Below are 72,089 nucleotides of genomic sequence, written 5' to 3' on the forward strand. Positions count from 1 at the left end.
CCTTGTGACGAATTACCTAACGGCAGAGAGCTAGATAAGTTGATTACTCTTGTTGATAAGTCTGTAATAATTATATATATATATATATATATATATATATATATATATATATATATATATATATATATATATATATATATATATATATATATATATATATATATATATATATACATATACATATATATATATATACTCCTAGACCTACTTTACGGTGACATGCGCGAAAATTCAACCATAAGGTGACAACGTAGTTTTTACCACAAAACAAATTTTTTTTCGCACTATAACGACTTCACTCATCTTATAATTACCCCTTTGAGCGTATTCTATTGAAATTAAAATAAACGCACTTCCCTACAGTGATATACAAAAAAAGTGTTAAAAAAGTAAAAAAAAGTGATATACAAAAAAAGTGTTAAAAAAGTAAAAAAAGTGATATACAAAAAAAGTGTTACCTATTAAAAATTTTACCTTGAAGTTTTTTAAGAAAAAAAAAGGAGTTTTGGTGAAAGAAAAAAAAAAATTTTTTAGTCACGCATTTTATTCACTGCGTGCTAAAAGTTTGGTAAATACTTAAATATAGTCGACTTACTTCTAAATTACTGTTTTTAATCATAAAAATAACAATATATATATATAAACACTTAATAACAATCAAATGTACAAACTGTCACCATATGGCATTTGTATGCAAGTTTGCCGTTTTATACAATAAACACTCACAAAACTGGCTCCAAAAAATTTTTTGATTTGATGCAAAATTTATTTTTTATATTATTTAAATTTATTCATACTTTTTACATGTGGTTTTATGCTGATAAAAGGTGAGCAATTATACGTGATGTCTAGTCAATAACGTCAGGTTTTAGAATTCTGGTTGAGCAAATTAGACGACAACCAAAAAACTTGTTTATGCGCAAACTAATTAGGCGTGGATAAATTGAGTTATATAAACGGTACAAAAGTGCTGAAAAAGTTCTAAAGCTGTAAAGCAAAAGAAATTTGTGTTAAAAGATGAATATTTTAATTTCAAACCTTTTTTTTTTAATTCTTGCAACAACCGTTATTTGCAGAAAAAATGTCAATGATAAAACTTATCAAAAGATAGCCGAAGTTATTAGACTGTCAAATAAACCCTTTTTAAAAGACATCAGCGAGAAAAAAGATCTTGTTAATTGGTTTTCGAGTGAATCCTCATCAATTTGGAAGCAAGTTAAAAGATTAACTGATGAATTCATTCTTCCCTTAAATTTTACTTCTACTTTAATCAGGTTGGTCACTATTTTTATAAAGTAAGCGATACTTATGATATTTTATAAATATATATGAAATATATATATATATATATATATATATATATATATATATATATATATATATATATATATATATATATATATATATATATATATATATATATATATATATATATATATATATATATATGTATGTATATATATATATATAATTAGTAAAAAACACTTATCTAACTTTTATCTTCGACTTGAAGTTTCACCATTGCTGGATCATCAGGAAGAGTTACTAAATCTTAATGTAGTTTTAAAGAGAACGCTAATAAACCAGACCTCAAAACGTTTAAAAACTTGAAAAAGTTTTTTTTTTTAATGATAGATAGCTTGTCTAAAACAAACCCTTAGTCGATGTAGCGACACTTCCTTGTAGCAGCACTCCCTTAAAATATATACCGTAGATTTTTCTAATACTGAACAGTCCCTAATTCCGAACAGCTTTAGTTCTCTTATTATTACCTCTTTTATTTTTGTAGGATTTTGAAATACAAAACTGAATAATAAATAGAAAGACAAGGTTAATAAGAATATGAAAAATTATTTCAAAAATATACAGTTATACTATGAAATTTTTTAATTGCAAGTAAAACATTTTTTAAAACTCAGAAAACCATCATTTCAAAACCGACTTTAAAAAAACAAAAATAAATTAAATTGCATACTGTTTGATGCAGAATTCAACGGTGATTACTTATCTGTAAAAAAAATAAAAAATAAAAAATCAGCAATACTTTATGAGATATTTAATAAAAATCTTTACTTTTTCTGACTAATTTAAACGTTTCCAAATTCAGAATTGATTTTGAAATGTTTTGAATTTTTTATGCGTGTGTATGCAAAGGTTGGCGTTTTACATGCAGGTGGGGCTGCTTGTTCGAACATGTTCAAGTTCGAACGTTCGAACTTGACTCAAAAATTTCAATGTTCTGGTTCAAACTATTTTCTCCCAATAGTACGAACTTATGAATTTTAAAAACTGATATGTCTTTTCATTAATTTTTGTAAAACAAGCTGAAATGTATGTAAAATTTTATAAATTTGAATATTTTTTGTTTTTTTTGTTTTGTGTTTGTATAATCAAAGTAACATCACCTGTAGCGCCATCGCATTTAAGGTAGGATCGGTTTTTTCCTATTAAAAAGTAGTTAAACAGTGGCTGGTACTTTTTCACCATTTGACCACTGTTTATTTACGTTTGAAATTAAAATTATAAAAAATTGTTAGTTCAAACAAAAATGGCTACTCAGCGCAAGCACATCAAGAACATCTGAAGTTTAGAAGTATTTTCATTTTTTGACAAAAACTGCAACGAGCAAAATGTGCCTCAACACCTAACACATTTTAAATAAATAAAAACTATAAAAAAAGTTGGAAAAAAGTTCGAACTTTTTTCCTAAATAGTTCGAAAATGTTCGAGTTCGAACTTTTTTAAAAAAAGTTCAAATTAACAGCCCTACATGCAAGTAATTAAAAATAATTTTTAAATATAATATATATATATATATATATATATATATATATATATATATATATATATATAAATATATATATATATATATATATATATATATATATATATATATATATATATATATATATATATATTCGCCATCAGAAGGTTCTGATGGCGAAACACAGTGTTGAAGTAATCAAAAATTAGATAAGTGTTTTAACTAATTTATATATATATATATATATATATATATATATATATATATATATGTATATATATATATATATATATATATATATATATATATATATATATATATATATATATATATATATATATATGTAAATTATGTTAGTGTATTTTACAAATAGAGCGCTCAATATTCTTAAAGAACAGAGCAATAATAAATTAGTAAAAAACACTTATCTAACTTTTATCTTCCATTACAATATTTTTAAGTAAAGAAATGACGAAAATTTATATAAAACGTTTATGTTTTATATAATGTAACTATATAATATATAATATAACGTCATTAAACAATAAAATATTTATGTTTAAAAAATTATAATTTTAAATAAATTTTTTATTAATGTAATTTAAAAGAAATTTTTGACTAACGCTTCGTTAAACTTAACGGAGAAATGGGAATACGGCTCATGTACAGTAGTATATATATAATTTTCAGTTTATTTTAGCTACTTCATTATTTCTATAGGACGGTAAAATGAATGAAAAAGCTTTTGCTTTTTTCACGTAGCTATGTGACGTAACTGTCTCTCGCTTACTAACTGAATGTTTAAAAAAAAAAGAATTACGAAACTCAATTTTAAAAACTTGTTACGAAAATGGCAATTAAAAGTGACTGCTTTTGATAATAAATGAACTTAGTAAAGGATTTCAGTCTAATCACGCAAATTTAATTTTTGAATAAATGAACTTTTGATCTTTATCTTTTTCTTTAAGTTTACATGAGGAAAACGAAAAAACGAAACTTAACCTTTTTCAAAATGTTTTGTTCTTTTTGACTAATAATAAAAATAACGGTTGACTTAATAAAAGTTTTATTAAGATCAAGTTATTTCTAAACATCAATGTTTTTAATGTTTAAAAATCCATAGTAAATGTAACTTATTTATCAAACTTAATTTTTTTAAATTATATTTAATAAATAAAAAAATAAAAAATATTTTTTAAAACATAGTATGCTTTAAAGTCAAAAATCTATATCATTTTAATAAATTACGTCTATCGTATTTATATCTTATCATCTTTAATTATAATCTTTAAGTTAAAAGGCGCCTTAAAATCACTTTAAAATTTATTAACCTTTCGTAAAAGTTAAATGAACAGATTTGCAAACATTTAAATCAAAATTTTAAAATTAAAATAATAGTAGGGGAGAGTGGGGAGAAGTGGGACGCGTGAGAAGTGGGACAGCCTGAAGTTTCTAATTAGGAGTGGTGCCTAAATACTGCTATTTAATGTATACAATTAAGTTTCTTCCCCTCTATTTAGCAGAAATTGCTTTGTTTCCCTGCGTGCACTAGAAGCCCTAATTTTGAAATGTACTTTACCTCACTCCAATGTAAACACTAAAAAGTGTTTACTTTGGGGTGAAGTGGGACAAAAAAAAAGAAATGTTTATGCCCGGATTTTCTTGTCGCCATTTGATTATTTCGATTGGTGAAAGCTCTAGAACATTTTAACGTCGATTAGGTGATTTGATCAGTTTCTATTTAACGATTTGTGTTAAAATGTTGTTTTAAATTTATTTGTCCCACTTCTACTCACTCTTGTCCCACTTTACCCCAACGACACAGTCTCTAAAAGCAAAACTTATATACTTAGTTATAATTGGCTGGAAACCTAAGGGGATTGAATCGATGCTTAAAAAGAAGGTTTATTCGTAAAAACTTGTTTGGTTCAGTTTATACATCAAATAAAAAAGATATTGCAATTACCCTAAAAAAAATTTACGTGTCCCACTTCTCCTTACTCTCCCCTAAATACGTTTATTAATTGTTTATGTTTTTATTCGAACAGTTATTTAAATTCAAGACGTAAAACCACAGACGTAAAACCACCATTGTTGATTTTGCAAATATTACGGGATTTGATATATGTAAAATGTATTGTAAATGTCGAATATAAATAATATGTAAAATATTGTAAAATGTAATGAAAATATTGAATAAAAATTGTTTAAAGTATTTAAACATTTAATTACTAATCACGTAAAACATTATTAACCACTAATATTAAATTTACTAAAATATAGTTAATAAATGTTAAAATACTTTAAACTATTTCAATAATTATTTACAAATAGCGTGGTTAAATTCTTAAACCCTCCTTTTTTAACATTACTATTAGGTAATATTTAATATAAATATTTATTAATGTGACCATTTTTTTAATTTACAATTTCTTACAAGTATTAGTCTTAAAATGTATTACATCTGTTAATAACTCTTGGAATTAATTTGAAGAACAATCAACTATTGTAAAAAATGCAAGAATTACTCTTTAATTTTTTACAATAGTTGATTGTTTTAAACAGTTACTTGTTATCTATTGACAATTTTTTTTTAGTTTTGAGGTACAGTTACTTTGGTATCTTAATAAGCTTAGGGCAGGTAGAACAATTTTCCAAAAAATAATAAACAAATAAATAAATAATAGATTAGTAACTGATCTTAACATACTTGTAAAATTTGTATTTATTTTTTATATGGTACAAAATAATTTTATGTTTACATTTTAATGATTGTACACGCTTGCTGATGAAATCACGTCGGGGCGTAGTGATAAGGCAAATATTGTCTTCTTTTAGCCCCGGTCATGTAAATTTTATTTATATAAAATGGCATTGTATTCTTTTTTTAATTGACGAAATAAAATAAAATAAATAAATAATAAACATCCCGTCACATGAATTTAACACTTAAGAGTATCTGCACTTTAAAATATACTGTGTTTTATTTTAGCAAAAAACAAGATGAGGTGGATGCAGTTTCAGGATTTTTAGAAAAAGGAAATAGCTTAGATATTAAAAATGATTTTTCAAATTTTCTTTCAAAAAAGGTTATTAGATTTTATATAATAAAATACAGCAAAAATATTGGTTCATAAAATAAATTATGTTATATTTAGCTAAATCAATTTTATGCCTTTAAAATCTGTTTTAAAAGAAAACATAAAACAGTGCTTTATAACTTTTACTTTTTTCTAATCATAGGACAAGTTCTTTCCACAAGCTATTTCAAGCAGTAATATGTTATTTGATCCAAACTGGATTGCCTTAGTTATCTATTACATGAGAGCTTCTTCATTAATCCACTTGGCATTAATAGATCCAAGTCGTTCTAAAACAAAGGTATTTATATAGTTTAGTAAAGATTAGTTAAAACTACTCACTTAGCAAATAAGCTTTTTTGTTATAAACAATTTTGTAAAAAATACTTGTGAATACTTCAAATAGGGTATGGGAATTTTCAAAAGCTAAAGTTTTAAATTAAGTTACTATTACTAATTAAAACCAATAACTAAGTTGTATATTACTTAGTTCTTATAAAATATTTTGTGTATTGAAGTATAAAACTTAAATTTATCTAAGAATATTGTTTACTGTTAAAAAAAAGTCTATTTTTTAACCATGTAAAACTACTTTTAATATCAGTCAAGGGCTATTCTAGGAGAAAAATTTAGGCGGCGGTACTCCCCCGTCCCGGACAAATTTAGCAGAAATATTATCGAAAATCGGCGTTTTTCTCGAATATTTGCCATAAAAAAAGTCCTCAAATTTTGATTTGGGTGGCGCCCAAATTAGCGCCCAAATACGGTCGACGCTGTCAAAAATGGTCTAGAATAGCCCCTGTCAGTATGCAGTATGTTTAAGATTGTTTAACCTGAGCAAGTCTAAATTAAATGTATGTTCTACCTATTTGTCAGTCGATGTAGCAGCACTCTTTTGATGTCTATTAAGTTTTATTTTTGTGGTTTTAAAAAAAATAATAATCAAGATTTTTTCTTTTCCAAATTGAACGGCCATTCTAGTCCTGTTATAAGCAAATTCTAGTAACTTTTCTTTAAGATCATGTGGCATTTAAATTTCCACCCATTTCAGTTTTTCTAGTTATTCTGCTGTGCAAATTGTCTCTGGGTACTTAAAAAGGTTTAACAGCTCTAGCAGACATTTTAACCGAATTGTTAACACTGTTTATTGTCTCAAGTAACACTTGAAGAAGAACTTTATTCTTCATACAATAATATGTAAACTAAAATATACAAACAGGTTAGTTTTAGTATACACTCAACAAGGATAAAAAAACTCAACAAGGATAAAAAAAATTATAAGAATCAGCAGAGTTGACATTGTTTCTTGTTGCATATTTGTGCTGGTTCCAAATCTTTTTGAATTTTCTGAAATTCTGGGATGACTGGTGTTTGCATGTGCGAATCTTTAAATAACTTTTAAAATTTTTATTTCGAGATTGATTTCTGACATTATTTTATTTGCAAGGCATAATCAGAGACGTATTTACGGACGGGAGGGAGGAGGGGTTGTGGGTAGAGGGGGCTTTGACCCCAGTACCAAGTTTTGATAGGGCGCCATCTATCAGAACGGTAGTATCTTAGAAAGTTGTTAAATAGTAATTTATATTATTTTCTCAAAATTGTTTATATTATTATCATGTCTAAATCATAGATCGACTGATAGACCTACCATATATAAGTTTTTTGCGGCAAAATTTAGAATTGTTTGCTTTTTTACCTACAAGTATACGTGGACATATTTTTTTAACCGAAAATATTACCACTGAAAATTCATCCTAATAAAAATTATAAATGCGTTTGGTTGGCAGAAGAAAGTATCATTCAAAAGACAATCAAAGTCCACTTGGGAAATATACATAACTATGCGCGAATTATTCGCGCGAAAACGTTGATTTGGTAAAAAAAGTCACTCTGCTCAGTTTGACCCTTTTTTAGAGAATCGAACCTATCTTTTAATATATATGAGCAGTTCATAGATATAATGCCAGATAGTTTTATACAACAAATGGTGAAAGAAATGAAGAAAGCTAAATATTTTTCCCTCAGTATTGATTCTACTTCTTATATTAGCTGTGTAGATTAACTGTGTTCATTTTTTGGTATGTTCAAAAGAATGGCTGTCCGGTAGAAAGATTTATAGGGTTTTTACCCAATTGAGGTCATAAATCTGAATAATTATGATGCTATATTTTTATTTTCAGAATTGCATGGATTCGATATAAACAATAGTCGTGGTTACAATTACAATGTGTCTAACATGTCTGGTAGACATACAGGACTTTAAGCTCGCATTAAAGAAGTCAATCCTTTTGCAACATTTGTACCATGCTTGGTACAAATGTTGCAAAAGGATTGACTGTTGTTGAAATGTACTCTTTCAATCTTGATGGTGGATGCGCTGTGGACTGTTGTAGGAATGCTTCGGAATTTTTTATTTTGCTTCAAAGTATCTATATTTTTTTCAGTGCTTTATATATAGATGAGAAAACTTCAATTTAATTTAACAGAAAATATATCACTTAGAAATATAAGATACCAGTTGGTCAGCCAGATCTAATGCAAAAATTAGTTTAAACAAAAATTGAAATAACTTTTTTGATTTATCAAAGATATTAAATCACAAAAGTCAATCACAAATCCAGAAGCTAATGGACTATCTTGAAACGATTTTAATGGCCACATTGAGAGGTGATATACTAGATAGGTTAAACAAAAATAGGAAACAATTACAGTCAGTTAAGATTGATTTAGAATCATATAAAAAGGTGTTAGTATGTTTGATATTTATGAAAAGAGAGAGAGAGAGAGAGAGAGAGAGAGAGAGAGAGAGAGAGAGAGAGAGAGAGAGAGAGAGAGAGAGAGAGAGAGAGAGCAATTAACAAATAGGGACACAAAACATATCAGAAAATACGCATAAGAACAAGAAAATTAACTGTAGATGAAAAAAAAAGAGAAATAAATTTTGAAATTCAAGACTCTAGGGGTTAACAGATATTATTTATAAACTACATTCTGAACTAGAAAGAAAAAATTGTGCTATGATGAAGCCAATAAAAAATTTAAACTATTGTTTCAAATAATAAAAAAGTCACCATCAGAAGTTTACAAAAAAGTTGAAATACTTCAAAAAATATTAAAAAAATAATCTTTCGACTTCATTTGCTAACGAGTGTATACAATTCAGAAGTTATTTAATGAATTTAACTGAAAATATAAGACCTAAAACTATAATAGATATTTGTAAAATGATCGGAACTGATAAACTTCAAGAACTATATAACTATACTTAATGCTATATCTATTATAAGTAGATATATTTTAAAGAATATATATATTCTGCCCTACGTCCAATTGTTCAGCCGAGAGAACATTTTTAGCATTAAAGAGGGTTAAGTCTTATTTGAGGTTGGGAATGACTGGTGTGAATATCTTATTAAGTTAGCAATTCTATCTACTGAATCTGCACTTACCATAGATATAAACTATAATGACATTATAAATACATTTGCAAAACAAAACTCACGCAGAAAATTATATATATATTTTTAATCTTACAAGAGCAAATTGATTGCGAATTGAAAATTCCGTAAAAGTTATTGGTCTTCAAGTTTTATTTTTCTTGAAAACCATTAATACACCTATTTTTTCGGACCATTCATAAAAGTTTTTTAAATTTAAAGACTAGAATTTTTTTACGGAATTTTCAATTCGCGATCCCTTTATTTGTCTCTTGTGTTAAGTGGTTTAATTATATATTTGTATTTGTATTAAAAATGTTATTGTTTTTTTAATAATCACCCCATATCAAAGTATTCAGTTATTTGTGAAGAGGGCGCTTAAAATATAAGTGCCCCAAGGCGCCAAAAATAGAAATACGTCTCTGGCCATGATCATACATAAATAACTTACTTTAACCACTGATTAATCTAATTTTAACTTTTTTCTTGAATAAGCTTGGACATTGCCGGATTTTGGTTTTTCCTTCAGTTGCGGTTATGTTGGAAATACAATCTATAAAAATGGCACAGAAACCCTAAATAACCTTAATTGATCTTTTTAATAAAGTATATTAATAACATTAAAATAAAATAAATAAAATTATCCATTATTTATTAGCATTATAATTAATAGTAAATTATATTATGTATATATTTAAATATATACATCCAATTTGAAGGTATAAATTATAATAATTATCAATTAGGATAAATATTTTTCCTAATTGATAATTGTTTCATAATTTATACCTTCAAATTGGATGTTTACACGATATTTTAAATTTAAAGTAGTACTTTATAAGATAAACATTTATTATGTTATAGCTTTTATTGTAAACACTTGCTAACTAAATTAATGTTTTTTCTATATTGTCTGTGTTCATACTTGTCTCAATATATATGGCTTATTAGTTAACTCAAATCATTTAAACAGAAATGATAGTATGGTTTTAACTTCTGCTAATACAATTTTAGAAAATAAAAGTCATTTTTTAAATCTTCAATATTTTCATTTTTAGAAAATGAAAACCTTGGAAATGTTCTTGTAACACTTTTTTTAAATTTAATTACTTAATCAAAATTTTAATTATAATGTCTAGTAATCGTGATTGTAATTATAATGTGAAGCAAAAGGTAAGCCTTGTCTCTTACAAAATTCAAGTATAAATCCTGATGTCTATTCAATATTGTCTTAATTTAAAAAATACATCACATGGCTCTAAGATCAACATTACGATACATATCACAGATGAAGCAGGTATGCTTCCAAAGGCATCTACATCTCAATTCAAGATAAACCTGGAAGATTCAAATTCAAGAAAAATATTTTGCTTCTTTTCCTTTTACACAGATCGTAGATTCAAATTACTTCCAAACTGCAAAGCAGGTGGTTCATTAAAATGCTAAGACAATGATTTTATTCTTCTAGCAAACCAGTGCTATTTTTTAGCAATGCTGCATATATTTTATTTGCCCTCCTCTGCATGCCTTACAAAGCAATTAGACTGGAATTAGTCTCTACCACATTTTAACTAAAGTCGAGCCATTTATAATTAGATGGTTTAATTTTGGGTAACAAATTGTCAATTTTTGACACAAGTATCAGTAGTCATTAGTTTTAGTGTTTAGTTGCTAATGAAAAGAGTCAACTATGACCTATATAGGTTTGAGTTGAATGTTTTGTTTCTGTTGAAAGTTTGAAAAATTAAAAAAATGCTTTCTTAAAAATAGAATTTTGCCAATCACTTTCAAATTTTGACCTGAGACAAATTTTGAAACATAAACTTAATAAAGATGTAGCATTTTTGCAACAGATTTAAAGCTTTAAAATTTGTGTAACAGCAATAGCAAAGAAAATCCAGTCTTTAAATCTATTTGAGAGTATAATGGGAGGAAAGAAAATAAGATTGATGAGGATGGAAAATAGTAGTATCAATTTTCGAAGCTAACACCCAAATATAATTCATTGATTTAAGCATAAAATTTGGCAGGCAATCAATGCTGTTAAGACAATTAATTGTTTTTTTCGACAAAAGCTGTACTTATTCCGAGTTGATATTTGGTTTGAAAGAGAAACCAAATGCACCATACTTGATATCATTGGAAAGATTGTATTTTCCTTTTTAAATCCAACTAAATATAAATTGTATAAACAACCTATAAACAGGAATTGACACTATAATGTAGGGGTGCCCCGGATAGTATTTTTCAAATATTTGGTTGTATACCAAATAACCAGGTAATCGAAAATTATTCAGATGGATATTTTCTTAGATATTTGTATCTACAAACAGATGTTTTCATTACAAATCCTTCAATGTGTGCTTTAATGTCAACTATTTTAAAGTAAACAGTTTAAAATAAAAAGTTTTGTTTGGAAACTTTTTATAATAAATGATTCCTCAGAAACGACAACAGCAATCCCTCTAAATTGACAACCTATAAACAACTGACACAATAATGTATCAAAGATTTACTACAAAACTTGCCCTTTAATCACTGAGAGTAAAGCTTGTTTTCTGTTAAGTTTTGCATCAGAAAATTTTGCAAGAAAATCTTCAAAGTGTACTTAAAAAAAAACACTTTTGCCCCTTTACACTCCATAAAAAAACATTGCTTTTTTAGTACAAAAACAAAAGTGTTGAGGCTTGTCAAGTATTTTATTGTCAAGGTTTGCAGTGTGCTCATGATAAAGTGATTTATTTCTATAATTACTTAATTATGATTTGGCTGCCCCAACAAAAAATGTTCAAAGAAAAAACATACCAAATTGTATTGTGATTGTAGCAAAATGTAAGATTTCAAACTTTTTGACTGAAAGTTTTACAAATCGCTTTGGGTTGATTAATGGAGTCTTGCACTACTTCAAACACTATTTCAAGACTCCATTAATCAACTCAGAGTGATTTGTAGAATTTTCAGACAAAACGCTAGAAATCACATATTTAAATTGTAACATTTTGCTACTAAATCGCTTTGAGTTGATTAATAGAGTCTTGAAGCAGTGCTTTAGAGAGGGATGGATAGAACTCGTTAATGTCAAACTGAATGAAAATGCAGTTTTATTTGTTTTGGATATTGCAGAAGCATTTTATCACCTCATCCATATTATGCCATTTGTTTACAAAAAGGACTTCAATTTACTTCTTGTGCTGTTTTTTTAAGATCATGTTGTTTATGAATCAATGAAGAATGAACCAATCAAAAGACAAAATCTAAAATCTGATCTAAGCATTAATCTTGACTAATAAGTCAGTTTGTTTTTTTTAAAATTATTATTATGAAAACTTTTTTTTTTAGAGATTAAATAAATGTGCGCTTCATCATGAATTAGAACTACTGAGAGAAGATGTTATTGGAGCAGCTAAACATTTGTATAAGTTAAGATATCAACACACCATAAAAGGTGAGCAATATAATTATTAGTGATGTACCAATATCATTAATGAGTTTGATGATGATAAAAATAGACAAAAAGTAAAAAAGTAAAATTAAAAAAAACAACTAAATATTCAAAAGCATATTAGTATGCACGTTGTATGCCAATATGTTTTTTAATAAAGGCTGATCAGATTTTTTCCCGCAAAGAGAGTCAAATTTTACATAAATTTATTTTTTAGAGGGGGCCCAATCAATGAATAATAAAAGTTAACTATTTATTTAAAAATAGCCTGCTGCTATTTTTAAATAAATTTAATGTTGTGTTCAAAATTTAATTGTTAGAATAAAATTTTGTTTCGTTTACTTTCACTTCTAAATTTATAATCATATAAACGAAACGCATATTACTGATTTTGAATAAAAACTTTAAAAATGTCCTTTGAGATTACCATTGAATAAAAAAATAAATTTAAAAAAAAGGTTAAAATTTTATTTTTCTGTTTATTTACCTTCCAAAGGCTATGAAGGCCTCTACAGTTGAGGCTACTTTAATTGTGGTTACAACCCTCTTCCAAATCTTTAACTCCAAAACACAAACCTTGGCAAACAAGGTCTCAAGTTGAGCCCGGTACTACCAGGAATGTAGTTAGGATTAAACTTGAAACTTCTTGCTCACGAAGGAAGCGCTCTACCACTACACCACTACTGCATTATTGAACAATTGACCAGTCAAGTATAGAGCTGTACTTTTTAATTTCTGTAAAAGTATTAGTAAAAAATAATTGTATTTGAATTATGTTAATTTATTATTTTTGTTTATTTTAATCAATAATATGAATACTTTATAAAATTATTGTTAATATATATATAATAACAATAATTTTATAAAGTATTCATATTTCAAAGTATATAACTAAATAATCTTAACAAAAACAAAAAAAGAGACAGCTGCTTATAATTTAAAAAAAATCATTGCATGCCTTAATATTGAAAAAATTTGAATCAACAATCATTAAAACAATTCAAAAGTTCAATATCTGGATTTTTTCAAGCAGAAAAAATTTAAAAATTGAAACCTTTTTCAAAAGACCCAAAAATAAATAGAACTGATATAAAAGCAGGATATCCACACAACATGAAGGGCTAATAAGCTTAAATCTGAAAAACAAAAGTTTGAATCCAACTTAGATTAGCATTTGCATTAATTAATATTTCCACATCTACCACACAGCGATATTAGACTTTGACTAAAACAGGCACCTGCAGTTTGTTGCAAAAATTAATTGCACTTTAAAAATTAGTTTGACAATTGACTGTAATAAAAGTATGAAATAGCAAGTTTGAGTTTAAGGTATAGGGTAAAGGTTTTTACACATAATAGAGAAAGTTTACAGCTTTTTTGTATACTTGATAAACTTGTAATCTTATCCAAGAATACAAGTTTATTGTTTAAGAACAAATAGTATTAGTTTTGTTATGTTACTTATTGAGGCAGGCAAGGCACAGGTGAGTTGGTTTAAATTTGAAACAGAGATTCAATTGCAGTTTATAATAAAAAAAATGCATTTTTGTTTTAACAAAATGTTTATTAAAAAAGTATATTCCTTGGTTCATTATACTAAACTGATCTTATATCGAGTGTCATGCTTTAACACAGAAATATAGAAATATAAAATGTGCTTTTTCATTTGCAACTTAATTAGAGGAGATAAACTTTGATATTTGTTTGTGAATATAGGTATTAGAAGCTTGTAACCATGGTAACCATACATAACCTTACATAAGTATATGTAATATATTTATGAAAACAATTATTTTTAATATTTCTATTTTGACATTATTAAGGCTTAAAATTGCTGTTAGTTGTTGTCATATTGTTTACTTTTTATCTTATTTTTTTAATTGTGTTAAATATATAAGTTTTATATTTGTGTATTTTTTTATATAACATTTTAACATGTGATCAACACACAAAATTATTTATAAAAAATATTTTACTTAATACAGAAATGTTTATATATATTCAATAGATTATTATATAATAGAATAATAGATCATTAAGTAGTCTTACTATAACTCAATTAAATTGTTTATAGGTTGTTTAGAAGTGTTGTTTTAATATAATTTTTTATTCTTGTGGTAATATGGTTTCAGAATTTATTATCTTGTACTAAAAAAGCAAATGTTTACATTTTCATATATCTGTATCTAAGCATGTTGTTAAGTTTCGACATCTAAGCATAAGCCTTTCTTTACAATGTAAACAACTTGTGTTGTATGTTCTGTAAGACCCATCATTTTAAAGTTGTATATGCAATAGTCAAATGTTGCTTCATTAACTATAAGTATTGAATACTGCATACCCAGTATGTAGATATTCAAAATGATTTTATGCTAAATTGTACAACATTACCATTTCATAATTGTTCTCAAAACAGTTACAACAAATAATTAATCTTTTATATGATTTTTTAATTTAAATATATTATAAAAAGTTATTATTCTAAACGTACGAAAATCTTAAGACCTACAGGTCTTAAATTTTTGCCAATTTGTGAACTCTGGCTAAAAAATGAGCCTTTTTTTTAGCCACACCTCAGAACGATATCAGATGTTTTGTTACTTTTTCTTTCTAGAAACTTTGTATTTTTGTTTACAAACTGATTCATTAAAAACTATTTTATTTTTCAAAAAATCATGCAGCTAATCTTTTTGGTTGCACTAAGTGCAAGCAACCATTTAAGGCAACTAAAAAATAATACAGCTGATCTTTTTGTTTGCACTAACTGCAACAAACACAAAGATCATTTTACACATTTATGTCATTATTTTAATTTTAATTATAATCTGCAAAATGTTTATTAAATTGTATATTATATCCAAATAAATCTTTTTTTAGGTGCAGGTATTGGAAACTTGAAAGATGTCCCTGAAGGCGTATTACTTGATAATTTTATGATTCCTAAATATAAAAAAAAAAGTGACACACATGGATATTTATCGTAAGTATTAGTTTTTATTAATTTTTATTTATAATTAATTTCATCTGTGATTTTAAATGAAGCTAGAGTGCTGGAACACTTACAGCTAAAACACTTGAGTTTAATAAAAGTAGTTTTTGTGTAAAAAAAACTTTTTAGTTTATTAAATCCAAGTTGAAATTAGATTCTGAAGATTTCATATCCATATCCATTTATTTTTGACACTTTATTCTTTTTTGTCTTTTAAAATATTTAACAGGAAAAGAAAGTAACTAAATTATTTTTTTCTTTTTGTTTTCTTCAACTGTTTTGTTCAACAATTGTTTTATCAAAAAACATTTTTTGAAAAAGATTTTTTTAAATTTTTTATTTCAATTATTAAGTTTAACTATTTATTAAGTAAAATAGCAAATAAAATTCAAACAAACAGTTAATAAAAATAATAACAGGGTCAAATCATTATATTTCAACCAATTTCAAGAAAACTTTGTGGGGTACCATCTCTGATTTTCCTGATTTTTACATATCATTATCTAAATAATGTAAATAGGTTAAATGTGCAATTTCAGAGTTCCAAGTGCAACGGTTTAGAAATAATGGCCTTACAAACACTCTCAGTTAGCCCCCCTCGGTTCCTCGAATGGTAAAAATAGACAACTTTAAGGCCTTATAACTTTTTTCTAACTTTCAGCAAGTGGCTCATTTTTTCTAGAACTATTTTCTAGATATTTCTGTCTTAAAATTTGTGATTTTCATTAGCTTGTATCATGTTAGAAAAAAACTACAGCCTCCTAAACTTTGGAAAAATTCTGAAAAATGTTAAATAAAGGCAAAATGAAGTTAACTGTAGTATTTTTCTATTCATCAACAAGTCCTTACATGTTAGTTTTCTAATTAGCTACAATGGTCTACAACAAATTGGCAAAATATAAGCAGCTTGTTACATTTTAGAAATCAGTTTATCTAAAAATATATAGTCCACTTTACTAAAAAGTCCCATTTTCAGCCATTTGGGGATGGCTCGTAAATTTTTCTAACACTTTGTATTGATCTGATATTAACAGCAAATAAGGCCATTAGATCTAACTATATAAAAATGTAAACATCACAAACTTGTCATGTTCACAACAAAAATGGCAGCATTTTTTATTAACCCTATTTTTCAATTATCAGGGCTGAATAGTGTTATTGGAAACCAGTGCCCCTCCAACCTGCTTTCTGGCCCATGTGAGGGATGTAACCCACTATCTGTAATTTGTTTTACAAAATTTTATATAATTGCTATAAAAACCATTTCTAGCCCAGCATTGTTGTTTATGTAAAAAGCATAGTTATCTTTTTTACAAAATTCTTGTATTCTTCCTTAATAATGGCAATACATAATAATGTAGTTGAAAACAATTATATATGATAATTCATTTCATCCTTTTTTTAATAAGATAAGAGTAAAATCCTCTAGTGTTTTTGAGCTCAGGGTCATGTAACGTGGCAATAATGTCACTAACTGGATACCAATGGATATCTGTGGTTGTTGGATACTTGAAATAATTGCCTGCTTTTTGTAAACAGCTAATACAAACTGTGTCACCTTTAAGATCAGTTATCTTTCCAGGAAAGAGTTCACCAAAATAATTCACTAATACCCAATCATTAATATTGATATCAGTATTCATCGATTTTTGTGTATTAATGCAAGTATCTTCCAGCATGTGAAAAGAGTCAAATGTACTGCTCATTGATGTTACATAAGCTTTTAAACAGCATGATTGAGGTGAGAAATAATGGTATGAGCGAGTACCTTTGATGGCAGGAACATTCTCAAATCGTTTAGCAAGCACTTCATGTGTAATAGCAGCTGTTTCGGTTTCAGAAATGTAGATAAATCTGAAAAAGAGTTAACATAAATCATAATTCTATTTCCAAATATGTATTTAGTAAGGTCTTGTTTTAAGGAATCCTTTTCTATACTATTTGATTTTTTATAACTAAACATTCATACGTTATTTTTATTATTTTTGTTTAAATGCCTATTATGATATAGGATACTAGACATCAATTATTTGAAAAAATATCATAACCTAAATGTACATACACTTTGACAATAGCATGATATATACCTGATGTTTTTAATTTTTTCTTTAGCAACTAATAACATGTCCCTCGGTGTCAAAATTTGATTGCCAATTGGCCTTTGAAGGGATAGGTTATGAATAACTCTTTTCACTGTACCACCTATTCCATCACATGCACTTTTTCCATGTGCAGTCCCAAAAAAATGCCAGTCTGCTTTTAGTCCATAGTCTTTTTCATGAAAACACAGGTTTTTCAAATTAAACCTAAAATACAATAAGAAAAAAACCTATTCAGTTAAAGATTATCAATTTTGTATCCAATTTTAAAAACATCATTTCAAGGGCTGAAAATAGTTTGTCAAGAATAGGTAATTGTTATCAAAATTTTTTAAAAATATTGTGATATGAAAATTTAACCTATTTTTATACTGGCTGCTTGCACCATCAGTGAAATAATTGATCTTTTGAACTTGTGGATATTCCTCTTTCAGAATTGGTATGATTTTGGAAACATAACTGAACACTGCCTCAGTATTGTGAATTAGATTGTCAGATATAACACAATAACATTTGCTTTCTGGTGATTGGTTTCCATTTAAAGATTGCACATATATGACAAATGGATGGAGAGTTGCTTGATTTTTGGAAAAATAGGATGACTGAACTTCATCTTGTATAATAAATGAAAAATTTTCAGCAAAATCCATTTGCATAATACATTCATTTGGCTTCATGTTTTCTTTGAGCTGGTTTAAAAAGAATGTCTGTGATTTGCTGACATAATGATGTTTTGTGAGGTTATATAACTTGTCTGTTAACTCTTCTAGAAACTCATCAGGACTTTTAACTATGGTTTCCAAGGAGCATCTATCAGTCTTCAACCATTGCTTATAAGTTATTTCATTTGCTGAATCCCCTAACAGTTCATTTAACTTTTTTTCAATTCTCTTTTTTCCAGGACACTTCTCACACTCATGAAACATATATGGTTTATTTTCTATTGAACATACAGCTAAGGCCATCAGATCTTTTGACTTTATTTCATTTTTTAATGATTTAACCATAAGATTTGGATTTTGATGGTCAATACAAACACAGACTGTGTGCGTGCCAGATTTTCCTGCAACAATACAATGCTGTGGCCTTAAAAGAGCAAATGATGTCAGTCCCACCTTTACTACACCATTAGATTTTGATTCTTCTAATCATTTCTGGTAAAGTTCTGAAAGATTGCATAGTATGAGTCGTTTCTGAATGTGCTGTCTACCATCAACTGTCTTTATGCTAATGTAATCCTTTGCTCGTGGCAATAACCTGCTGTTACTATCATCCTCATAAAAGTTGACAATTTGATTTACAACTTCAGTAGTCAATTTTTTAGGATTTCTTATGTCTGTTGATCTCTCACCAAGGATTCCTTTAACATCCCGCAAAGCTCTAGCTTGCTTCACCATATATTGTGTTGTTTTAAATTTATTGTTTCATTTATTGTTTCCTGAATAGTCCAATGGACTGGAGGTAAAGTAAGCAATTTTATTTTTTGTGAAATATTGATCTCATTACGAAACTTTTGTTTAAGCTGTTCTACAATAAAATCTAAAGAGGAACTTTTGAGCATACTAATTTGAAGCTCATCTCGTTCAGATGCATTCAATGATTCATTTAGCAACTTAACTTTCTTTTTTATTTTATTGTCTATTTGTAGCATACTCATGCTGGATGATCTTTTAATAGGAGACACACCAAATTTAACAAGACAAGGATTTATAGTATCAATTTGTGTGACAGAGTTATCAGGTGATATGTAATCTGGATCATGTCTCTTGTCAACTTCTTCAACATTCTTGATTTTTCTTACACAACCAAAACATATTTTTTTCCCAGGAATTAAATTAGAGTCCAGTTGATTATGCTCCAGAGTGACAGTTGTCAGGTTTCCTTTAACAATCTTTGAATGAATTGAGAACGGGTCACAACATGATTTATGGTATGTTGAATAGTAATTAATAAATTGTAACCTATGGTGAGTGCAAATTGTATGCAAATGAATATTTCTTATTCCAGTTCTTAAGGTCAGCAGGTATTTATCTTCATTTACTATTTCTGAAATTTCAGACTGACTGCAGTATGTATTTTTATGACAATCTAACTTTAGTTCAATACCAATAGAACAAGTATTCATGTTTATCTAATAAATTTAATTAAGATGAAATATTATTGAACCTTCTTATGTATAATTTTCTATGAAGTTATATAGGAGAAGTAAGTTCAATAATGATTTGATTACATATATATATATATATATATATATATATATATATATATATATATATATATATATATATATATATATATATATATATATATATATATATATATATATATATATATATATATATATATATATATATATATATATATATATACACATATATATATATATCTACGTATGTATGTATGTATGTATGTATGTATGTATGTATGTATGTATGTATGTATGTATGTATGTATGTATGTATGTATGTATGTATAAATGTATATATGTATACATACATACATACATACATACATACATACATACATACATACATACATACATACATACATACATACATACATACATACATACATACATACATACATACAAACATACATACATACATACATAAGATCCAACAATTAAAAACACATACAAATAATGTAATGAAAAAAATGGAAACAAACTGCAATAGCAAAGTTTATTGAACAGAAAAATATCAAGGTAAGTTATTTTGAGTTATAAATGCTTATATATTTACATTTGCAAAAGGGTATATTATATAGAATCATTGCATTTTTAGATAAATAGTTAAAATTAACTAATAAAATTGAAACTCATACTTTGTTAAAAACTTATTTAAACAAAACATTAAATCAATATTGTAATGGCTTGATTAGTCTTGTTATACTTCATATTGCCAGTAATGTATGAACCCACTGTCCTACTATTGCCTTGAATTATTAGCAATTCAATCAACTATAAAAAAATCATCATAATAAAGATTAAATCGCAATTTTATGATTAACTAAATTTTTTTTTGAGTGTCACCTTTTAAAAATAATGCAGGCTCTATATAGTTATTACCCCTTTAGTTGTGCTCCTATCCGGTATAAAGTCCAGATCAGGGAGAAAGTAACCAACCATATCTCTTTTTTTTTAAGAAATGACTTATGATAGGCTACATCCCTCACATGGGCCAGAAAGCAGGTTGGAGGGGCACTGGTATCAATAACACTATTCAGCCCTGATAATTGAAAAATAGGGTTAATAAAAAATGCTGCCATTTTTGTTGTGAACATGACAAGTTTGTGATGTTTACATTTTTATATAGTTAGATCTAATGGCCTTATTTGCTGTTAATATCAGATCAATACAAAGTGTTAGAAAAATTTACGAGCCATCCCCAAATGGCTGAAAATGGGACTTTTTAGTAAAGTGGACTATATATTTTTAGATAAACTGATTTCTAAAATGTAACAAGCTGCTTATATTTTGCCAATTTGTTGTAGACCATTGTAGCTAATTAGAAAACTAACATGTAAGGACTTGTTGATGAATAGAAAAATACTACGGTTAACTTCATTTTGCCTTTATTTAACATTTTTCAGAATTTTTCCAAAGTTTAGGAGGCTGTAGTTTTTTTCTAACATGATACAAGCTAATGAAAATCACAAATTTTAAGACAGAAATATCTAGAAAATAGTTCTAGAAAAAATGAGCCACTTGCTGAAAGTTAGAAAAAAGTTATAAGGCCTTAAAGTTGTCTATTTTTACCATTCGAGGAACCGAGGGGGGCTACCTGAGAGTGTTTGTAAGGCTATAATTTCTAAACCGTTGCACTTGGAACTCTGAAATTGCACATTTAACCTATTTACATCATTTAGATAATGATATGTAAAAATCAGGAAAATCAGAGATGGTACCCCACAAAGTTTTCTTGAAATTGGTTGAAATATAATGATCTGACCCAACAACAATATTTTTCAACTAATATAATCATGCTGGAAACCTCTAAGAAAAATGCCAAATAAGTGTTTCATGTTATTTTGTAGGTAAGTTACCTGATGGTGTTTGTATTGTTTTGTATTGTACATATCGTATTGTACGTATTCTATTGTACTCTGCGTATTTCATTGCACTGTAGGTGTTTCTTTGTATTTTGTGTTTTTTTAACTTAGTAATTAGTAGTATAATGTAAATAATTAGATAGTGATAACAATTATTAGGAAATTTGCATTTTTTAAATTTCAATGCAGATTCCAGAAGCAATTGGACACTCGTGAAAAGATTTGTCCATTTGACCAATGAACGTTTTCTTATAGTTTACGAGGTGTTTCTCAGATTACTATATGGAAAAAAGTGCAGAGTAAAAAAAAACGCTGCTAAATTTTTTTGTTGAGCACCAACAAGAATATTATGACTCAAAGAGTTAAGCTTGATGTACCTTGATTCAGAAAGCAGATTGTTTTATTTTTGTTTCCCTTATTAGATAAATTTTTTTTTTGCCAGCATGAATAATTACTATTGCTGTGCAACAGCTAAAGCAGATAAGTTTCATCAATTTTGTGTTTCTGATGTACAATGGCTGGCAGACAACTTGTGAGTCAGCAGTTGGTGCTCTATGGCAAGATCTCAGTTTTTATCTGTTCTGCAATTTATCAGAGTGGTCTAAAAACGCTGAAAGGTGGTACTTACGTTCTGAAATGGTTCCCATTATTCAGTCACATTCCTTTTAAACCTTAATTGCAGCACTTCTGATAATGATGGAATTGCTCTTCCACACAATCTACATGTCACTGGCTTTAAAAAACTGAATTAAACAGAATTAAACAAAATTGAAAATTGTTTGTATGATGAGAATGCACAGAACTCTAATCATTATCCCAATCTCATGGTTAGAGCAACATGAACCAAGAAAAAGCAAGAAAATGTTATTCACAATTTGTACTCACAACTTTGCAAAGTTTCTTTTGAGCTTCAAAGAAAATGATTCTAAAAAACAACACTTAACTATTACAAAAAAATCTTTATGTATGTATGTATGTATTTATACATGTATTTATGTATTTATGTATTTATGTATGTATGTATGTATGTATGTATGTATGTATGTATGTATGTATGTATGTATGTATGTATGTATGTATGTATGTATGTATGTGTGTGTATGCAAGTATGTATGCAGGGTTGCAAAAAAACCGTATTTTTGAAAAAAAAACTAAAAACCATAGGTTTTTTTAAAAAAACCAAAAAAACCATGGTTTTTTTGGTTTAAATTAGGTTTTTATTAAAAAATGCTGTATTTACTTATCCTTTTAAATTAAAAAAAAGCATAACACATTTTATTCGAGTAAACTATATTCTTTAACAATATTACTGTTATATTTCATCAAAATTATTCAATACATCATTATTTAATGTTCTATATATAAATACAAGCTTTGCTGCATTTTCTACCCCCAATTGGTTTCTTAACTTAGAATGAACAAGACCAAAATTTGAAAAAATTCTTTTGATTGACCAGCACTAGAAGCTGGTGCAGTTAATAAACCTTCAATATCCACTATGTTATAATCCACAATTTTTAGAGATTTCCACCATTCTATTGGTGATACATTTTTTAAAACAGATTCATTATACAAATAGCTTTTATCGAATGGAGCAGATTTGGCTTTTAATTTAAATATTATTGGTAACAAATTCTTGAACTCTTTATCTGCGAAATTCATGGCAGCTTCATTTTCATTTTCAGAAAGATTAGATCCAAAATATCACACCAGCAGCACACCCATAAGTTATGATAATATCTTTTTCAGATGACAGTTCTTGTCTCATTGATTTCATATTAGCTGCATTGTCAGTCACAAAGCTTTTTACTGTGCATCCAAATTTACGTCTTACAGAATCTATTGCTTCTCTTGCTAATTGTGTAAGATATTCACCAGTATGTGAATGACCAGAAGTGTTGATTGTTTCTACTAAAATGTTAATTTTATCTGTAATTACAGAGATAAAAACTATTGGTTCATTATGTACATTAATCCAGCCATCTAAAGACATGGCTACAATTTTCTCATTCAATACATTACATTTTTCAATTTCTTCTGTGTAAACCCTATCTAATATTTCTCCTCCAGTTTGAGTTCTATTAGGTAGAGTGTATCCTGGATGAAGCATATTGATAAATTTTTTAAATTCTTTGTGTTCAACTGTTCTGAAGCTAGAGTTTGTACTGTATATAAATCTACCAAGTTGCAGATCAAATAAATCTTTCTCTTTTGAGGCTTGTTTGTATGAAAAACTTATCAGCTGATGTTGAATTGGGCTGAAACCTTTTCATTTGTTGTTGTGATGTTGATGGTGAGTTACCTTTAGAAGCCTGTAGAAAAAAAAGATAAATAAGTGTTATTACTAATTTATTACTGCTCTGTTCTATAATAATACTGAGGACTCTATTCTATGAAAAAACAAAAACAAAACTCATGGATTCAAAAAAAATCATCTATATTGAAGATGAGTTTTATTTGTGAACATAAGCCTCTTTTAGCTTCCTGTTGTAAGTTTAAATCTTTTAAAAAAAAACATTAATTTGGTTTAAACCAACATTTTTTTAATTGGTTACATGGTTTTAGCCATTTGGTTAAAACCATGCAATGCTGTATGTATGTATGTATGTATGTATGTATGTATGTATGTATGTATGTATGTATGTATGTATGTATGTATGTATGTATGTATGTATGTATGTATGTATGTGTGTATATGTGTATGGATGTATGGATGTATGTATGTTTGTTTATATGTATGTATGTATACATGGCTGCATAATGTGTGTTTATTTTTTGAAAATTTATACATTTATTTATCTATTTAGCTTCAGTGATACCTTTTTAAATGATAGCGTTTCGGTTTCTTTACCTCATATTAAACACTTTTACTTTGATCTCATTGTGAGAGAAAGCATTAGCCCGATGATTGAACAAATGACTATGTTTTACAATAGCTTAATTGGGAGCAACTGTGATGAGGTTTGTAATTTTTTATATACATTTTGTTAATGTTGATATATATATATATATATATATATATATATATATGTATATGTATATGTATATATATATATATATATATATATATATATATATATATATATATATATATATATATATATATATATATATATATATATATAAATATTTACAAACTTCTTTTATGGAATAATTTCTATTTGTTAAAAATATATATTTATTTTTACGACATTTCGAAAGAATATTGATAATCTCGTTATTAAGTATATTAAAAACCGTTATAAAAAATAATATTATACAAAACTGTCTAAATTTACGAAACAATGTTCTTTGTAAGAGCTTCTTTTTGAGAGTTTTTAAGAGAGTTTTTTGTGATGTAAGAATTTGAACATGGGTTTCCAAAATGAGAGCTCACATTTTTTGTCGTAGTAACATACTTTTAAAATATCAAGTTTCCAAAAAAGTGATGGTTTTCAAGAAATAAAAAGAAGCTAATGATGCTCAGTCGGAACCATGTGACCATACTAATTCTACCCCTAAAGTTGGTGCTCAAGAAGGTCAATTTTTGGTTGTTAAACCCAGTAAATCACAAACTTCCAAACTGTATACCCGTATAGTAGCTGTATGATTTGAATGATTTTACAGTTTCAAGCCCTCCTAAAAATTCAAAACAATCCCACAGACTGGCCTAACTTAAGTAGTAAAGACTTTTTTTACTGGAATAATAAAGGTTTTTCTGCTTGCCAAAGTTTGAATGAATCATTTGATCTTGTCAACTTGCACAAGATACTGCACAAAAGTTTAAAGGGAAAAAAGTAAATAGTAACATGTTAAATTTAGTTAAATTTAACGTTTTCTGTTGTCTTTGCAAATAGTTTGCTCCTGCAACAAGGGCCCACATCTAGGGCTGGTTTAGATTCCCATTATTCTATAAAAAATCATGAATTAAATCAGGACTCATTGTTTTATTTTATTTTTTTGTAAAATAAAACAATGATTTAAACTTGTTGTGAAATCCAATCCAGTATGTAGTATTAACATAGAGTATGTTTCGACTAGGGCTGTCCAAAATTGTGAAAACTTTTTACTTCACAGCGTTTATAGTTATCTAAATGTTAACAACTTTTATCTGATAAAATGTAAATCCAAACTAAAGAATTAATTGGTTTGTTAATGCAATTTTATGCATTTAGCAATCTGACTTTTAAAGGATTTAATGATACTAGTGTCTTTGAACTGTAACTGTCTCTCCAGAGCCTAATATTGTCATAAAATCTTTTAGATGTCAGTTGAATTAGTAATGATGCATGAATATAAAATTTTCCAACAGAGGTTCTTGATGTTTTTAAAATCAGATTAAATTTTTGGTAAGGTAAAGTGGGGTATATCAATATTTCTACATGTTTATCAATGATATTGCTGCCATAAACTGATGAAGAATTTAATTAGTTATCTAATATTATTGTTAGATAATTAATTTTGTTGATGGGCTTCAACTGCCAATGTTACCACTATATGGGGTAACTTTGACAGTGATATGTTTATTCTGTAAATGTGTTTGTTTTAATTTCTGAAACAACGAGATAATTTTTTACGTCTTCAGTTTCTGATGTTTTGTTTTAACCAGTATTATGCAACATGGTTAGGTGTGGATTTTAACTTTTTGAGAATGTTGGATTTTAGATCTGTTGATATTTAAAATCTTGGTAAATTTTATCTTAAGATTAACTCTTTTCATTTAGGAATTGCTTTGTTTGATTCCTTTTCATGTAATCGTGAAAGATTCATCATATGTAAGCATTCCACCAACTTTTGCTTGATTCTTAGCCTATGGGGTGACTTAAGCATTCTTGTCAATGTTACCCCAAAACTAAAATATGTGTTTTAAAGAAAATATGCTACAAAAAAATCTTACATGCTTAGTATTTAAAAACAACATCATAAAAACACATGTAAAATAGTATTATAGTATGTTTTTATTTATTTTTTAACTAAAGTTTTTTTGCAACAAAAAAATTAGAAATTAGTTTAATTTATGCTCATTATATTATGTTATTATTTATACTTATTATTATGAGGATTAAAATAGTTATATTTGTTCATTCAGTATCTGGCTTCAGCATCTGTTAAAATAATTTAAACAATAGTTAATGGGCAACAGGTAAAAACATTTAATCAAACACATGTCAATGTTACCCATATGTCAAAGTACCTTAGCGTTATCTTTTATATATTTATTTTAAATATTTTATATATTATAAAGCGTAACCTTTTATATATTTATTACACATGATCTATAAAAAAAAAATTATCTTATATATTTTATATTTTTTGTTGTAATTTTTAATGACCTTACATATTTTATCAGTTAACAAATAAGATAGTAAACCATGGAGCCTTAAACCATGGATTACTTCAGCACTTTTAATCTCAATAAAAAAATGAAACAATATATTTAAGAATTTCCTTAAAACTAAAAAATCTTCATGACAAACTAATTCTTGAAAAAACTTACAAAACCTATAGAAATTTACTTGTAACACTTATTCAAAGAAGCAAAAAAACCCCACTTTCTAACTACTTTACTACCAATAGCAATAGTTTGAGAGCTACGTGGAAAGGTATTTGAACTCTTTTGAATATACGTTCGAATGATATCTTATATCCATCTTGTATATCTTCAAACAACACCATTATAAATGATCCAGTTAAAATATCTGAGTTTTTCAACACTTTTTTTTATTTCAATCCCTGAAGAACTGCAAAAAAATATTCATTCATCCCATACTGACTTCCATAAGTATTTAAAAACATCAAGCCCTAACTCTCTTTTCATTAAACCTACTGAAAAAAATGAAATTATTCTTTCTCTAAATGATGGAAAGGCTTCTGGTCTTAACAGTGTTCCAACCTTTATTTTAATACTTTTTGCTAATGATATTTCTTCAGTACTTTCTAAACTATTTAATCTCTCATTCGCTACTGGTATATTCCCTAATATTTAAAAAACTGTATCTGTTAAACCAATCCATAAAAAAGACTCAAAACTTGACTGCAATAACTATAGACCAATATCACTACTTTCAAATACCACCAAAATTCTTGAAAAATTAATGTATTCTTGTATTTACCACTTTCTTGATAATTCTAAGTGTCTCTACGGCCACCAGTTTGGATTTCATTTAAAACACTCTACTTGCCATGCACTTATTAGCATTACTGAAATGATTTGTGGTGCAAATGATCGTGGTTCTTTATTGATCTCCAAAAAGCATTTGATACAGTTGACCATAAGGTTTCAATTGAAAAATTTTATCACTATGGTATACGGGGTATGACTAATGATTGGTTTTCATCCTATAATAAAAATCGTACTCAGTTTGTCTCGATTAATTGGTTTCAATCCACAAGTAAAGTTATTAAGTTTGGTGTCCCACAGGGTTCTGTTCTAGGGCCTATACTGTTTTTATTATATATTAATGATCAGCCTCACTTTATAAATAATTCGATTGTTCATCATTTTGCTGATGACACTAATCTTCTATGCATAAATAAATCGCAGCTTTGTAAAAAAGTTAATTCAGATCTCCATCATTTGTGTAATTGGTTAAATAGTAACCGTCTTTCTCTAACTATTAATAGAACTGAATTTTTTTTTTTCACCCTCCAAAAAATAGGATTGATAGTGATAATGTGAAAATTAGAATTAACAGTAAAAGACCTTCCCCATCTAAATATATAAAATACCTAGGGCTATTTCTTGACAAAAACCTATCATGGTACTACCAATTAATTCAATTAAATAAAAAACTCTCACGTGCCATTAGTATGTTGTCATGGGGTGTGCAGATTTTTTTATTTTTTTTCAATTTCAAAAACGGCAAGGTTACTTTTGGTGAAGAATTTTATGGAGATTCCGAATCTGCAAAAAAATATATACTTATTAAAAAAAATGTCTTGCTGGGTGGGTCAGCATTGTTTTAAATAGAAAAATGACTAAAATGTGACTAATTAACAGGGCAAAACTATAATTGAAAAAAAAATTTCTAAAATTTTGGATTAACTCAATAATTATTATGTTGAGTTTTAAGAAAATTGATTATTTGGTTCAAAAAGTCATAAAAATAAATACAGAAAAGTATTTATTTTTATGACTTTTTTTTCTTGTTTTTATCAAACTTTAAAAGTAAGGAGAGTTCACTTTAGTGGGAAATTTTATAGGGAATCTGAATCTCAAAAAATAAATAAAAATAAAATATGTCTTGTTGGTGGGAACACTTAGTTTTCAACGAAAAAATGACTAAAATGTTAATAATTAAAGAGAAAAAATTATAAACTTAAAAAAAAAATTCAATTATTTGATAAACTCATAAACTGTGTTGAACGTCATGAAAATATCATGTTTTGTTAAAAAGTCAAAAAAATAAACACATAATGGGAGCTTTTGTGAAGGTTGCTTTTAGAAAACTTAGTCGATTGTTTCATAATTTAGACAGTGAATGTTATCGTAGGGTGCGGTTTCTTCTAAAAATAATAATAAGTCAAACACTTTTGTTATAACAAACTGTATTTTATATACTAATACATTTGAAATATATATGGTTTCGAGTTCGATCCCCACCACGTCCCTGGTAAAACCGCACTCAACTTGTTTCTCCGTGCAGCGGCCTTGTTCCTCAAGGTTCGTGTTTCGGAGTTATAGAGTTGAGAGAGGGTTATAACCACTATTAAGTAGCCTCCTCATCTGTAGTGGCCTTTTCGGCCTTAAGGAGGTGAATAACAAAAAAAAAAAAAAAATATATAATATAATACTGGTATCTTTATTAAATTTACATATAATTAACAATTAATAGTTAATAAATTTTATTTAAAATTTGTGAGTTCAACTAATTTATATTTCGTATTGTTAGTGCTCATAAAACCCTTACTGATTTCTTGTACTCTTATATATCCTACTCGCTTGTCATGGAAATATGTTTTTGTCCTAGCCTCAATGACCTACAGTATCGGACAAAACGAGTGCAACCAAATAATGCTAATTTAGTTTCTTTATATAAAAGTGCTGCATTTTTTCAATTTAGAGAAATAACTATGTAACTGTTTAGAGACAAAGTTCTTCAAGTTTTATTCATCACAAAGTTCATTATTTGTACATGAAAATTAATAAATTAATCAAAAGTATTAAAAAAGTTGATTTCCTTCTGGGCAAAACAAGTGCAACTCGACAAAATGTTGACCAAGCTGTATTTCGCTATCAATATTTCGTGGCGAATCCTTTGTTGTCGATCACAGCCTTGCATCTTCGAGGCATAGATTCAATCAGGTGATCAATGAAACTTTGTGGAATCGCTGCCCAGGCCTCTTGGATTTGTTCAAACAGTTGATCCTTATTACAAACACCTACACTTCCTTTCATTATTAAAAAACTTCCGTGACGTTGACACGGACCAGACTTAAGAAAATCAAACAAACCAAAAAAGTTGCACTTGTTTTGTCCGCTGCAAAATGGCACTTGTCAACGAAATTCTGCCTGTGTGCTGTCACCTGTCAACTGATTGCTCATGTCATGGCATGTTATGACTCCAGACTCCTGAACTGTTTTCTGTGGTAGTATAGTTCGTTTCGTTTTTAAGACATGTAAAATTAGGAACACTTTTTAGCATTGTTCAATGTTGGTTGCAAATGTTTTGTCCAATACTGTATATTAAACATTAAAAACAATTTAATCATTAACAAATTTTAAATAAGTTATTATATTTTTGTTGTTGTATAAAAAAGAAACCTGCTTAATCCAATCTGTAACAACCATAGGCTTTTGAAAATATTTTCTGACTTCATGGGTTGTGAGGCTTGTGGTAAGTAGTGGTTCGTATATTGAATCTTTCCACTCAATTAGATTGGTCATTTTAGTCATTTTCCATTCAAAACAACGCTGACCCACCCTGCAAGACATTATTTTTTTTTAATTAATTTTTGCAGATTCGGAATCTCCATAAAATTCTTCACCAAAAGTAACCTTGCCATTTTTGAAATTAAAAAAGGAAAAAAAAATCGACACACCCGAATGTTGTCATTAATACGACACTATGTTCCCCAATATATTCTAAAATCAATTTACTACTCCTTGTTCTCCTCACATCTAAGTTATTGTTGCACTGTTTTGGGTCAAAAAGGAGGTTTTCTATTACAGCATATAAACAGTTTACAACACACTTCCATAAGAATTATGACATTTTTTCCTTATTAAATTAAAAGTTCTAAAATTTCAAGATCCTGTAAAGATCTTTATAATTGTCTCTTTGTGTTTGATTTTCTTCAAAATAAACTACCAAATTCGTTCAATAATTTTTTTATCAAAACAAGTGACATACAAATACAAGTGACATACACTCAAAGTACTGAAAATTTTAACTTGCACACTTCCTTTTTTAACACTATCAAATATGGCAAGCTCTCTATAAAACATCAATGTATTTCTCACTGGAACCAAATAATACCATTTATAAAAAAAAAAGATTTAAACTAAATACCTTTTTATTACCAACATTCTTCTTCTCAATCAAAACCAAATTAAGAAATTTTTATTTGAGCATATATAAAATGAATATTAATTTTATCTTTTATTATTGTCTTTTTTATATTACTGTATTTATAAAGCTATTATTACATTTATTTTATACTGTCTTTTTTAACTTTACTACTAATACTATTATTATCATTAATTTACCTTTCTTTTATAAATTTTAATAATATTATTTACAATGATAGTGATAGTGATTCAATTGTAGTAATAGCTTTATGGTTATTGTTCTAATTTTTGCTAATGTTATGTTTATTTTAATAATTTCTGTCATAGTCACAAACTTTACTATAATTATTTTTACTATAGTTTTTATCATTAGTTATAGTTTTTAGTAAAGTTATCATGTTATAGTTACTATTTGTTGTGTTTTTTTTTATTCACATTATTATTCATATTATTATTTTTATTATATTATTATTGCAATTATTAATATTATCTTTATTTATTAGTGCTTTATTTTTCTTTCTTCACTCCCGCAAGGCTGCAAAACAACCAGTATTAAGTTGGGAGTTACTAGAAAACAAAGAAGCATAGAAGAAGGAAACAGTTGACTTAAAAAATTGAAGGTTGTAAGAGTCAGGAAAACATGAAGACGGGAAAAAAGCTAGACGAATAAAAGTTTTTGGAGCATGCAGGGGCAGATACAGTAAAAGAATGAGTTTTGGTTGCTGGAACTAGAGATAAAAGCTCCTTTGAGCAGCGGCCATGATTAGTATTTGTAGAAAAGAGAAAGAGATGCAACTTTATGACGATGGGAAAGAGGCTCAAGCTTAACAGATAGACTGCGTCCAACTACGTTTACAATGCGTTTTGGGACCTTGTCTTGAAGAGAAAGAGCATCATTAGAAGAAGCAGCCTAAATATGACGACAGTATTCCATACAGAGACGAATAAGAGATTTGTAGAGATAGATAATGGAATCAAGAGAGAGAAAATGGCAAGCACGATAAAGAGAAGCAACCTTAGCAGATGCTAATTTAGCAATCGATTGTATATATGATTTCCATGAAAGGTGAGTAGTAAATGAAAACCCAAGAAGGTGTAAAGAAGTGGGCTCAGTGAGTGGGTTGCATTCATCAATATAGGAAAGTTGACAGTACTACGATAGTTGTTAATAACTGTTAACAGTAAATAACTGTTTTATTGGAGTTAAAATTTACAAGCCACTGTGAGCCACAATCAGTTACAGAAGTGAGATCAGGTTCAAGATCGACTGCCTGATCTAAGCGATCGAAAAGAGAAGACTTTTTGTCAAGACAGGAGTATAAAGTTGAGTCATCAGCAAATAGAGCATTGGGCAAAACAAGTGCAACTCGACAAAATGTTGACCAAGCTGTATTTCGCTATCAATATTTCGTGGCGAATCCTTTGTTGTCGATCACAGCCTTGCATCTTCGAGGCATAGATTCAATCAGGTGATCAATGAAACTTTGTGGAATCGCTGCCCAGGCCTCTTGGATTTGTTCAAACAGTTGATCCTTATTACAAACACCTACACGATTAATTATGTGGTTGACGATCTCCCACAGGTTTTCGATAGGGTTGAGATCCGGAGATTGAGGCGGCCAATCCATCACCAATAGGTGGTTGTCTTGAAACCACTGCAAGATCATTAATTTAGATAAGAAATAAAATAGGACCAAGGATAGAACCTTGAGGTACCCGAGAATTTACTAGAAATAAAGAAGAGTGTTGACTTTCGAGGATGACTTTAATAAAGTGGTTAAAAAGAAACAATTTGATTATCTTAAAAACTTTCCCAAATACACCATATGAAACAAGCTTATGGAGAAGACCAACATGCCAAACTTTGTTGAAAGCTTTAGATATGTCAAGAGCAAAAGCCCTAGCCTTTCCACCTCCATCTAATGCATGATAAAATCTTTCTTTCACAGCAGTTTGCAAGTCAGCCGTAGAGCAAAAAGATCGAAAACCATATTAATTGTCTGACAGCAAGTTATTTGACTCAAGATGAGATGTAAGAAATTTGTTTATCAAAGACTCAAAGACCTTGCTAATAACAGAAAGAAAACTAATTGGACGATAATTGGAGGTGTCAAAATGTTCACCAGAGGTTTTTAAAATCAGAACAACAGATGTCAATTTCCAATAGGCAGGAAAACAAGACTTAGTCAAGCACTTATTAAATAGTTCAGAGAAAATCGAAGAGAGTTCTGGAGAACAATTTTGTAAGACTGTGAAAGGAATGTTGTCTGAACCACAAACCATAAAAAAGTTTAGTCGAGATATGACTTTAGCAACGGTAGCTGGAGTGTTGTCTAACAATGGGTTAACCTGTTTAATTGGAATGAACAGAATGGAATGAACAAAATGACAATAATATTTGAGAGTCGAATCAGAAGAGAAGTTCTTTGCAAATAATTTAGCCTTATCTTTGGGAGAGGTAATAAGATCAGTCCCATGAATGAGAGATAGAATGTAAGACCTTCCTTTGTTAACAACGCTATTGAAGATTTTCCAAAAGTCTCTGGAGCCCTGAGATAAGATACTAGACTTAGTGAAATAAGAATAATGGAGCTTAGCATCTGAAAACACCTTTTTACATTGATATCTTGCAATGATAAATAGCTGTTTGCTCTCAAGAAAGTTGTTCTTTTGAAAAAAATTAAAAAAATGATTACGATTAGATATAGCAGCTGCATAAGAGGGTGAAAATCATGAGTAGAATAAAGTTTGAACCGACGAGAAGTAATAAAAGCATCCATTCCTGCCTGAATCCAGAAGATTATGTTGGAGGCGCATTTTTCAGCTGAGAGGGAAAAGACATCAGCCCAAGGACCGTCACGAAGAAAATCACGAAAAGAGTCTCAGTCAGCTTTAGTAGTGAGTAGTGCGATAAAGGGTGAGGCCGAAAATGAAGTACGAGATGAAAGATTTAAAGAAATCATTGCATGGTCAGAACCACCTGATGCTTATGTATACCCCTAAGCCAACCATGTGACTATTAGAGTCTTTGCGAATCAAAGGAAAGTACCCATCAATATTGAGATCAGAAGAAAGAATAACAGAGTTTAAATTAGTCTCACCAAGAGCAATCAAGTCTGGTAAATTTTGCGAGAGGTAAGATTCAGCTGATGAAAGGTTGCTTCGCAGACCATGAATATTAGTAAAAGATAAATTAAAACAGTTAGGTGATAGGGATGATTTTTTAAGTTTAATAGTTTGATTTTCGTTTAAAGAGAACTTGACTCATTCATAGATAGAGCACGGCTTCCCAAGCAATGAGCTATGCAATTTTCTCAAATCTGTTAGTTAACCCTAAGTCTTAGCATAGGGCTCCTTACGTGGCCTTTAAATTTAAAATTAAATTAAATTAAAAATTAAAAAAAAAAATTAAAGTTTAAAATAAAATTTAAAAAAAATCGTCATTCATCAAAATAAAAAAAGGATTTCACTGTTTTTCTGGATTCTGGATTTCACTGTTTTTTTTTCGGAATTTTATCGTTTCCATAGTGTTTAGATTTGGTGTTTAATTTTAGATTTTTTAATAGTTTGTTTTTATTAGATAATGGTTGAATCTGAATGCCAGTGTCCAAAAATGATTTTAAGTGAAGAAGTTCGATTTGCTTATTCTGATGATTGTTATGGTGAAGTTCAAAATAGAGCTGTCAAGTGCAAATTGCCTTGCTTAGATTATGATGGAACAAACAAATATATTTGTGTTTTTGGTGCTGCTCTTGAAACTGGTTCATGGTTTGCAGAAGAAAGGAGCGAAGCTGAAAGATCAAAAAATCTTGATCGCTGTAATCCTCCAAATCAAAATGATTGGGATCAATGTATGAATGTTCAACATCTAAACAAAAATGTGTTGGTGTTAAGCGAAAAATCAGCCGATAAACAGAAAAAGCTTAAACTAAAATCACAAAAGAAACCTCCTCCAAAATCACGTATTGGTGCAGGTACTTTAGCAGCTCTAGTCGGTGGTGGTAAATAAATCGGTGGTGGTAACTAAATAGTTTTTCAAAGAATGTAATGAAAAAAAATTTATATAGAATCATAAAATTGTTTTAAAGATCCGTATGTTGTTTTCGACCGGATGTGCAAGGTGCATTAATTCATATTCCACTCTAATAGATTCTAACCCGGTGAGAAAAAAGGCGCATGCTCATACGATGCAAGTTTTGTTTTGATTTCCTTATTTTTATTTATATATTTTTCCTCAATAAAACTATTAACTTATTTTTTTATTAAATAAATAAGTAATAGTGGATAAAAAGACATAATAAAAAGTTAAGGTGATATGTTTTGTTCAACTACAATTACAACTAATTTTTTAAAATCTCCTTCGTCAATATTATATAGTGTCAATCCTATATACTATAATATTTTAATATCGAATTTAATGCTGTTGCTGCCGTTATTTATTTGTGCGTATTTCTACAGAATTCACGGCTGCCATTACACTCGAATTAATAGCAAGAAAGAGTCGCGGCACTTTTTGCATAAGAAATTGTGAACGAAAATGTATGAAAATATGTAACTTATGTAACCTTTAAGCTATTTAATGTTAAAACATATATCAAGTTTTACATTTACTTAAAAATTGCATTTCGGCAACCTCTAGTCAAAAAGTCCTATAGAATCCTATAAAAATTTCAGATTTGAACCCCATTAAATTAAAACATGTTGAAAAGTAATTACAGTGACCATAGTTTTATCTTTTTTTTTTTGTTTGTTTCAAAGTCCTAAAGGTCCTTTTTAATTTTTTGACTTAATTATGATTTATAGTAATTAATTGCCTAGCCGGAGTTAATAGTAATAACATTAAAATCAATATATATATGTATATATATACATGTAATATTAATAACAATAATCATTTCAAAAAAAATTTTAATCTAAAAATACTAAAAATATATACTTATAAGTACTCACACCCCTCCTAACCCCTACACACATACATACGCAGTGGCGGAACACAAAATATTATTTAGACCCCCACCACAGAGAGAAATTTTTTTTTTAATCTAAATATATTTATTGAAAAAACCGTTGCACGACTGAAATTATATAAATAAATTACAGTATAACTAAAGTTGTAAACCTGTTGTCTATTTGACTTATAATTAAATTTAAAACTTTACTAAACACATTGATACGAAAGAAGTGATCTTTATTATTATTAAAACGATAATTGCTCAATGGTTCATCAAAATATTTTTTAACAGTTTTTTTGCCTCTTCTAAGAAAAAGTTGGATTAACATCCCATTTTACCTCCATTTAAATGGCTTCGTCTTTTGCTGAATAAAACATTTTTCTGAATAGTTTTTAATGTTTGCTTGCAGTTTGCAATAATTCGGTCGTAGACATGATATCTAAATATTTTGTTTGTAACAATTTTAAAGGTAAAGTTACTTCACTCAAATTCTTTAACCGTAGTATGCATAGAAATACCAATTCAAATTTTATTTTGAACTCACGCCTTCAGCAAGACAAGGCGTGTTCTTTTTTTTTGGTAAAAACAAATTTAATTCGCCGTTTATATTAAAAATAGTATTTCAAAAATGGCATTTACAAGTAAAAGAATTATTAGAGTGTCTCAAAAATACTCTACTAAAAATATTTGGAGCAAGAATTGATAAACTCAAAGAAAAAATCGAACAGTTTAAAAGCAAAAATATATCAATCAAGAAAGAATCGATGTAAATAAGGCAATAACATTTCAAAACGAACAATATGAACAATTTATTAACGAATTCAAAAAATTTAAAGAACTAAAAAAAAATAATAATAACATCGAAAACGGAAAAACCATTGAAGATTTTAAAGACAGGGTTGCCGAAATAGAAGACAGAAGTAGACGAAATAATCTACGTTTTGATGGTTTTGAAAAAAGCTAGAAGAATCGTAGAAAGATAGTGACAGCTTAGAGCTACCGGTAGGTATGCTAAAGCAATATATAACAAACTTATTACGCGTACATAGAGGTTAGAATAAGAAATTCTTTTAATTTACTTTTATCAAATTCAAAAAATATAAAAGTGAATGACTACGGCTTCCTTATTTTTAAGTTTCTTAATAAATAGTTAAATTCAAATCTCAACTCAGATCCAGATCCTATAAAAAATAACATTCATAATAAAAATATCAGAATCCTCCATATCCTCAGTATCGATCGAGATTGTTTTGAAGAAAAAAAACATTTTGATTCGACACTAGGTCCATTTACACTAAAAAAAAGAACTATTCTTTGGAAACAAAATAGCTAAAAACAGAAGCTCTATTGCAGGAAGCCGTATTGTTCAAGAATTTGATATATTTGTCGGAGGCGTTTGCAACTCCATATCAGAAGATTCTTTGTATGATTACTTAAAGAATAAAATAGGCGTCGAAACGGTTGTTGTCAAACTCAACCGGGCAAATAAATATAATCGCTCCTTCAAAGTAACAATTAAAAGTTACGTAAAACACATCGTCAAAAAACCTGAAGCTTGAGACAACAACATTATTGTTAAAGAGTTTCGAAAGTCTTGTGAAAACTTAAGAACTGTAATACTTCAAAATAATAACTAAAAACCGTCAATATCGCGGTCAGTAACAAAAGTCAATCTGATTACTTAAACCAATCAGAAGATGAACATCAACAATACGTAGCTTGTGTTATATATCTAAATCCGAGATCACAATTGATAAACGCGCAATAAAGTAAAAAAATTTAGTTTCAGTTTGTGTGCATATAACTTTCAAAGTATTAAATCAAATACCTGCCATGTCTCTAACTTTATTAACTCTTTCGATATAACTTTTATATCTGAGAATTGGCTTTCAAATGCTGAGAATTTTATTTTAAATGATTTATCAGCTCCGACACATCATTTATTTTTTCACTCTGCTGAAAAAAATGAATATGGAACACATTCTTGCAATAAAAGGTTTATGTGGCAACAATGTTTTTATTTTTATTAGAGTTTAATTTACTTCATGCAGAAATACTTCTGAATCTTTTAAAAATGTCTCAACTAAGTTTGATTATCTCCATCATTAACACGTATGAAGAAGAAGGAGAATGTATAACTGCGAGCGATTTTCAGTCAATTCCGGAAAATATATATTATACGGAAATCCGAAACAATAAAACACAAAATAACTTTTCTGAGCATTTATCCAATTGTTTTGAATTAAATGAGCTTTCGTTTTTGGATATAGTTAGTGATACTTGTCCTACCTATACTTATAAACTTAAAACGCTGAATAATTCATCTTACATAGATCACATTGCAGTCTTAAAAGAATCATCAATATGCATTAATAACTGTCATGTTATTCCTTCTTCACATCTAAACATGAGTGATCACTTACCCATCACTACAAATTTTAATCTTCAAAATAAAAGTCTTACGCTAATTGTAAATAGTATTCTTAAAGAATATGATACAATCCCAAAGTATGCATGGAATGATAATAACTTTATTTAAGTTTATAATCAGAATCTCTCTGATTTTTTCAAAGATTACACTTTTATTGGAGTAGAAATAGAGAAACAATCTCAAACAACATGCGAAAAAATAAAAAAAGCTGCTAAATTGCAATGGAAGACTGTTTCCAACAAAAAGAATCAAGAGTTTACTCTAAATCATTGTGGACACCAGAACTTAAATCGTGCAAAGATATTCTCACTTTCCACTTTAAGGAATGGTGAAAATATAACTACAGAAAATCGCAGGAATGAATTTCATTTAATAAATGCAAGCTAGCTCGTAAAAATTTCCGCACAATTGTAAAATTAACGCACAACGTAAAAATCAATAAAATCATCAAAAAAATAGAATACCTTCAAAAGAGTAATTCACAAAAGTTGTGGAGCAAAAAAAGAAAAAGAAATTCTAGAGAATTTAGACAAAACTTTAGTACTATTCTCAACCCTCCCTCGTTTACCAATAACAATTACAATTACCGTCATATTATATTTAACAACAACACATTTACCGACTACAACTACAATTACCACATTTACCAACAACAATTACAATTACCGTCATATAGATGAGCCTAATAAAATACTCGTTTCAACTTAATTGTTCCAATAGTAAAATCCTACAAAAAATCTCTTGATAATCTCGATAACTATCGCGGAATTAGTATCATACCTTTTGACAAAGCTCTTTGAATATATTATTATGGAAAAATGTCCAGAAATATCAGATAGCCACTCTCATCAATTTGGTTTCAAGCTCAATAGCTCCACTTTTTATGCAGAGTTCCTTTTAAGTGAAACATTAAAGTATTACAATAATAATAACTCATCAATATAAGTTTGTAGTTTAGATGCAAATAAGGCTTTAGATAGCTGTAATTGGGAATTGTAGTTTGAAAAACTTTATTGCAGCAAAAGTTACCGCTATCAGTAGTTCGCGCAATACAATCACTATACTTATTGGGTACTGCTAATATATCGTACCTTGAGCATAAATCAAATCATTTCCGTTTGTCTCAAGGTGTGCAACAAGAATCAATTTTATCACTACGTTTATATAATATATACACTCAAAGCATATTAAATTAAATTGTTTCAGATTGCAAAGTTGCAACAACAGTAAGTGGTGCATACACTGGTATTGTTGCTTATGCAGACGATATAATCCTACAAAGTCCTACTCTTTCTAGTTTACAAGAATTGGTTAATAAAGTTCAGTCACAATGCCAAAACCTATATATCAAACTAAACACTGAAAAAACCGATTTTTTATATCCGGTAAAAGTTCAATTATAGAAAAACACAATTCAAATTCCTTTGGGAATCAAAATTTTGATTATCCCATTGGATTTTAAAATCATACACAAAATATAGCTACACTTTAAACAGCAAATGTAAACGAACGCATTACTCAGTTTCAATCAATCTCCTGAGCTCTTATAAAATCTGGTATTCGTTTTTTTCAACCATTAACTATAGTACATTTGTTCAAATCTCTGGCTGTGTACCAAATATATCATACAGCTTAGAAATTTGTTGTTATAATAATTCACTTCTTAATAAATTAGACGCTGTTGGAAGTTCACCATTAAAATCCTCTTTAATATACAGTCCAACAAAAACTTCCTGCATGACTTCTTTAAAATTGATGACATCTATCATCCTCATTCGAAACAAATTAAGGGTGGAATGTAAGAAGCGAACTTGAGTCAAGTTCGACTTCTTACATTTAGGGTGTAATGCAAGAAGCGAACTTGAGTCAAGTTCGACTTGAACTTTACATTGTAACCAATAGTGACAGAGTATGGGTTTTCCCCTCCAAAAATACTCTGCCACTATTGGTTACAATGTAAAGTTCAAGTCGAACTTGACTCAAGTTCGCTTCTTGCATTACACCCTAAATCTGTTTTTAAGACTACTCAACAATCGGAATTGTTTTTCCCTAATTTTGACTAAGATATCGGATCTTACTAAAGATAACCTATTTTATCAACGAAGTAATAAAATTTGCAATCAACTTGAGCTAAAAATTAGACTTTAGACTGAAAGTATAAATTATTAGTTTTATACACTTTGTTTGTTTTACCTGTAATTTGGGTGATAAAAAAAATAAATTAAAAAAATAAATAAAAAGAATAAATAAAAGAATATATAAATGATATTAATATTAGAAGTTTAAACAACAATTTTGAAAAATTTCGAGATTTTTTTAGATAAAACAGAAAACATTTTTAATATTATTTGCTTAACGAAAACTTGGATTTCTTCGAATGAGAATAAAAGTAATTCTACTTTCCATCTTCCAGGTTTTGAAACAATTTTGTTAGAGAGACAAACCAATAAATGGGGTGAAGGAATTCTGATTTTCGTAAAGGAAAACATTATACATAACATTAGAAATGATTTCTGCGTTTCTGATGGTGATAAAGAAATCATAACAATTGAAATTCTAAACAACAAAACAACAAAAGCGATAAATTAAAAAGTAAAAATATTTTTTTAAGTCGTTGTTATAGACCACCTGATGGTGCGTCTGAAAATTTAGGCTTTTACTTAAAGAACAAAATTTTACATAAAGCTAACAAAGAAAAGAAAAAAAAATTTGAAGTTGAGGAATTAAATATGGATCGTTTAAGATATAGTGAAAATACAAAAATAAAAAAATTTTATGATGAAACTTTTATATCAGGAGCGACAACGCTGATTAATCGCCCTACTTGATTAACAGAAAACTTAACCACCCCAATTGATAAAATTTTAACAACAGATATATATAACACTGACATGCAAAAAGACGTAATAAAATCAGATATATCAGATCAATTCCCCATTTTCCTAACAATTTCATCACCTAATATAAATAAAAGCTATATAATTAGAAAACGTATTTTTAATAAAATAGCTTAGAAATGTTTAAACATCAATTATCATTATTAAACTGGAAACATATAAACTTCAATAATGATATAAATGCAACCTATAATGAGTTCTTTAATACATTTCACTCAGTGTACGATGCAAATTTTCCATTTTCTGAAAAAATTGTAAAACCAAAAACTTTAAATAGTCTTTGGATTACCAAAGGACTTAAAAAATTATCAAAAATTAAGGAAAATTATATATTAAATACTTAAAAACAAGATCCAATTCAAATCTACAAATATAAAAAAGCTAAAACTTTTATTTGAAAAAATTCGTAAAAATTAAAAAAGAAAAACTACTCTAATCTAATTACTAAATATAAAAATGACTCAAAATTTTTATGAAAATTAAAAGAAATAACAGAAAAACAAAAACCTGCTCAAATACCCTACCCAAAATGATTTAAATAAACAACGGATGTTTATGAGAACCAAATGAAATTGCAAATAAGTTTAATAACTTTTTTACTGGTATCGGAAGTAAACATGCTAATAGGATTGCTTCTACTGATTTTTTCTTTTATCATTTTTTAAAATCTACCATAATTCACCTTTTCACCATGATTTATTGCTAGATTTACCAATTGAAGAGTTTGAAAGAGCCTTCAAGTCTCTAAAAAAAAACAAAGCGATCGGCACGTACAGTATAAACGGATATTCTTTTTAAAGTCTTCAAAGCATCTATACAACAAGGGGTTTTTCCTGACCAACTAAAAATCGCCAAAGTTATCCTGATTCACAAAGACGGTGAAAAATCAAATCTTCATAAATATGGCCCAATTCCTGTCCTCTCCACGTTTTCAAAAATTTAGAAAAAATTCTGTACGAAAAGACATACAACTTCCAGATTACGAATAATAAAGCCATTGTTCAGTTTACACGTGAAGCCTTAAAGTCTTTTGGTAAATCACAATATACACTTGGTGTAATTATCAATTTATCAAAAGCTTTTGACATGATTTAAATAAAGCTTCTGATCTTATGAGCATTGTGCTTGCAAATTTCTACTTGGTTTAAATGCAATAAATCAACCTTAAACATTGACAAAACCAAACTGATTCGTTTTAGTTATAGAAAATTTATATTAATTATATATCAAAACTTATGTGAGCGGACGTGGCGTAGTGGCTAGAGCACTTGCTTTAGAAGGAGGAGATCCAGGTTCGAAACGAGCTCTGGACATATTTTTGCGTCACGGTAAGAAAGGAGGCACGAACTACCTAGTTAAATGCACTTCCGCGTTGGTCTGTGACCGTTAGGACTTCGTAGGGCACCTAAAAAAACAAACATAAAAAAAAAAATATCAACAAAAATTGCAAAAATTATTGGAATCCTATATAAGGCTAGAAATTATTTAAATAAAAATAATTTAAAACAAATATACTACTCATTTACTCATAGCTATATAAACTATGCGAATATAACTTGGGGAAGTACGTTACGACGTCTTTACCACCATCAGAAATATGCAATGCGCGTAATATATTTTTCAAATCGTTTTTCAAATACAATTTGAAAATAAACCTTTATTTAAAGATATAAATGTTTCAACTGTTTATGAACTTAACATTTATAATACATTATGTTTTACGTTTTGCTGTATAAATAACCTATTATTAAATGTTTTTAAAGATATGTGCACCCTTTAAGCAAAGAATAAATATAGTTTGCGAAATAAGAGCTTTTTTAATGAACCCTTTTGTCAAACAAAGTTTAACCAGTTTTGTATAACTTATCGAGCACCTCATCTTTGAAATAAAGTTGTTCAGCCCAACTTTGATCTTTCAATCTCTTTTCTAGTTTTTAAAAATAAGTTAAAGAATATTATTTTTTCGATGGATAATATATTAAAATATTTTTGAGGTATAATTTTTTACCATTTATTATTTCAATTATTTTAGATTTGCTATTTTGATTTTAAATACTTGTATTATATTTTATTTATATTTCAATTTTTATATAGTTCTGGCTACAAGATCAGTATGATCTTCTTCCAGAGGCCAAGTTTATATTATACGACATCTAATAATTGTAAACTGAAAATTAAAAAAAAAAGAAAAAAAAGAGGAATTATCTTTATAGACTATAATACTAGTTTAAAAAAATCAAAGTAGCAAATTCACATAGGGCTGAAAACAGTGCTGTGAGTAGAGGGTCAGAACCCCCTTCCCCCCTCCTTAATCCAACCTGTCATTTTAGGAATAATCTAAGAATCTTTAAAACCTTCCATTACTTGGGGTTTTACTAAAAAAAAATTCTTATATTTGAAAAAGGACCCCTAAATTTGAAAAAGGGCCCCTAAATTCGCTGGCCCTACAAATTATCCAGCGTGGCTTGCCTCCATGCTAACAAACTATGCATAAAAATCTATGTAACTTGGGGTAAAGATATTGTTTATTAAGTTCTAAAATTAGTTAAAATTCTTTTAAAATTGCGTCATGAAAGTAAATATAGTTCAAACTCTAAACTATTTTATTACAATAACACACATAGGCAGATCAAAGTTTATAACAGTGTCTCAAAAATTTGACCTCTAAGTTGATGACGTTTCTTTGAAGAAATAATTCAACTTTCGCAAGCGGCCTTTTGTTCAGTTCATTTGTGAATCAATTTCTAATGGACAATCATTCCAAATATCACAGTGTCTTTCCAAACACTCAAGGCAATTACCAGGTAATACCAACGTTAACTACGTTAAATCGTCAATATATCTTCTCAAAATAACCACGGCCCAGTCATCTACAATAAAATTACATGCCTCTATTATTGACTCTTCTTTTGTCAAAACTATATATTTTAAGCAATAGAAAGGATTGCATCGTGCATTTGAAATAGGCCCTGGTTCAGAAAAATGAGTTGCGAGTAAATTCATTATGTCTTGATAAGACCTGTATCCTTTACATAATAAATCCAGCTTCGTATAATCATTCCTGCCATATTTTTATATTTAATAACTGGCCCGTAAGGCTTGCATTTTTATTTAAATCATGGTAGTTACTAATCAACTCATTAATAAACCAGTAATTATTATTAGACAATTTTGATGAGGAATCAAAGTTTAAGTTCATAAAATGCTTAAGGTGGCTCATATAGAAAAAAGAAATTCTTAATAGAATAAATTGCAAATGGTTCATAAATATTTTATTGTATTTTTGGTGATATAAGAAACTCAAATTTCATTAAAAAAACTGTAAATGAATTATATTTTAGGCAACTTTCAACAAAATAAGAGGTAAAAAACGCAAATTTGAAAAAAATTCAAAACAATGTTTTATGAATAATTTTGGTTTAAACTAAAAAACCTTTTGGTTATAGCTTTATTACATTATTTTTATTCATTTCTACTAAAAGAATAAAAAAATAATAGAAATATCAAAAACGGGACACAATACTTTAAAAAATCACAAACTTTTACGTGATAAAAAACGGGTGTTGTGTTATAAAAATTGATAAAACTATTCTTAGTTGATCATTTTAGTACATCTAAAATCTTAATGCTTAAGGAACATACACTAAAAATTTCAGCCAAAAAGCTTTTCTTAATCTCGAGATATCATGTTTTGAAGTTCAAAAAAAGAATAAAATTACAAAACTATAAAAACCATGACAAAAGTTTTCCGATAAACAGAAATTATAAAAAATGAAACTGACCAATGAAAAAGTTTAAGTAAGGTAATATTAGTAAGTATTTTATGCAAAATGTATATATTTTCTGAAAGGATTATAAATTTCGAATCAAATGGTATATTAAAAAAAAATTAGAATTTTTTTTTTTAATCGAGTATTTTTTATATATGAGCCACCTTAAGAATCAGGTCGAAAACATAAAGTCGTCAAGGATGATAAATAACTACAACTAAATAATAATAACTAAACCTGGATCAATTTTTGTTAAATGCTTAATTCAGGGGTGTGGAGTCGTAAAAGGAAGTACCAACTTCGACTCGGACTACGATTGTTTTAATTTTGAAAGTACGACTCCGATTTTAACTCCAATTTCGAAGAATTTTTTTACAAATTTTTGAAAATTTTCTGAATTTTTTAAAAAACTTTTAAAAATCACGATGATTTAAAATTTTTTTTTTCCTAAATATATGAAAAATTCTTTGAAGGGGTAATATTTTGTACATGCACGTGCAGTATCGAGAAGTTTTACTATTGGAGTCGGAATCGAGATTTTGTTTAGCGACTCCGACTCCACAGCCCTGGCTTAATTATTCCACTTTTGCAGTGGTGTCACATATTACAACTGAAATTTTATTTAATAAATTAAATTCCATAAATAGAAACAGAGCTGCCTAACTAATTTTTTCAAAGATATAACATAAGATATAGACTTGCTCGAAATGCAAGTGCTACAATAATGTCTTTTATCTATGCTCTTACCATCAAAATGTAAGCACCATATTTTTTCAGAAAAATCGATATAAGATTAAATCAAGCTTAATTCATACACAAGTGTTGTAGAAGCTTTTTGGATTGCGGATCTGCAAATCGATGTTTAACCAACTGCATTGAGTACAGCTTCTGCAATTATTGCCATACAAATTATTCGATACTCTTCCTTTTCAGATATCTTAACTGCCATTTACCTGGTGATATTTGCGTTTTAATAAGATTGTGTAATTATCACTTGTACTAATATCTTCTAAACTTTCAGAATTTTTACTAGAATTGTATGTATCATCAAACAATTGACTATAATTTGTTTCAAGTTCTTTTTTTTAAGTGGCAGGTCTCGCGGATTCGTTGTAATAGGCTCTGTCACAATACTGCAATAACCTTTTCACCCATTGGAAGGTTTCTAAAGTTCATAAAAGAGTTTGTTTTCCAGATTTTAATATTTAACATTTTTGGGCAATAAATCAAATAATTTATCTTAGCTATTTATTTACTTGTCTTCTTATTTATACTTTGTGTTGATTTTATAACAAACTTATAATTTTAAATTTGTTATTTATTTGTATTTTAATTATAGTTGACACATATGGTACATATCCTTCAAAATAAATATTGTTATAAATGTAAATTGTAAGAAAACCGATAAATACATTAATAAAAAAAAGACTAACTAGAGTGGCAAAAACTGACAAAAATGTAAAGATTTTATTTTACTTTAGTTCATTAATGTATTCGACATCTTTAATAAAACCAAGCATAATTTACATGGACATTGCTTTGGAATCCAGTTTTTTATTTTAAGTTTAAATTCCTTCAAAGATGAATATTTTTTAGAATCATTCGGAATTAGTTCCCAAATTTTAGTTCCTAAGTACGATAAAGATTCCAATCCATATTTTGTTGTACAAATATTGGTGGAGTTTGGCTTTTCATGTCTCAGATTTGATTCAAAAAGTTTAATAACTTAATTCATAGATATTGATGCAATTTTTAATTTTACTTTAAAAATCTCAGTGACAAAACAATGCCGTTTTTTGGTGCATAGTTAAAGTACCGCTGTTTAGTTTCAAATGGAGATACATTGTTACTGTAGATAATTCTTAAAGCTTTCTCGTGATTTTGTTTTATGCACTTATTTAATTTCTTACTATAAAACATCGATATAAATGGGTAGTAAGAAAAGTTTAAAGTTGTAAATGCAGAAAAAATAAGTTTATGTTGATTGAAAGACATATATAATGCGATTCTTGAACAAGCGTTTACTTTTCTGCTAGCATATTTGCATAACGAGTTCACATGTTCTTCAAAAGAAAGTTTGTTTTTGAGTTTTATTCCGAGTAATTTAACATTTTCGGATGTTTTAAATGTTAAATTAGAAATGATAATTTCTAGGTTACGATGTTTTCTAATGACTAGGTAATATTTTTCAGAGTTGCAATCATTAACAGTTGGTTTGTGGCTTTTTGGAGTTTGGTAGTTACCGTAGCAACGTCTTTTCTTGTGCAGTATGGAGTATTGTCATTTGCCTATCCAGCAATTTCAACGTCAGGAAGGAAAAAAAAGGAAATCACATATAAAAATGTTATATAACAGAGGTCCAAGAATCGAAACTTGGGGAAGTCCATATTGCGTATCCGTCTTAAAGCTAAATTCATCACTTATTCTTACTCTTTGTTTTTTATTCATTAGGTAGGAAGGCATAAACATTATACTGCTTGGAATAAAACCATAGACATCTAGTTTGACAATTAGTAGCGCATGAAATATGCAATTAAAGGTTTTAGAGAGATCAATTAGTAAAGCGCCAAAGCATCCGTTGTGATCTAAGGCTTTTCTTCTTTTTTCGGTCATTGCAATCAAACTTTGTTGAGCATTATAACCTTCACGAAAACTGTATTGATGTCTGGATAAAATTGTTTCAAAAAGCTAGCTATATTTTTATGCATATCTCTTTCATATAACTTAGATAGGTTGGATAGAAAACTGATTGGCCTGTTGTTGCTTTTATCTGCTTTGGAACCTTTTTTGTGTATTGGAGTAATATCTGTGTTTTTTAATAGGTCTGAAAAAATGTTGTTTGAAACTGCGTAGTTATAGTCTTTACATATAAAATCAGAAAAAATAATGTTATCTTTGATTATTCTAGTTGGTGTATTGCCTTTTTGTTGTGCTTTAGATTTATTTTGTTTAGAAATATGATTAGATACGACCTTTTCCAACATACGACCTTTTTGACAGTTGTTTGTTGGAAAGAAAAGGGTATTGAATTTCTTATTAAATTCTTATTCGCAATAATACTTAAATGTGATTTGTATTTAAATATTGAGCTTCTATAGGGGCATGGATAAATGTTTCGATAGTTTCAGGGATGGATTTGATGCTCAACTGCATTATATCTTTATAAAATGCGTTAAAAATATCGGCAACGAGTTTTTCATCTGATCCATTTTTCACTAAAACAATTTTTTTATTAAGATGTGGTTTCTCCTTGAAACATGGCTGTAATGTTTTCAAAAGGTTTTATTTGTAACATTTTTAGTTTGAAGATTTTCAAAAAATAACTAGTATTTTTTAGGAGTCCTACGCAATAACTTTTTTGCCGGTTGTATGCTTTTTTACTGGATTCCGTTTTATTTAAACGATAACGGTTTAGTAGTCTAGACCAATTCATTATAGCTTTGTTCAATTCTATGTTCATAAATACAGCATGGTTTTTTCGTATATAGCTTTTTTTTTGTGTTGTATGCTTATCTAGAGTGACTGTTACGTTATCTTTAAATCCAAAAAAATCCAAAGTTTGTACGTTTTTTTTTATTTCCTTAATTTTCTCATTTTAGAAATTTTTGTTTTCAAAATTTTTAAAGCATCTGTATGCAATTATCCTTCGTTTTTGCTTAGGGAAATTACATCTCAGGACCGAGATTATTAGTTTATGATTCGAGTAAACCTATTTCAATTGCATTCGATTGGCAGAAATATTTCAATTGCATTCGTTTGGCAGAAATATTTCAATTGCATTCGATTGGCAGAAATATTTCGGAACATTTGTTAAGACGAGATCAATTACTTTTGGTTTATGTACATTTTTAAAACAGGTTGGTACTTTTAAAGGAGATTTCAATTAACAGATAATGCAAAACTTTTCCATAAGTTCGTTCATCTTTTTATCGTAGCATTAAAATCACCCATGTCTATTAAATATTCATATTTTTCTGAAAAATAATCGAGATTAATTCCGAGATTTATAAGAAACTGATTGCTTGACAAGGTTTTAGGATTATAACAGCAGGCAATCAACTATTTTCTGTTTCTTAAATTTATTTCTACAAAGAAGAATTTATAATTACTACCATCAATTGTTTTTGACATCTTAAGGGGATTCTCAAAAAGTATTGCACCACCGGTTTTGATCTAATCTATATGGCTTGGAATAGCCTTCAATGAGGAATTGTGTTAATGGGAAGGAGTGATCGATTTTACTTTCAGATATCAGTAGCATATCAATTTTGCCTTGAGTTATTTCTAAAGTCTGAATAGCAGACTTTACTTTTCTTTGCACAGATTTCTCCGTAAAACATGGAATCGTCATTTTATTCCATAATTGACAAACTTCAATTGAGATTTTGTTAATAACATAACTTGATCTAGGAATATTACCCGATTCTAAAAGGAATGGTATCTTCCTAATAATTTTGAAAAATCCATCAGTGGCTTCTCAATCAATTTCCCGTATAAACAATTTCTTGGCTTTGAAAGATTGGAAGGGTGATCAATTTGTCCAAACAAATTTTTCTCTGACATCTTATACATTTAAAATACAGTTAATATTTAAATATATACAATATATAATAGTTAAAAAATATGTTATTTGAGCAAATTTTTAAATTTGAAGATACTTTAAAATGAATTTGCACAGAGGGTTTTTTGCTTTTGCATAGTTTACTTTTATGATTTTGTGAGTTTTAGGTAATTATTCCACCAATAGTTAAAGGCCGTCACTTGAAAAAAAATATTCGCACCTCTATCGTGGATATAATGAAATTATATCCACAATGAATAATTTCCTTCTGGATTTGATAGCTTAAATATTTAATAGTTCCATTTATTCAAAACTTGTTTCATAACAGTGTCATATTTTGGTAAAAGATGTACTTGTATTAAAAAATTACCATTATATTCATCCTCAAATGATTTGCAATGACCATGGAAAGCAAAAATGTTTTTAGAAAGTACTAATATATATAAAGAAGTCACTCTAACACTTGTGCCCAAAATATTGGATGCTAGTGTTAGAGCCACTCAAAGCTTATCTTCCTATTTTTTTCTTCTAAACTTTTATCAATTGTTTCATATTGCTTTTACTTATTAAATACACAACATGATTGTATATGTTGCAGACTTTTTTTGTGTCCTTTTAATTTTTTTGAAAAGCCTTGCCAGTCTCTATTTCCCTGTATTTTCCAATTATCATAGAGTTTTAAAAATGACCAACAAACAACCAACAAGGTTCACAATATATTGCATCTAGTTTAGGAGAATAACATAGCCACAACCACAAAACTCTTCTGAAAATTTTGGGTCACCTACAGCTTAGAGCCCCCCGCCACAATACGCATTTCGGGGTTTTGCAGTATGGTAATTCCGCCACTGTACACACGCACAAAATACTTGGATTTGATGTGTTCAGTTAAATTAAGTTTGTAACTTGTTTAGATTCCTAAATATTTCACACAATCACCATACTCAATAACTATATCATCGAAGATCACTTTTATGTAACTGCTTTAATTTGTTAAAATACCTGTTCCTTTTTAAATTAACAATAAGCAGACCATGAGCTTTAGTGTATTTCATTTAAATAGCCTTGACTTTATTGATCTGTAGTCTCTTTTATTTTTTCTAAAACAATTTGAAAGTCTTTTTTTTGTTCTTTTTATTTTAAATAAGCATTTTGTTACAATATTTAAAATACAAATACATAATAATAAAAAACAGTTATACATGCTGCACGTAGTTATTTATCTTTTTTTTGATCCGAGCATCTGTATTTACATTGAAATATTAACTGTACTTTTATATTTATATTGTGGCAAAATTTGAAAGCAAAAAAAAAAAAGTGATCATTAAAAAGTTCATTAAGCTGGATCCTAAAATTCATCTCTAAGTTACGCTTAACTATTTTTCTTAAGAAAGCACACTTTGAAATTAGTATTTGTTGATATTACGAGTGATAAATTTTTACATCATTGTATAATTATGCCAGACATCTCTTCTAGTGTATTTTTCTATATGCATAACAGGCTAAAAATAGGGAATGAACAATCTTCTAATAAGACCATATAATAAAACAACGACAATCTTAAAAAACTTACTTAATAAGTAAAATGGAAGGTCACCGTGTAATATTGTAGTCTGTTTATAAGAACTTTATGATAACTGCGTGTTACCAACAACAATTTATATTTGAAACCATATTTAAATTTCTTCCACATTTTGGGAAATGATGTCTTAATTTTAAGGGTTTTTTTTTTCGCAAGGCTCTAAAAAGAACAAGTTTGATAAAACATTCTTATTAGAGAGGAACCGAAAGAATGGCGGTTATCTTCCTTTGCTACAAACTTGAACAATTCCGATTCTTTTAACAAATTATATTTTTGCGCTTTTACAATTTTTTTCTTTTATAAATGTTCCTTTTATCATATTCTTTTGAAAAAAAGATATAAAAAGATATAAAAAAAAAAGATATACACTCTTCGCCGCACTCTTTTTAACTTTCAAGCTTTCAAGATAACAGAGTCTTTTAAGCGTATGTATCATTTTTTTTTTGTTTTTTTGTGGTTGTTAAGGTGTCCTAGAAGTCCGAACAGACTTATAACAGAGCACCGTGGAAGAGCATTTAACTAAGAAGTTGACGCCTCCTTCCTATCCAATGTTGTTTATTGCCAAGAGCAGCGTCAACTTTCTGACTTCTTGGTTTTTAGTCAGAACTCTAACCACTGCTCACACGGCTCCATGTTTTATTTTGTTTTACTTTAAATATAAGCATCAGTGTGCCTTTTTTTTTTTTTTAACTACATATATTTGCTGTTCATATAATAAGAAAATTTAATTACAAAGAAACGTTTACATAAAAAATGACTAAAGTTACAACAATCTTTTCATAGAGCCCATAAAATCAAATCCATTAAATTTGCATTAAATCAAGAAAGTAATTAATATCAATATCACTTTAACGACAGTCATTCAAATAAATTCTTTTGAATATAAAAAATAAGAGTTAATTTAACTAATGAAAAAAACGAAGTATAACAGAACTCGATGTTCATTTAGAAAAATTAAACATCTATTTGTCTAGTTTCAAAATTTCATTTTTTAATAGAAACTTAAAGGATTTTAGCGACTTTACCTTTTTAAACTCTTCGCTTTTTGAAAAGTGTTCTACGGTTTTGGTCCACGATATACTATTCAATATTAAGAATGCTTGCTACTAATATTCAGGAATTTATTAGTATCCCATTGGTTTATTCCCATATAAGTATCCTATTGGTTTATTCAATATTTAGAATACTTGCTACTAATTTTTAGGAATTTATAAATATCTCATTGGTTTATTATAATTAAGAAAATAATTTTTGTTCATATTTTTGATAAAGTTATCATTAAAATTTTTTTGAAAAAAGTTGTTATTATACTCAAAATAAAGTGTTGATAAATATTGATTTCATATATATTCATCGTTTCATTGTCTTTCATTAATAGTTTTGCACGTTTGTTATATTTTTTTATAGTATAAGAAAAATTATATTAAACATGCAAAACCATTACTGAAAGACAATTAAATGATGATTATATATGAAATATATATGAATTTAAAATGTGATGTAAACATATATGAAAATGTGATGAATGAATATATATATACGAATTGTAAGTTATATATAACTTATCTACAAAAACATGCATCCAGACTTATTAAGTCTGGATGTTTTTGTAGATAAAATATTTTTTTAAGTTTTGTTAGCTGAGTACTAGCTCATGTAATATTGGAATAGTAAATGAAACAATTTTAAGTTCTTAGAGTGATATTAACTTCTAAAGTGTATTGAACTCTGTTTAACTAATAACTTTTGGTGAAATTAGAAAGGTAGAAGAAAAGTTTCATAAGTTCTGACATAAAGTTTAAAGAACGTTTCTGTCTATCTATTGAACTCATCGACATTCTTACTTTTGTTTAAAGATACTGTCAAAGCATTATTTAGCTATGATTTGGATCTTGGCTTGCAAAAAAAGATAAAACGTTTTTAAACAAGCTACATCAATCTTACACAATTTATTGAAATGACGAAAATCATCTAAACAATATGAACAAGCAACAAAGACATTCAAATTTTAAACTAAACTCGCGGAGATACAAAAGACATTTCTTATCCTGATTATTCAAACGAGCCTTTTCATTGTGTCATCAATTATAAAAGCAAAAAATTGTAGTAAAAACTCTTTTAAAGAAAGCTAAATTTATAATCAGTAAAAAATTAATTTAGCTTAGTAAAAATATGTGCATTTTACTGTGTGTTTTTTTAAATAAACTTAATAAAACAACAACAAAAGATTAATCTTTTTTTGGGTTAACGATACAACTTTTTCGCAAGGATCCTAATTTTTTTAATTATTTAGATACTAGTTACTTTTTTTATAAAATTTCTTAAAAAATAAAGTAGCCTCATTTTATACCATATTCAACCATACCAACTGACAAAAAGTCTCACGGACGGTAATATACAGGATTTTAAAAACTCTTAAACAAAACATCTAACTGGTATGCAGTTAACCCAAAAAAAGATTTTTTGATAATGGAATGTTTTGCTATTAACAATAACTATCCATTTATTATTGTTATTTACTTTATTATATACATTATTAATTAAAAAACCAATTTAATATATATTATATTGTATAGATATTGCCCTTGAAACTCTTTCTTAAATGCGATTCAATTATATTGCAAATCTTATAATATACTTTTTTATTTATTTTATTTTTTATTTTATAAATCTTTATTTAAAATTGATTAGCATTACAAGTAATGAATTGTACAATTTTTTCTGTCCTTTAATATCAATAGTTTGCTAAGGGGAGGAATATTATTTATGCATCGAAAAGGCAGTAGAGCTTCCAATATTGCTTGGGAGGTAGAGGTCACTGACGCCATCACGAAGGATTCGGAGGTATTTTTGAATAAAAGTTTTCTGGTAAGTAGTTGTTTTTGCGGTGTTAGGAGCATACGGGAATCTATTAGGGTTTCTGCTGTTGGTTTGAGTTAAATTAGTAGTTATAGGATGGCATGGGTCTGCAAGGATCTTTTTGAGTGTATTAATACAGATCCTGTCAAGAAACTCTTCAATGTCGAAAATAATATTGAAGCTGCTTGAATTGGTTACATCAATTCCAATAATTTGTAGGGCATTTTTATGAAAATGTTGGATCTCTCTTTTTGCAGCAGCACTGCACGAAGTAAGAATAGGAGCACTATATATCAAGTGGCTAATAGCGTAAGATCGGTAGACCTGTAAAAGGTTTGGCTGAGTGTGACCAATTTGCTTAAGACGTCTGAGCAGATATGGTATTGATTTTATATTGTTATGAACTTTTGTCCATTGTTCATCCCAATCAATATTCTCATTGAGCATGATTCCAAGATATTTGTGGCTGCTGACTATTTCAAGTTCAGTGTTATTGAGTACAATGGATGGTAAAGCTTGAATTTCGGAGCATCTGGGAATAATTCTTATGATTTTACATTTCGGGCCATTAAGTTTCATTCCATTTACCTTTGACCAAAGAGCGACGCCATCAACAATGGATTGAGGCAGGTTGGTAGGAAATTTATCATTAATTATATAGGTCAGTATGTCATCAGCATATTTTTCGAGGATGGTTTCAGGCGGAAGATAGACGTTAATGTCGGAAATAAATAGAATGAACAGGATTGGACCTAGAACACTACCCTGAAGTACACCTGCTTCGATACATTTCCAGTCAGTGGTGTGATCATTTGTTTTAATTCTTTGTTGACGATTAGATAAGTAAGCTGCGATCCAAGAGGTGAGCCAGCTAGGTAGAATGTTCACTAACTTTAACAGTAACTTGTCATGACTGACAAGATCAAAAGCTTTTTCGAAATCAAAGAATATTGCATAAATTGATTTGTTGTTATCTTTTGCATGACTCCAGTCCTCTATAATTTGAATAATAGCGTCCATCGTACTTCGGCCTGGAAGGAAACCGAACTGTTTGTTAGAGACCCATATGTGCTTGGTGTGATGGACAATGAATATGGTAATAATACGTTCAAAAACTTTACATAATGCGGATGTAATGGCAATTGGTCGATAGTCATTAGACGATTGTGGGTTAGAAATTTTTGGAATCGGTGTTATGTTTGCTGATTTCCATTGGTCAGGTAGGTAACTGTTTTCTATAAGGCGGTTGAATAAGATGCAGAGTGATGAGGCGATTTCAAAGCGAGCAGATTTGAGTAAAAACGGAGAGAGATCATCTGGTCCTGAGGAACCTGGTTTGAGTTTGCTGAGTTGGTTGACAATGTTATTAAGGGTAAAAATGGGGGTAGTAGGCGGGTTTGCCTCTCGGTTAATGAAGCATGAGAGGCTGGGTTGTTTCTTGCCAGTCCAAACACTTTGAAAATGATCATTTAATTGGTTTGCTAGTGTCTCAGAGATAGGGGTTGTGATTTTACCTTTATCAGCAAGACTGATTTCACGCCAAAAATCTGTTTTTCCAGTAGTGAAACGCCTGTTATAGATTCTCTTTCTTTTGGTAATTAGTTTACTAATTCGATTTGCAAGTGCTTTCCACTCTTTGTAGTACCCGGAGAAAAAGAGTTGTTGACGCTCTTTTATAAGGCCTTGAATAAGTTGTGTCATCCAAGGCTTAGGGTTAACGAGCGTTGTTGTTTTTAGAGGTTGGCAGATGTCTTGGGCAGAGAGTATAGAATGATAAAAGTTGTTGCAAGCAACTTGTATTTCATACGGTGAATCAACTAAGATTTCAATATTGGTAGATCGTATCAGTGCAACAGTGTCAGCAATTCTACCTGACCGGTAAACAACCTTGTGGGGAACCGGGCGAGTAGATTTATAGAGATTTAGCGGAGGTTGACTAACTACAACAAGGTGATCTGAATTACCAAAACTAGGAAGAGTATTCGACACATAGCATTTAGGGGCATTACTCAAGATGATGTCAAGAATAGATGTTTTTCTGGTGGAGTGTGTGTTGAGATGAATGAGTTGGTGAGAACGACAAATAAAGTCAGTGGGGCAGCCATTTAGATCCCCTGCAAGAAATATTAGTGGTTTATTGCCGATTGTGCAACGAGTTATGGCTGGTTCAATGAGTTGTGCAAGTTGATAAGATGCATTGCGCTGCTCACTTTTAGACCAAACCGGGATATAGGCACATATAACTAGGCAAGAAGAGTATCCTCAGGGGAGTAATTTTGGGTACACACGAGCGATTGTTAGTTCGATTTCTTGTTTAGGCATCAAGTTAAACGAGTAGTCTGTAGTTAATTTTATTTTTTCTATTTTATCTGAGTATTTTTTGTTTATAAATATAGCAGTACCACCACCCATGCGATCTTGACGTTCATTGCTTATGCAAGTGTAATTATTATTGATTTGAGAAAGAATAATTTGCTTACCGCTGTGGTTAAGCCAGGTTTCAGTTAAACAGGCAATGTCAATGTTGGTATCTATGAGAAATTGATTAAAAATCTCAATTTTGTTACAGAGTGAGCGCATATTAGTAGTACAGATGGTTGGTAAGCGATTGGTGTTGAGATTAATGCTAGTTAGTTGGGGTGGAGCGAGAAGTAAGGGCACCGCGGATCTTGATGATTGCTCCACCGCGAATGCCCCAGTGAAAGGGTGCATCAGGATTATCATTACGTAGTTTATCATTACGAATGTTGCGGTCTTTGCGTAGTTGGTACTCAAGTTCTCTTTCAGCAGGAGACAAGTCAGGACTGACTCTGTATGTCTTGAAATTCTCATGTGTAGCGAGTTTGCGAGAGTTTATCAGAGCTAATTTTTTGTTAGTAATGTTTTTGAGTTCTACAACAATAGGCCGACAATTTGATGCTTTTTTTGTGTTAAGACGCTTGGAGAAACTAACATCATCATTGGTAAGGCCTATAACATTTAGGATCTCTGTGATGCAGGGTAACACTGATGGTGGTGTTTGGGTGACATTTGCTACGGCCACTGGTTCTGGGACACCAAATATTATTATATTCTTTTCACGTTTAGCTGCTTGCTTTAATTCGACAAGGACTTGACCGATTTGTGGCGATGAGTTTGGCTTGTTTCTGACAATATTACTCCATGATGGCTGGTGTGGGCTTGATTGGGTGGCTGGTTGAGAGTTGATTTTGGTTTCAATAACTGCTAATTTCTGTTCAAGTTTTTTTATTTGGTTGGCTTGCAGGTTGATAGTAGCTTTCTGTTCTGAAATGATGTTAAGGAGCTCCATCATCCAGATATTGAGAAGTGCGATAGACGGTGCTAAGTTTTTAATGGCTGAGTAACCATTTGCATCAATTTTATTAACCATAATACCTTGCACAAGATGAAGGAATGTTAAATTATGTGCTTTCTTTATATTGCTGTGATGGTGGGAGGGCTACCACCCTGAATAACAGTGGATTACCTCCCAGTTGAGATATATTTAAATATATATTATACCTTATTACACAGGGACTAAAAAGTTTCAGTTTGTGTTTTTTTCCGTACTTACGTTTTTATGGAATCCACTTTTAATAAAAACACAATCTGTTATTACAGATTATCTTTATCTTGAAAGCAATTTTTTTAGTTATTTTTGAACTCGCGAGGTTAGAATTATCTTGTTCTATCTCCACATTTTAGAGTTTTGAGATAATGCGGTTTGCATTCAAAAAGATTTGAGATAAAGCGGTCTGCATTCAAAAAGATTTTAAATACTAACGTTTTCTCCGTAGCAGAAAAACATTATTTTGAGGTACATAACGCATTAACTCATTTTTTTCGAAAAGAGATAAAACAAAATAGTTCTAAGCTCGCGAACTAAAAGCCACTAAGCTATCTCAAAAAGTCGACTCCACACGTCACTAAGCTACGACTCCACACGTGATTTTTCCTTCCACGCTTTTTAATCTTTTAGAACTTGTTAAAAACTTCTTTAAATTAATTATTAAATATAAAACACAATTATAGTAGGAAATCAAATCATGATAATATTGTAAAATAATTGTATTAACAAAAATAAATAAATAAATTTAAACTCTAAATAAAATTACGTCAACATAATTACTTGTTCCATTTGCTTATCTGATGAAACAATATCAAAACATTTTTACACGAACAAAAAATAACTAAAAGTGAATATTATTATATTTTAATGTTTTTCTTATTTTTTAAAACTATACTGCCATATTCTAGCTCAATAAAATATTGAAACTATTTATTTAAGCAAGAGTTTAACTTTTTTTGATTAGCTGGCTTTTTAAAAACTTGCTTCACTTTGTTAAGTACTAAAAATTTAAGCTTTATTATATAAAATAAAAGTTAATGAATTTCATTTACAATTACAGTTTTATTACAAAGTATAAAAGTTATTCAAAAAAAATAAGTTGTAATTTCACTTTAATAAAATAGAGAGCTATTTATATGAATAATGATTAAAATATAAATAAATTGCGTACTATAATACATCATAAAAAGGTTTTCCTTTATTTTTAACTCCGCTACATGCTGTTAAGTGGTAATATAGATATTTTTCTATATAACCATTTAATAAATGTTCATAATTATCTATAATTTTATTACTCTTTGCGGTATTTTTTCTATTTTATCTATTTATTAAATGTGATTGTATATGTTTTTTAAGTTTATTTTAGCGGCATTTTTGAACTAATGATGGTGCCGTTTAGATTAATAATAAAAAATTTTAAACGTTATTTTAGTTGGCGTCATTTTAGCTGACGTTTTTTTTGTCTATGTTTTTGCTCTACAAATTCTTTTGTTTGATTTTTTGTAAATCAAATAAATCTGCGATTTAAAATTGGTTTTGTCCAAGCACTATATGAGATCCGAAATGAAAGAAGTCCAAGTACTATATGAGATTCAAAATGAAAGAAGTCCAAGTACTATATGAGATCCAAAATGAAATAGAGGTGAAAATGGCTGAAACGTCTTTAAAACAGTTCTAAAATGTTTTAAAGACGTAAATGTACAACAATGGGATAGTGGTTATTTGAAAAAATTTCATATTATCCACAAAACAATGACTTCATTTTCTAGACATATGGAGATCAAAATTTATGCGATAACTTTTAGCTAAAAAAGTGTAAGTTTACTGCAAACCTCTATAAAATTAGTTACAATTAAAATTTGCTTAAATAAAATAATTAACAACTATCGGCATTTTTTAATTAAATAAAGAAAGAACTGATCAAAAAAATGTTTAGAATAAAACTTCAGACGGTCTCAGAAGTCTTTGAAAAGATAATAAGAATTTCTCCAACAACATTAAGTAAATTCAATGTTATTCGAAAAAAATAGATAACATTTTGTTATTTGATAATTAAAAGATTCCAAATAATGATTTGTAAGGAGTTGGTTTTTGATGACTTGGTTAGTTAAGTGTGGTGATATAGCTGAAATAGTTGACGATCGGTGTGAAGAAGGTTTTTTTATTTAACGTTCAAAAATCTTGCAGAACTTTCAAAAGACCTTTTTTAACCAAAGGTTTGCTGGTATTAAAAGATATAGTTAGACGTAAAAAGAATTTCAGAAACGAAAATTAATTCTTTAGTAAATGTGTAAGTATATATGCCATTTTACATAATTCCTTTTAAATTTTAAAAATGTTGACTACATTCTAGCATTTAAAATCCCTAGCAACTCATCAAAAACTAATCTTTAATCGTTATTAATTGGCTGTAGCTATGTTTCTTATTTGCTGTTAACTCTGTTATTTTCCTACCTATTTTTATCATAATATTTGTAATGTAAAATTACTTTTAAAAAGACAGGATATTTATTAATAACTGTTTATATAATATTGGACGGTATATATATTATATTTAAACACGCATAAAATCTTATTTCAAACCGTCATTTGTATTACATGCACTTTTTTGTTAATTAGTTAGCATATCCTGTTAGTATCTTAAATATTTTTATGTTTTAATTGATTATAAATTACTAAAGTTATATTAAATTCGAAATGTACAAGTCGCTGTATGAGTCCTGTTTAAAAGTCATTGATACATTCGCACCGTAATCCTTATTACATTTTAAATTACGTTAAATTATTATGACAATCAAATACATTAAAAGTAATTAAACCTTTAGTAGTACTTTCAGCAGTTTTAAAATGTTTAAAAAAAAAGAATTGTTTTACATTTTGTTTGATATTGCAGCGTTCATAGATGTTATAGATCGTTCTCTAGTGTTTTATAAGATTCTATATGAATACAGACAAAAAAAAAATGTGGTGTGGTTTTTTTTAACGTTGTTTTATTTTTTTTAGGTTATGAAAATATAGAACTTTTTATTTAGAGTTAAAATGGATGTCATATTATTAATGGATGTCATGGGAATAACAAGCAATAAAAATAAATTGTAATTACTTTACTAATTATTTGTTATAAACATTTATTTAATGCGTCTATCGTACCCAAATATAAATTATTCACTCAATTATGTGTAAATTGCATTTAATGTCTACTGGAATTGTATATGCATGTACACATATGAACATATCTTAATTTGATTCAAAGTTTTGTCTCGTTACTAATTTTAAATATTAAAGTATTTGCTTTGGTGAAAATTTAAACATATGTATATATGCATTGCTACATAATAAACAAAATTTGGGAATAAAAAGTCTAACATTTGGGAATAAATATTAAAATTTGGAGCATAAAAAGACTAATTTTTATGACGGTTTGGAAAGTCGTAGTGCGAGATCTAAAATGCAACGTCTGTATTTAGAAGCCATTTTTCTACTTAGAAGCCATAGGCAAACATGGGATAAACAAACATAAGTGTTTCATATTTTTTATTTAAGTAAGGTAATGCTTTTTTAGATATTAGAGATTTGGAAAAAACTGCAAGAATTTGATACAAATTCAAATTGGATTGGGTGGATACGAATTTTGGAGTCATTGTATTTTCTCCACATATTTGGGAACCACGAAATAAATGTAAAAAAAAGATAAGGAAACACTTTTAATTTGTACTTTTTTCATTTTTTGCCAAACTTTGTATTTTAACTTCATTTAAAGTTTTTTTGTTGATGTTCTCCAAACACAGCAAAAAGTTCCTAAATGTTCCCAATGACCTCAAAATTGAAATAAAACAACTCATTAAATCATAAAGACTACCATTCAAACTAAAATAACTCGAATGTTTTGTAAAATATTTGAGTACTCAAGTAATATTTTACGTGGCAGGGCCGATGACACAAGTTTCAAAGGAGGAGAGAGGCACAATATATATGTTAAAAAAAGGCCGTTTAGAAAAAAATTGGGGGAGGCTGGCCACTTCCCCTTAGCCCTTCTTCCCCGGTTGCATCGACCTTGCGTGGACCTAATTTAAAAAGATAAATTAAAATGTTACAAAAATTAGGGTTTCAATTTTTTTTAATTTTTAATTTTTTCATCTTTTGATTATTTTATAGCTACGTTATGTAATCATTCAAAGGATATCGGGTTGCCAAAGATTGAATATAAAATTTTAAAATTGCATTGAAAGTTTGAAGATATCTAGTTTTTAATTGCAAGATTGAAGATAGGGTGTTCTAGTGCCATTGCTGCTTAGTCATTAATGCCAACAGTTTTGAAAATATCTAAAGATATAAATATTTATTCAAGTTAAACAACTTTCAACTTGTGCAAATGCAACCACTTTAAATGCTACAAAACCACTATAAACGCTACACAACCACTTTAAACGCGATACTTGAATTGAGAATTTCCGACAACTGTGAAATTTAAGGTTTATTTAAAATTTAACTTTATATAACTTTTATTCTTTATATTATCTCTTACTTTTACTTTATATAAAAGTAAGAGATAATACATGTTTACTAAGGTTTTTATCATTTACATTTTTAGAAGAAATATTTTTAATTCTAATATTTTTATTTTTGAAATCCACATAGAGGCTTTAGGAAAAGATTGTGGTGACTTAGTTATAAGTATCTTCTTTGAGTTCCTTGTTTTACGTTTTATCATACAAACAACAAAATATTTAAAAAAAAATTGTGCACGGAAGATTTTTTTATACCTTGTTATTGTTGCTTTTAATACACCGCTTTTTAATCGCAAAACAAATTATATCTGCAGGATTGTTGTCTCATTGTAACTGTTTCTCATTGCCACGAGTTACAACTATGTTTATATATTTTCTACGCAAAAAAAAAAAAAAAAAAAAGGTTATTTAACAACCTTTTTTAGAATTTATTTAATAATAAATGTTTTAAAGCATTTAGCATTAAATTAAACCTGCAATAAAGAAATATCTTTACTGTTACATTATTGTAGTTTATTTTTGAATAAAGTTTAAAGATAATTTTATAACCTGTTAAAAGTTTACTACTATGTTATCTTTGATTAATGCATTATCTTTTTTAGGAATTTAATAAAATTTAACTTATCGGTAAAACACACGTACAAACAAAATTTAAGTTGCAGGTAACGGCGAGAATTTTCGGCTAGTACTCACAAATACAATTTCAAAAAAAATTGGCATTACGAACATACACTGAATACATAAATAAAAATGTTAAGCCACTGGGAAGTCATTTTCAAAAGTGTGTTCTACTCTTTTTTTTTTGTATGCGGACTGATCGGAAATATACTTGTAATTCTATTCTTTGGTTTTAAGATGAAGAAATCTGCCCAATTTCGTTTATTTGTTGTTTATCTTGCCATTGCTGACTGCTTTTACGCTGTTGTATCTCCTATACATTTAATATACTTGCTAGTAACCAATAACAAATGGACTGTTGGCAAAGAACTATGCAAAATACTGTCAGTCTCAGGACCGTTAACGGTAAACGTCAGTGCATGGATATTGTGTCTAATGGGATACGAAAGATATCGAGCAATTTGTCACCCGTTTGCCAGACGTTTTACAAAAAAAATGATTCATATTTCGGTTGGGTTGATCTGGATTGCTTGTATTGGATTAAAAATGCTTACTTTTATTAGAACCAATGTTACCAATAACGAGTGTTATCCACATTTTGATGGATTAGCAGAACAGACAATAAATGCAGGCGTGTCTCTTTTGGCTGAAAGTATTCTTCCAATTATTGTATTATCTTATTATTTAGTACGAGTGACTATAACCATGAAAAAAAGATCTAAATTGTTTCAAACCAATGACGATAATTCTATTTGCTTGAGAAAAGATTCATGTAACAATTCGTCAAACTCTTTAATAACACATGAAAACCATTCTGTAATTAACGATAATAAAATTTCTAATAGTAAAAAAAATAACTCAAGTAATTTTCTCCAAGTAGCTTCTAGCACCAACAATAATCTTTTGAAAAACGATATAAATTGTTTCAGTGAGATAGAAATGAACGATTTAAATATAAAACCTCCTTTAAAAATTTCAAAGAAAAAAAACACTTTAATGTTGTGGAACTTCATAAGAAGAAAAAATCCTGTCATCAAGCTGGTGATTACATCTAGTGCATCAAAAAAAAACTCTTCAAACAAAGCAGATCGAGAAATTATTATTGTTTTTTTTTTAGCTGTGCTTATGTTTGTGATAACAACGTTTCCTTTCACTCTAAACTATTTTATCGCTTGCTATCTGCTAAGTTATTCTTTCAGTGATGAACAAGTTCTGAAATATGGTCCTACAATGGAAAAAACAAGTGACTGGTTAGCTTTTCTTGTTCTCTCTGGTTGTTTATCCAATGTAATAATTTATAGCGGAAAGTTCCCCGATTTTCGTTATCAAATTTATAAATGGGCTAACAATATTTTAGTCAAAATATGTTCAAAAGTTGACTTTAGAAAAAAAAACAATGAAGTTTTAGAATCAAGTTTGTAGACTGGTTGGACAGATTTTTATCAAAAACAGGTTCAATATTGACTGGCTTTTGTTAAAAAATTAATTCATTACAAAACTGTTTAGTTGAAAAAACATATTTTTAACAATTAATTTTAAAAGTGAAAAACATTTAACTGCAACTAAGTATATTATTCATTATTCTTACATACTTCTTATATAGTATATTACTAGTATCTTTATAACACTTATAAGGATTTAAGTTTATAAGGATTTATATCAAATATATTTTTGCAAAAATTATTAAATTTTATTAAATCAAAGTTATCAAAGCTGGATTATTTTAACACGATTACTAATCATTAACTCGGGATAATGCAAGTTAATATGGGTTAATCATTAACTCGGGATAATGCAAGTTAATATGGGTTAATCATTAACTCGGGATAATGCAAGTTAATATGGGTTAATCATTAACTCGGGATAATGCAAGTTAATATGGGTTAATGAAAGCTTATTTGATTGGGAAAGCTAATTTTTATCATATTAATATTTTTAATAATATATTAATTTTATTTTGATTTCCAACACTGGCGTAGCAATAGCAGGTTCCGCAGTTCAATTAAGCCAAATTGATTAAACTTGTTTCATTAAATTAGCTGAATTAGGGACCGAGTTTTAGTTAACATCAGAAATAATACCCTGAACTCTATTTAATAGCGAAACGGATCTTAATCTAATCTAATCTGCCCGTCTTTATAGCCTTAAATAAAAAACGCTTCTTGATGCTTAAATTAATAAAACATACTTGCGATCGTGTATGAGGTATGAACATTTGAGTGACTTGGATACTTTCAGTATTGAAAATAAGCGCTTTAAAGAAGTGGATAGAAACGCTATAGTTAAAGACTTTGTTAATGCAAAAGCCAGAAAGCGAACGTTCTAACTTTTAAAATGACTATTTTAAGAAAATGAGACTGTTAAGTGTAAAGTGAGTCTAATAACTAACCCCTGTATAATACTGGTTAAGTATTTGACTTCAGTTTTTTTACTGTGATCTATTTGAGTAAAATACGTAGAAAATTTGTATATATATGTATATATATATATATATATATATATATATATATATATATATATATATATATATATATATATATATATATATATATATATATATATATATATATATATATATATATATATATATATATAAGAGTAATTTAAAAATAAATCATGTCAAAGTTTTGAAAAGAGCCCTAGCTTATGATCTGCCTTGACCCCAAATTATTACTTAAAATTTTTACAACATTTTTTTGAGCTTCAAAAGGTCTATAAAAGGGAATGAGGGTCAGTTTTTACCCCGTTTTTAGGTAAATGTTACCCCGCTTTTGGAACCCTTAAATCTCAACCAATTTAAAAAGTAAGCTATCCAGTAACATGGTAACGAGTTTACTACTTAAGTTTATTGGGTTCTTATACAAAAAAAATTAAATCAAAAGTAAGTATTAAATAATAATATGAGTGCTGCTTCAGCAGGATTTAACTTTTTTCTACCGTTTTGATTTCGCTTGTACATATGAGTAAATAGAAATATGTCTTTTAATTTTGCTTCTAAATGTGCTTTGCTAACAAGTTGTTGAATTAGTTTGATTGTTTTTCTGAACAATTATCCACAACATCAAGATTCATAACGGCTGTTTCAATTTCTTGATAGAAATCATTTTAAATAATACTCAGGAGGAAGCTTCATCTATTGAATCTCAGCTTTTTTATGACCAAGCATTTCAAACACAAGCCATGACTTATCTGTATCTAGTGGAATCTAAACTGAGAGGCTTATCCTGTAAAAGTTTAGGCTCATCAGAGTGTTTTTAGAAAGGACCTGTTTACAGGAGCTCGTTTTAGACTAATAAGCATCTTAGCCATTTCGCCACGTTCTTTACATTTCTAATCTGCGATTGCTATAATGACTAAATATAAACCAAGGCACCAAGTATGTTGCAGTATGGATTCAGAAATAGTATGAGCTCCAGCTTTATTCCATTCCTCATATTTTTTAATCTTCTAGTATGTTTTCATGTTCTAATAGATAAAGCTTAGATAAAACATACTTATTTTATATATTCGTTCAAAATTATTTATTTTTAAACAACTATTGAGACTGTGTACCTGTGTCGGAGCGCATAAAATTCTGAGTTAAGTACTATTTTACTCTATTATTTTTTAAAACTAGTTATTGATAATTAAACTTAATTTAATTAACTTATAAGCTTTTATTATTCGCCTTAAAAATCTTAATGCTGATTATTGCTAACAATACCTGCGAAACTAAATAGCACTCCAGAAATCCAGGAATCAGTAAGAGTTGACAATCTTTTTGATTCTTGCTTATGAGTATCTAGATCATTTCAATAGTTTTTTGGAAATTTGAATTGTTTGTTCTTTGGTCCTGAAGAATGACTGCTGAGTTAAAGTTTCCAAAAATGGTAAGCGCAAGACATTTCTGCTACAAGCTCCTTTTGTCAGAGATGGAAAAAGTAACAAAATTTTGTACTCAAGTAAAAGGGCTGTTATTTAAGTTCAATTTCACTCAAATACAAGTAAACGTTACATGCCAAAATGTTTACTTAAATAAAAGTGAAAAGAACTTATTAAAAATCTAATCAGAGTAAAAGTTACCGCGTTACTTTTTTAACAGCCATTTTTAGGAAACCTGTCGAATAACAAAACATAAACAACGTGGTCTATTTTTTTCTGTATTTCTTTGCAATTACTATATTTAACTAACTTTTTTTAAGTGTGCCTTTATTAATACAAATTATACGATTTTAAAATAAGTCATATTTAATACTCATTTTATTAGTTAAAATATGTTTACATTATGTTTACATGTTAATATAAGTTTACATTATAGTTTCGCGTATATCGTTTATGTTTACATTGGGGGAGACCGGGGCTAGTTGGCCGCAGGGGTAAGTTGACGAACTTCGTTCATCTTTAGAGCCTTTCATCAGAAAGTGACAAAAATTACTCAGAAACTTCCTTATTGACTATTTCATCATTCACTGTAGTATTGTCAGGATTCGCGCATGCGCATGGGAGATATTGAGATTTATGCGTTTTTTGGACAAAAACGTAACTTTTAGAACATCGCTTCCTTTTTACTTTACAAAGAAAATATATAGTCGTATGAAAAAAAAATTATTGTAAAAGTTCCAGTCACAATTGGTTAACTATATCCAGTCAGACTTTTTTTTCAAACCTGCCGTTTTACAGGATCTATAGACTGTTTATTAAAAAAAAAAAGCTTTCGGGGTAAGTTGACAAATTTTTCACGGGGTAAGTTGGCTCATAGAATTTACTATGGAAAAAAATATTTATTTTTATAAAATTATTATTTTTTTTAAATTTTTAACAATATTGAAAACATTTATTCTTACAAAAAAATTTAAAAAAAAACTTTTTTAGTTTTTTTTACCACAGATAAAAGGTGGGCTACTGTTTGGCTTTTATACGGACTAATACTTGGTACCAGCTAAAAGTAATATTAAAATTTGGGATAAAATTGTTGCAAAAATTAATTTTAAAAAAATGTCTATTAATTTTGCACTTAATAGTGCATTAATAATCATTTTTTATAGTTTGCGCCAACTTACTCCGTGGTGGGGTAAGTTGGCGCAAATTTTTTTTTTTTTTGAGGGCCCGTAAAGGCCCCAAGAATTTTTTTTTGTAAATGAATGCAAATTTTATAAGATACCCTAATCCATACTCTTTAAGACTACACTTTAATATTGAAAAAAAAAATGTACTGTTAGCGCTACAGAGCTCATAGAGTAAAAACAGAGCCAAGTAGCCCCGGTCTCCCCTATAGTTTCGCGTATATCGTTTATGTTTAAATTATAGTTTCGCTTATATCATGATATACTAGCTATGCATATATAAAAAATAGCTTCGCATAAAATTTTGTCTTAAATATAAGTGGCATTTAAAAGGACCAAAAAACAAAGCTAATTACTGTGTAACTAGGATGCATAATTATTTGAAAAGAACAAGTTATTTTTCATGTTATTTCATAACACTTCGTATAAAATATAAATATAGTAAACCTTTGCTTTAAATTTTCTTTTAAAACTCTTTTTAAAATTTTCTTTTAAAATTCTAGAAGAAAAGTATAACATCAACGCATTAAAAACGCAGCAAAATCAAGAAATAAAAGGATATTTTTTCATAGATGTGTTAAAATACTGTATCATCCCAAAATTTCATCGTATAAAAAATCCACTTAAAAGTAAATTTAATAAAACCCTAACATTTAGATCTTCTGCATATCCAAACGCTACTTCTGCATACCCAAACGCTAACAAAATAATTTTAATTAAAAAGTTTGATGAAATCATAAAATCGTGTGTAAACAATAAAGATTTTTTAAAAATTACAGATAAATCCTACAAATATATGTTTTTGCAATCGAGAAAGCTAAAAAACAAATTTGATTTATTATTAAAAGAAAATAGAATAAAAAGTACTTCGAGTTTAAAAAATACTGATGAAATAAAAAGTAATTTGAAGAAAGCCAGACAAAGGGTCAGGCTTTCTTCAAATTAATAAAAACAATGTTCTTAAAAAAATTGAAGAACAACTTGGAAAATCTAAAATCATAAGCTATCATCCACCTCAAAAACTTCTTCGCAAAGTTCAGAATACTTAACGAAATATAAAAACGAAGTTCAAAAAAATGAATATTACGGATTTACCTATAGGCTTGATAGGCAATAGCCTAGGATGATAAATTTTTTGGGGCGGCAAATTTCTATAAACATTTTTTTTTAATTTAAGGTGGTAGTATGGTGAAAAAATTTTTTAATTTTTTGAATATAACTTTTCTTGGCATTTTCATTCATGCTGAAAACAATAGTGTTATTTATTTTTCAATGTATTCTATATATAACCGTCTTTTTGGAAGCCGCTGATATCAAAAAGCACGCTCTCTACCTTTGTATCCGGAGGACATTGAAAATTTGATAATTGAAGAATGTCTGCATCTACGGGAACAGTTGCTTTTGGAGCAAAAAAATATATATCATTAAATAACATGTGTGTTTGATTATACAAAAATGATCTAGTGGAATTATATCCTAATGTAGACATTTCATTAAGAATACTTAAAAGTATGGCAGCGACTAATTCTACTACCAAACGTTCGTTTTCTTGTCTCAAAGAAATTAAAATTACTCAAGGTCAAGCATGTCAGAAAATAGATTAAATGCTTTAATTATTTTGTCAATTGAATCTGATATTATTTAATCGATATTGTATGATGATATTATTCAATCTTTTGCAGAAACGAAGCCGAGACGTTATTCTTTGTAAATATTCGTAATTATTTATTGGAATAAATTTTAGTTTGAAAGTTGTTTTGATTATCTTATTTGAAAGCATTGACTGGGAATAGAGGATTGAATTAAACTCCGAGAACGTTAAAAACAAAAACAATTGAGCAAAAAAAGCAATGGGCAGCGATATTGTGAATCCGTTTGTACTTAAGCAATGAGCATCAACACTCTCGAAACCTTTAGCAATTATATTCAGCCCTACAATTGAATCAGACCCAATACCAAATAGTTGAAGTGAAGCAAACATAAACCCTTTGTTCAAGAAGGGAAAACTATTTGTAACGTTAAATTACAGACCAGTGTTTTTAACTTTAGTTTCATGCAAAATTTCGGGAGGGTTTATTTGTTAAGCGATCACTAACCATTTTCAAATACGATGTTCTATCTACACATATGATGTTCTATCGCAACACCAGCATGGCTTTATGAAGAAAAGGTAACCAACTTACTAAAAACAATGGATTTTTTGAAAACGTACATGAAGAGCGAGAGTCCAATACCTCGATTTCAGCCAGGCCTTTGACAAGGTACCGCACAAAAGGTGGTAATTGAAACATTATAAAGGTCTAATGTCGTGCAACCAAATTGGAACAAAAGCTGAAACACCTGTATTTTAAGGAATGACTATCCAAATTGAAATTGATTATGTTGGAGACTACACAATTGCGCAACGATCTCATTTAAGAGTACAAATTATTGAACAATATAGATCATATTACATGGGTTCAACCTAAACAATTTGCACCGTCATTACAGGCAAACGGACCAGTATCAGCAATAAGAGGTCATAATCTAAGAATTAAAAAAAAAAAGTCAAGTATTCCTCGTCTCGACTATTGCAAATGAATAGAATGCATTACCAATCCACGTAATGAATGCATGTCTCTGAACTCTTTTAAAGAAAGACTTTTATTTCAAATTTTGTGAAATGTATTCAACTCTAATTTTTTTATATATAGTTTTGATTTTTAGCTAAATTGTAAATTATTATAAATAAAATAAAGAGTAGTATGTAACCATAAATGTTTCGCATTTAACTTGTTACAGCATCTATATTACTTATATATATTACTATATGACGATCGGAAAAAAAACGCGTGGTGAACGGACGTGCTTTATTATAAATAAGAAGTTTATTAAAAGTTAAAAATAAAATTTAATAAAAATATTAATTGCAAACATGGTAAATGTCCAATCAACCGAGTTTAATCTGTATAAACCTGATCAAGAAAACTAATAAAATTACTAATCAAAACAATCGACAAGTTGAAAATTGCAATTTACTGTTAACCGAGAGACTAAATGTTCTAGAGAAATCTGTACCTTCCATGTCTATATCGTGGGCCAGTGTTGTTAATGGAAATACGCCACCGAAAAGGTCAAACGAACAACTTCATTTAATGAACGCTGTTGTTGCCGAGACAAAAGAAAGAGAAAAACGGGAAAGTAACGTTGTAGTGTTTGGTATCGAAGCCTCTAAAGAAGCAGATTTATCAAGCGCTAGACAAGAAAAGAAAAAAATTTTATTCTTCACATCATGAACTCTATTAATGCAAAGGTCGAAATTAAACAAATAATAAAATTAAAATCAAAATCCGACAAAAAATCACCTTTTGTTATTGTTCTTAACAACCGAAATGATAGAAATTCTATTCTAAAAGCTGCAAAAAGTTTAAAAAATTCAACCGAGCTTAATAAATTGTTTATCAATCCCGGTTTAACTGTGGCTGAGCGATTGAAAGCAAAGTTATTACGCGAGGAATGCAAACAAAAAAATTCAGAAAATTCGTAACTCTTACTTTTTTATTATGGCATACGAAACGAAAAATTCATAAAAATTAACAAATAGCAATCATTTTATAATTACAAAAACCAAAAGTTTTCAGTCACAGCTCATTAACTTATTTGGTTATTCCGAAGTCATTGCAAAATAAATCATGCCTCTAGCATTAGTAAACAAACGTATTATTGCTGTAAACAATAAAATCATTAAAAAGGTTATCAGTTCAAAACGACTTTAGCGACTTTATAAACTCAAGTAATCACTTAACCACAAATTCGTTCAACAGTTTTACATTTTATCTTTTTAATGCAAGAAGTCTCGCCAACAAACTTAACAATTTTTTTTATACGTTTATCATAATTTGTGTTTGTGAAACTTTTTTCAATGATGAACTCCATGGTCTATCCAAAAATTTATTCCGTCTATCGTAAGGACCGGACACAAATTGGCGGTGGTGTAGCTATATACTGCAGAAATGACGTTAAATCTGCCATCGTTAGTATTACTCAAACTGACCTAGATATTGACATCATTTGTGTTGATTTAATTTTTGGGTCTACAGTAGTCTCTCGCTTAATTGCGCGCCCAATTAGTTGCGCATCCCAGTTAATTGCGCGTTTAGGCCCAAAATATTTGTGTTTCAATTTTT

At 28.5% G+C, this 72,089-nt stretch overlaps 3 protein-coding genes across 4 annotated transcripts; 2 read left to right on the top strand and 1 right to left on the bottom strand.

Annotated features, from left to right (window-relative positions):
• The first annotated feature begins 974 nt into the window (after positions 1-974).
• LOC100198208 (uncharacterized) lies at positions 975-35,441 on the top strand. The gene is made up of 7 exons (XM_065791402.1): positions 975-1,274; positions 5,757-5,853; positions 6,008-6,145; positions 12,624-12,729; positions 15,604-15,706; positions 24,672-24,825; positions 34,935-35,441. The coding sequence occupies exons 1-7, from the start codon at positions 1,018-1,020 to the stop codon at positions 35,361-35,363; spliced, it is 1,284 nt and encodes a 427-aa protein (XP_065647474.1). The 5' UTR covers positions 975-1,017; the 3' UTR covers positions 35,364-35,441.
• Positions 35,442-54,307: 18,866 nt separating this feature from the next.
• LOC136076149 (uncharacterized) lies at positions 54,308-56,986 on the bottom strand. The gene is made up of 2 exons (XM_065789620.1): positions 56,695-56,986; positions 54,308-56,649 (listed from the first exon to the last, which is right to left on the bottom strand). The coding sequence occupies exons 1-2, from the start codon at positions 56,984-56,986 to the stop codon at positions 54,308-54,310; spliced, it is 2,634 nt and encodes an 877-aa protein (XP_065645692.1).
• A 3,757-nt stretch (positions 56,987-60,743) lies between these two features.
• LOC105845655 (muscarinic acetylcholine receptor M3) lies at positions 60,744-64,562 on the top strand. Of its 2 annotated transcripts, none has more exons than XM_065791403.1 (3): positions 60,744-60,850; positions 61,911-62,227; positions 62,866-64,562. In XM_065791403.1, exon 3 carries the CDS (start codon positions 63,014-63,016, stop codon positions 64,301-64,303), a length of 1,290 nt encoding a protein of 429 aa, XP_065647475.1. In that variant the 5' UTR covers positions 60,744-60,850; positions 61,911-62,227; positions 62,866-63,013; the 3' UTR covers positions 64,304-64,562. The 2 variants fall into 2 exon arrangements, with proteins under 2 accessions (XP_065647475.1, XP_065647476.1); XM_065791404.1 differs by having other exon boundaries at positions 60,750-60,850; positions 61,318-62,227.
• Positions 64,563-72,089: the final 7,527 nt, after the last annotated feature.

Source organism: Hydra vulgaris, chromosome 02, assembly GCF_038396675.1.
Source record: "Hydra vulgaris chromosome 02, alternate assembly HydraT2T_AEP".
Classification (NCBI taxonomy): Eukaryota; Metazoa; Cnidaria; class Hydrozoa; order Anthoathecata; family Hydridae; genus Hydra; species Hydra vulgaris.

Coding starts and splice junctions, on each gene's coding strand:
- LOC100198208 (XM_065791402.1), top strand. CDS start 1,018: ATGAATATTTTAATTTCAAACCTTTTTTTTTTAATTCTTGCAACAACC. Junction 1,275..5,756: donor TTTACTTCTACTTTAATCAG/GTTGGTCACTAT, acceptor GTTTTATTTTAG/CAAAAAACAAGATGAGGTGG. Junction 6,146..12,623: donor CAAGTCGTTCTAAAACAAAG/GTATTTATATAG, acceptor TTTTTTTTTTAG/AGATTAAATAAATGTGCGCT.
- LOC136076149 (XM_065789620.1), bottom strand. CDS start 56,986: ATGCGCTCACTCTGTAACAAAATTGAGATTTTTAATCAATTTCTCATA. Junction 56,650..56,694: donor AATCGAACTAACAATCGCTC/GTGTGTACCCAA, acceptor CTTCTTGCCTAG/TTATATGTGCCTATATCCCG.
- LOC105845655 (XM_065791403.1), top strand. CDS start 63,014: ATGTTAAGCCACTGGGAAGTCATTTTCAAAAGTGTGTTCTACTCTTTT.